The sequence below is a fragment of the Sesamum indicum genome, linkage group LG9 (genome assembly GCF_026168435.1).
Source record: "Sesamum indicum cultivar Baizhima isolate 11 linkage group LG9, ASM2616843v1, whole genome shotgun sequence".
NCBI lineage: Eukaryota > Viridiplantae > Streptophyta > Magnoliopsida > Lamiales > Pedaliaceae > Sesamum > Sesamum indicum.
This window is the reverse complement of record NC_142665.1, coordinates 20,782,665-20,851,399: the sequence shown is the minus strand read 5'-3', so window position 1 is coordinate 20,851,399 and position 68,735 is coordinate 20,782,665. Positions and strand designations below refer to the sequence as shown.

Sequence of the window (68,735 nt, the reverse complement as noted above, 5' to 3'; positions counted from 1 at the left end):
TTTGTAGGGTATTTCTTTTATCGAGTAATGCTTTTATATTTTATGAATGAAGTGTTTCTTTTACTTATTATATGTCTATTTCATTTATATAGAATGGATCAAGCCATTACAAATCTCAATGACAAGGAACATTGTCTTGTTGATAGTGCCACTACGCATACAATTTTGAGAAACAAGAAATTTTTCTCAAGTTTGTTAATGACAAGAACAAATGTGAGTACTATTTCAGGAGTTAGTAATCTTATTGAAGGCTCCGGAAGAGCTACAATCTTGTTACCTGAAGGAACAAGATTACATATCAATGATGCCTTATATTCGAGTAAATCACAAAGGAACTTATTGAGTTTCAAGGATATTCGACAAAATGGTTTTCATATTGAAACCATGAATGAAAATGGTATCGAATATCTGTACCTTACAACATATAAAACTGGCCAGAAGCAAGTTTTAGAAAGAATGAGAACATATAGTTCTGGTTTATATGGCACATTGATAAGCTCCGTTGAAACACATAGTATCACTAACCCGAAGTTAGTTGATCAAAGTATTTTTACTTTGTGGCATGATAGACTTGGCCACCCAGGTAAAACAATGATGTATAGGATCATTGAAAATTCACATGGACACCCACTAAAGGACCTGAAGTTCCTTGTTAAAAGCAATTTCATATGTTCGGCTTGTTCTCTTGGAAAACTAATTACAAAGCCATCTATGACAAAAGTGAATGTAGAATCTCCTATGTTTCTTGAACGAATTCAAGGAGACATATGCGGGCCAATAACACCGTCATGTGGGCCATTTAAATACTTTATGGTGTTGATTGACGCATCAACACGTTGGTCACATATAAGCTTGTTGTCAACACGAAATGTTGCTTTTGCAAGACTGTTAGCCCAAATTATTAAATTGAGGGCTCATTTTCCTGATTATCCTATTAAAAGGATACGGCTAGATAATGCGGGAGAATTTACTTCTAAATCCTTCAATGATTATTGTCAATCAATTGGGATAGTTGTAGAGCATCCAGTTGCTCATGTACATACTCAAAACGGCCTGGCAGAGTCGTTAATTAAGCGGTTACAATTAATAGCTAGACCCTTATTGATGAGGTCAAAATTGCCTTCATCGGCATGGGGGCATGCAATATTGCATGCAGCGGCTCTAATTCGTCTTAGACCTACCGCTTACCATAAATTTTCTCCATTACAATTGATCTCCGGAAAGAGAACCAAATATATCTCATTTAAAGGTGTTTGGTTGTGCGGTGTATGTCCCGATACCCCCTCCTCAACGAACTAAAATGGGGCCACAACGGAGATTGGGAATTTATGTTGGTTTTGAATCTCCCTCAATTATTAAGTACCTTGAACCAATGACCGGTGATCAATTCACTGCTAGGTACTTGGATTGTCAATTTAATGAGACAGTATTCCCGGCATTAGGGGGAGTAGATAAGGAGATTAAAAGGAAAGATATTGCATGGAATGCAACATCTATGTCTTTTATGGATCCACGGACAAATGATAGTGAACTTGAAGTTCAACGGATCATACATTTGCAAAGTGTTGCAAATAGGCTACCAGAAGCATTGATAGATACCAAAAAGGTCACAAAATCATATATTCCGGCTGAAAATGTTCCAGCTCGTTTAGAAGTCCCTGAAGCGATTCTAAATAAATCAAATGCATCTGAGTCACAAATACGCCGGAAGCGTGGTAGACCACTTGGCTCTAAAGATGCAAATCCTCGAAAGAGAAAGGAACATATCGTCTCAATTAATCATGATGCTAATGTGACCACTAGTGTCTCTAAGGATAAAATCCCTGAAGCGGTTTTATCTGATGACTCTAAAAGTAATGAGCAAGATCTCGAGGACAGTTATGAGATGTCTATTAATTATGCTCATAACAGTTTAGGTTGGTATCGAAAAGAAATTGAAATGAATGATATTTTTGCCTATTCTTTAGCCGTCCAAATCATGGATGAAGATGAAAATGATCCTCAAACTATGGAGGAATGTAGACATCGAAATGATTGGAAAAGTTGGAAAAAGGCCATACAAGATGAGCTAGACTCACTAAATAAACGAGAAGTATTTGGACCTATAACTCCAACACCAAAAGGTGTCAAACCTGTTGGCTATAAGTGGGTGTTCATACGCAAGAGAAATGAACGAAATGAAGTTGTAAGGTACAAAGCTAGACTTGTGGCCCAAGGCTTTACTCAAAAGCCCGGAATTGATTTTACTGAAACATATTCACCTGTAGTGGATGCTACCACACTTTGATTTTTAATCAGTTTATCAGTAATTGAACAACTACAAATGCAGCTCATGGATGTGGTAACTGCATATCTGTATGGGTCATTGGATACAGATATCTATATGAGAATCCCTGAAGGATTAAAATTGCATGAAGCATTACAGTCAAAGTCTCGTCATATGTACTCCATCAAATTGAAAAGGTCCTTGTACGGACTTAAACAATCAGGACGTATGTGGTACAATCGTCTTAGTGAGTACTTAATAAAGAAAGGATTTTGCCATAATCAAATAAGTCCATGTTTATTCATAAAGAGGACAGAGTCGGGATTTGTAATCATAGCTGTGTATGTTGATGATTTGAATATTATTGGATCTCCTGAAGAGATTCGACAAGCAGCTAATTACTTAAAAAGTGAGTTTGAGATGAAAGATTTAGGCACTACAAAGTATTGTCTCGGCCTGCAGTTCGAACATACTAAGGGTGGAATTTTCATTCATCAATCGAACTATATAGAAAAAGTCCTTAAGCGTTTTCATATGGACAAAGCTCATCCATTGAGTACACCTATGGTAGTTCGATCGCTTGATGTTAATAAAGATCCGTTTCGTCCTCCAGCACATAATGATGAGATTTTAGGTCCAGAAGTACCATATCTCAGTGCAATTGGTGCATTGATGTATCTTGCTAATAATACCCGACCAGATATAGCATTTTCTGTTAATCTACTAGCAAGATATAGTTCAACACCAACAAAAAGACACTGGAATGGTGTTAAACACGTGCTACGTTATTTACGTGGAACAAGTGACATGGGACTATATTTTGAAAGGCATGATGATGCCAAAACAACCAAATTAGTTGGTTATTCAGATGCGGGGTATTTATCTGATCCACATAAAGCTATATCTCAATCTGGATATGTATTCATGTATGGTGGAACTGCTATTTCATGGCGTTCAACCAAACAGACTTTGGTAGCCACCTCATCAAATCATGCAGAATTAATTGCATTATACGAGGCTGGGCGTGAATGTGTATGGCTTAGATCACTAATACATTATGTGCATGAATCATGTGGACTGCAACCAATCGAGAAAAGTCCCACAGTAATATATGAAGACAATGCAGCATGCATCGCCCAAATCAAGGATGGTTATATTAAAGGCGACAGAACCAAGCACATATTACCAAAATTTTTCTCCACTCACGAGCTTCAAGTGGAAGGCAAAGTTGATATTCAACAAATTTCATCAAGTCAGAACTTAGCAGATTTGTTTACGAAGGCATTACCAAAAAAGGTGTTCAAACAACTCATACGTAATATTGGCATGCGACACCTGAAAGATATCTGCCTCAATTGAGGGGGAGATTATACAACTGTACTCTTTTCCTTAGCCTTGGTTTTTATCCCATTGGGTTTTTCCAGGCAAGGTTTTTAACGAGGCAGGATGTATATGATAAAGAGGTATGCATTCAAGGGGGAGTATTATATATAATATGTATATATGAATGCATACACCTCTTCATATTCTTTTTTAATACCCATTATGTTATACACCCTTTTGTATCCCCCATTATAATTTGTAATTAAAATAGTTATGATGTATTTTGTAACCACAATTTTGGTGGTCTATAAATACCACCATGTATTTCATTTGTAAAGTGATTTTTGGAGTGAACAAATAAAGTTTGTTGGAGAAATACATATATTTTACTTTATATTCTATTAAGAGTGATAGGCTAATAAACTTAGAATTTCTCTAAGTTTATAACATATATGTATTTATATTATACTTTTTTACCAATATAAATAAATTTAATGAATTTAAATTCAATTTTTATTAGACAAAAACAAACTCACACGTGCAAAATAACATCTTCCAAACTATAAAAAAGCACAAACCTACTTCAGACGGTGTAATTGTCTGTAATCTAAATTATTCTCTGCACCATACCTGTTCGACAAAATTTCCCTATAAAAGGAGTGGAAAAAGGAAAGGAACAAAAACACATCCCCATCAATGATTTAATGCGCTTTCTCGGCTTTTCACAACCCACCCGTCTCCAAGTCTCTAGCTCGCTCCGACGCGCACGCTACTTTCTTGAATCTTCTCCCATGGCCCTCGCCCACTGTCCCTTGGCACTTCCGCCGGAAACTACAGAGCCCGTCCTCAGGAGAACTTCCATTCTCACCCGACCTCTTACAGTTCTCTCTTCTCCCATTTCTCGGAAGCTCAGAGCCCGCAATTTCTCCTTTTCTCCCAAACTCTTGAGAACCTCGCTTCAAGGTAATTAACTTTTCGAATTATAGAACTTTTTTGGTAGATGTGTTCTCCAGTTTACTCGTGCATATTGTGAGTTGGCGCCGGTGTGTCATTTTTGAATATGTTGGCTGTGGGTATATTATTGTTTTGCTTAAGCATCTGTTCCTTGTTTGATGTATTGACTCTATAATTTTTGATAAATGTTCTGCTCTCTCACCTCTCAATTCTTTATACGCGCATTTACCAGTTTCTGCTTTGTGCTTCCATTTGGTTCTAGATGGTAATTAAATTCTGAATGCCGCTTTAGTTTGTCTCTTTGGTGCTAGTATCGATTATTGAATGCGGGATTAGTTGGTTGATTCTAGTAGTAGTTATGGATTCCGACACTTCCTTTCCTTTTCTTTTTGTTTTGTGCCAAAGATATTAGTGCAGGACTTTCCTTTGCTTGTTCACATTGTGGGCAGTGGCATAAGATAGTTATCTCAGTGGGTTCAAGAAGTAGTCGTTAATAGTTCTTTGGTATGAGCTGTGATTGATTTGCTTGACCTTTTTTATTTTTTGGTTAAGGACTTCGTTGGCCGAAATGTTGCTATTTCATTATGTCATGTACATTCCAATACGAATTACTTTTTAAATCAGTAACAGTTTACTCAAGATGGCATCAGTGCAATAACACAAGCTTAGGATTAATGTGGAACTTCTAACCAGAAAAGAATTGTATAAACTGTAAAATATGTGTAGTTAGAATTGGAGCCAAAATAAACCACATATTTATGTTGTTTTCCTGAAATTGCATATGATAGTTGTAGAAGTTGATATACTTTTGTTAATGAAACTGATTAATATGTACTTTTATCTTTGTAGTTGTCTTGTGGTGCTCGAAATAGTTAATAAAAATGTTGCCCTGGGTGGGAGCAACTTTTCTCGTGTCAGGGACATATTCAGGGCGTGTGCTTAGATGCTTTTATAGTTTAAAAATTTGTGATGTGACTAGGGCTTGCTACTTTTGTTCAATTTGAATGTATCAGACATTATTCTTTTTGTGGGTTAAAGCTGCCTGTCTTTGGGCAAGGAGTTGGACATGTATCTGGCATTCATATTAGTGTCAGTCATGCAGTTTATACCAATGTGTGTTTCAATCATTTGGTGCTAACTTTGGTTCATTTTCAGTGAAATCCAAGCCAGAGGAATCTGAAGCTAGTCCAGTTGCAGAAACCTTCAACGACTTCAAGCAATTGCTTCTGCCAGTCATAGATCGCACCCCTTATCTTACTGAGGGTACAAAACAGGTATTTCTTCTTTCTTTCTGTTTCATTTGGAGGAATTATTCTTGCATATGGACCGGAATATATGGAAGTGTAGTTTGAATAGAATTTCTTCTGTGTTCTGGTTCAGAGATGTAGAATTTCTTCGTCTTGTTGCAATTAAAATGCCTTCTTGTGTTCATAGAGCAGACTTAGCCCTTTTCCCCTCCAATCATTTCTTTTCGCCATTATTTGTCGTTCTTTCTGATGTTCGCATTATATGTTGACATGCATGTTGCAGAGCTAAGATTGTTGCCATACGCTACTAATCCGTAGTTTTTGACCTTTTTCTTCTGTGGTTGAACTTGTTTATTTAGGCGACAGCAACCACTGCTGCTTTGGCGAAGAAATATGGGGCTGAGATAACAGTTGTAGGTATGACCCATCACACCAACAACTGAGTACTGGTTGGGCTGGGGAGAGGGGGAACTTTCATGTGCTGAGCTTTTAATGGCAGATTCTTGAAATACAGAACTTAACGTCTTTTGCAGTTATAGATGAAAAGGAGAAGGAAACATTGTTGCAGCATGAGACTCAACTAGCTAGTATCCGGTGGCATTTATCAGAAGGTAGGTTTTTGCCTAACTGATACACTTCATTTCACAGAGTTGGTTTTAGTAGGTTCAGCTGGTGAGGTCTCTGTAACATGTTATGCTCTATGAAACTTGCTTTTCCAAAAAGGATCTTTGAAATTCTGAGAGATGAGAATGTTATCTCATTTTTGTGTTTCACTCATTATCTTGCATTGGTTGCATCAAGAAGCATGCTGGACTAATTATGTTCAACGAACTTGCTTCAGTGACAACTACCTTTTGTAAATGATTGCTTAACTTTTTTTTCTTATAGATTAAAAAACTCCACTCTTTATGAGAAGTTTCTTGATTTGTTGTGTGTTGAATGTTTTTCTTTGTGATGGTTGGAGTCTGTTCAAATGTTGCTGCTACAGGTGGGTTCCAAGAATTTAAGCTGTTGGAGCGACTTGGAGAAGGAAACAAGCCAACAGCAATTATTGGAGAGGTTGCCGATGAGATGAATATGGATCTGGTCATTATGAGTATGGAGGCCATCCATTCCAAACATGTCGATGCAAATCTGCTGGCTGAGTTCATTCCATGTCCCGTTTTACTTTTGCCACTGTGACATGGGAAAATGGACACATGAAGCTGATGATATTAGGCTCTTGAATTTACAGATGAAAACAGAGGGGTGTGGAGACTTGTGGAATCCAGAAATGAGAAAGGGTTTTCCATTTCCAACTCGTTAGACTCCAATTTTTGGGATCTTGTATGCAAGTTGGAGTTGAGGATGTATTTATTGGAATAATGGCAATGTTTGTTGATTTTGATCTCCTCTTTACAGTAAAATTGTGAAAACTGTGTTGGGTTCTTCATTCTTTACTCTTTATTACTGTTAATGAAGTACACATATACGCACCTGTCTGTCTGTGTGTGCGTATAGAGAGATGAAGATGAAGAGAGATGGTATTCTCTGAAAATTTTGTTTGGTATCATCTGCCTGAAATATGCATCAAATTCAGGTCAAGAAACTCTAAGACTCCAAGGATCAAATTCAGGTTGGTCTATGCCAACAGGAAATTTGATATGATATTTGACAAATGAATACCTCTCTTCTGCCCAATTTTCAATACTAATTTAATATTTCGTTGATTATTTAATTACATAAACTAGCCAAAATATAAAAATGGATGATTAATTACAAATAAGGACATTTTATCTGATTCATATTTTGTTTATAAATATAATTACTCTAACGTCTTCAATATTAATAAATAGTAAATTATAGCAGGATTAATTCTTTCCACATGCTACAAATTCAAATACTAATTCTAATTCTAATCTCTGTCCTCATCTATTTTGATTAATTACTACTTATTATTATTAAGTAATCATTAGAACATAAAGACTCTTAAAAGAATCAAATAATAATTAAAAAACATAAACAATTAATAGAGATTATTTTCGGACTATATTAACGTTTTTTTTTTCTTTTTAAGCAAAAGAATAAGAGTTAGGGAAGTGCTAATAATTTAAGTTAAAAAAGAATCGTCGTTGCATTACGCTGTCCATGACCGGCCCCCCCGCGCGAACCAATGTCTGCTTCAAAACCACCAAAACCGCTAAATATAACCACCGCCGCCCTCCACCTCGCCGCCCTCTCCTCCCTCTCCCTGCCGCCACAGCCCCAACCCACTTTTCCCCTTGTCCCTCCCCCTGCCTTTATCCCCCACTCGAAACTCATTCCAAAAACCCGCTTCATCGTCGACGGCTTCAAACACGCCGACCCCAATTTCTCCGTCTCTTACTTCCTCTCTCACTTCCACTCCGACCATTACACGGGTCTCTCTCCGCAATGGTCCAACGGCATCATTTATTGCTCTTCCATCACTGCTAATCTCCTCCACCAAATCCTCAAAATTCCTCAACCCTTCATTTTCCCCTTACCTCTCTCCCAACCCGTGATAATTGATGGCGCCGAAGTTTGGCTCGTCGACGCGAATCACTGCCCTGGGGCAGTTCAGTTCTTGTTCAAGGTCCCAGGGAGCTGTGATAGGGGTGCAGGTAGTAGTGGTGTTGTTACATTTGAGAAGTATGTCCATACTGGTGATTTTAGGTATTGTGATGAAATGAAGAACGAGAGTGCAGTTTCTGAGTTTATTGGTGCTGATGCTGTGTTTTTGGATACAACTTATTGTAATCCTAAGTTTGTGTTTCCGAGTCAGGAGGAGTCCATTGATTATATTGTTGGGGTGATTGAGAGGATAGGGGTTGAGAATGAGGGTGTAGTCGCAAAGAATGTTCTGTTTTTGGTGGCTACATATGTCATTGGAAAGGAGCGGATTTTGGTGGAGATATCTCGGCGGTGTAAGAGGAAGATTCATGTGAGTGCCAGGAAGATGGCGGTTCTGAGTGCCTTGGGTTTCGGGGAAAGTGGGGTTTTTACAGAGGATGAGTTGGAGAGTGATGTTCATGTTGTTGGTTGGAATGTGTTGGGCGAGACTTGGCCATACTTTCGGCCTAACTTTGTGAAGATGAAGGAGATTATGAGTGAGAGAGGTTATTCTAAGGTTGTTGGTTTTGTTCCAACTGGCTGGACATATGAAGTCAAGCAGAATAAGTTTTCTGTGAGGAGCAAGGATTCTTTCGAGATTCATCTTGTTCCTTATAGTGAACATTCAAACTACGATGAGCTCAGAGAGTTTGTGAAATTTTTGAAGCCAAAACGTGTTATCCCGACAGTTGGTGCTGACGTAGAGAAAGTTGATAGCAAACAAGCCATTTCAATGAGGAAGCATTTTGCTGGGTTGGTTAATGAAATGGCCATCAAGCAAGAATTCTTGATGGGTTTTCTTCGTGGTGGGAGCGGGCTGGTGGATGTAGAGAAGGATTGTCCTATTGTACTTCACAATATTCCAGATCAAGAGGATGAGGTCATTGCCTCTACTCCAAATTGTTGCAGTGATGTTGAATTGGAGGGTGACATAAAGTCTTCATTTCCTCAACAGGTATCTGCTTCAAGTAATTTAGAAGATATGAAAGATAATGACTTGGAGAAATCTGTAAAGGAACTTCAAGACTGCTTGCCCAGTTGGGTCACGCTATGCCAGATGTTGGATTTACTTGGTGCAGCTGGTGGAAATGTTGTTGAAGCTGTTTCAAATTTTTATGAACATGAAACTGAGTTTCATGAACAGGTTCTCCCCAGTACATCTGCCTCCTTTACTTCCCTGGGAAACTCAGAAAACCAGCCTCCTTTACCTTTTGAATCTCAAAATGTCAAGGGCATAAATCGCTCTGAAGATATCTCTTTCAGCCAAAATTTCAAATTATCTAGTTCTGTGAATATAAAGAAGAGTGGAGTTTCTCCTGGGAAAAGGAAGAGAAACCTTGACAGCAAGACAAAAAAGAGAGCAAGAGCAGATTCAACTGGGAATTCCAGTGATTTGAAGCAATATCGGATAACTAAGTTTTTTAACAAGAAAATGCCTGTTGTCCCTGAAGATAGTAAAGTTGAAGTTGAATCTTGTAACTTTAATGATGGTCAAAGTAGGTTGCCAGTTGATGCCACAAAATTATACAAAGAAGAGGTGAATCAATTTATTCAAATTGTCAGTGGTGGTGAATCATTAAGAAGCTATGCTACCACCATTCTTGAGAAGACCAAAGGAGACATTAATATGGCTCTGGATATATATTATAATGACAATATTGGTACCACCATTGATGTTAATGATAGTAATAGATTGATGGAATCTGAATGTCCCAGCAGAGTCAGCTCTGTGGATGATGACGCTCTAGTATCTGAGAGCAGCAAACTTGAAACCAAGTCTGATATTTTTCCCCCAGCTTTACCAAAGGATAACGTGTCTGTAAATTATATATCGTTGCCTCCTGAAAGATACTCTCCTACAGAGCATGGTTGGTCAACTTAATCTCTCAAGATCTATTATAAAATTTATGTATGTCATGTTGGTATACCATTTCTCAAGGCTGAGAATGCTTTCCAGCTTGCTGGAGGAAAGGACAGCCAGCTCCATACATTCATATAGCACGAACTTTTGATTTAGTGGAAGAAGAAAAGGGCAAGCTAAAAGCTACATCAATGCTATGCAACATGTTTAGGAGGTCTTTTCCCTGTGTATTTGCACTTTATTTAAAGCTGTTATATTTCTTTCCAAGTTACTGGTATAAAGTAAGTGGCATTTTTCTTAGATAAATTATATCCTTTTCATCAAAACCAGTATTCTTCGTTATACAGTTTATTGGTCCTATCACCAGAAGATGTGCTACCCACTGTGTATTTGTGCACAAATAAAATTGCTCCTGAGCATGAAAATTTGGTAATTTTTCTTAACCTTGTTTCTCACGTCATTCTATTAGAATGTTATATGATCCTTGAATGATGCAACAGCTGAACATTACAATATTGTGGAGGGAAAAACCCTCCGAATGCGGTTCTGTTTAATACCTCTTTGCTTGTACATATACAGCTAATTTTCATACTTATCTCATATTAATACTTGAATGGTTTGCTTCATATTCTGTGATGTTGTAGGAACTAAATATTGGTGGTAGCATTGTTGTTGCAGCTCTGGAAGAAGCTTGTGGGACCAGCAGAGCTAAAATAAGCAATCTTTATAATAGCCTTGGTGATCTTGGTATTTCAATATAATCAACTGCATCTTTTGCTCACCTTACAGCATTTCTTTTGTGGCAGTCTAATATTACGTACTGAATCAGGTGATGTTGCTCAGCTTTGCCGCCAAACCCAGACACTGCTTGCTCCTCCATCAGCCCTTACAATTCAAGGAGTGTTTTCTGTTCTCCGCAAGATAAGGTATGTGTTTCCTAGTTATACAGAAAGATGTAATCAAATACTCTTTGTTCATGATCTAGTGTGAGCCGACAATTGCTGTGTAATTAATTTCCTAAAGTCCAAAGTGTCGGTCCAAGAATTTATTTGGAGCATATATGCATAGGTGGAGGATCTGCTAAATACTTTCCAACTAATATGTTACTTTACTTTTTATGATGAAAAATAGCACATCTTATGTTCTTCATTCTGACCAGTGTGTAGTGCCACTTTCTTTCTTCGACTTTTGGTACTCCATTATCTTTAGTAAATATCAATTGTTTTATGCATAGGTCTATTTGCTTATCTGAACACTGTTTCAATTGAATAAGCAATGAGTCAAGAATTCAATGTGTTATATGTCTTCTGAAGTAATTGTAGGTCTTTAAATCAGTCAGTCGTTCCTCATAATGTTATAGTTCCAATTTTGTCCTTGCCTAACTCCCTCTCTCCTGTCATATGGGCAATTTTTTTATTTTATTTTCTAAGACCCTGAGCACTTATATTAGTGAGTACATGCAGGAGCTTGATTCCATTATGATTCATTGGAGAGGTTTTTTACATTTTCAGCACAAAGTCAAAGCAATCGACAAAATGAGAAGTATGAAGTATTTGTTAAGAGGAAGAATAATAACATAGTTAGCATCACAGTTCTTGAAGAAGATAGAAAGAAAAAAGAATATGGCGTCTAACAATAAGTTTTGGCTGGACAGATGACCCTATCTGACTGTTTGTCTGATTTTGATCTAGTGGCAGCTCAAAATTTTCATCAGTATAAGCTATGATAACTCTAAAACTCAAACAAGAAGTGCAGCAGCAGAATTCAGGGTTTTTGTTTCAAGAAATTTAAATTTGTTAATAGAAGTGTTCTTACTTTAACTATGTTGAGATATTAGGTAAACCTAGGATTCAGGTGTTCCTCTACTAGAGGCTAGAACTACAATGGTAAGATTCTAAATGTGATGGCTCAGAAATCTGGATCGGCGTATACTCTGGAGAACCTTGAGTTTTCTATGTTTTTTTGCTCTAAATTAGTTTGAGAAGAGCTCTTTATTATTCTATTGTGATGAATGCATAGTTATTTCACACTGAAGTTTGCTTTTAACACCTTTGTTGGTGATATTTTTAGTTATTGGTGTTTATGTGTATTATTGTGGACATGTGTTCTGTGATTAGAGATGTTCTCCATGGTAATTTGATTTAAAAATCTTCACATCTTATCTTGCCTTCTGTATTCTCTACAAACATGTTCCTCCTTTACATGAAATTCATCAGTGTACAAACAGGTAGTGGCAGTACAACCAGGAAGAAAAGCCTCATTGTGAATCTCATGTGTTCATGTAGAGAGAAGGAGATGAAATTTCTTGTCAGAACTTTGGTATGATAAAAGTTACATTTTGCTTATTTTAACCAAGTTTCCATTCATAAGTAATTTTTTGCATTTACATGTTGAAGATGTATGGAAAAATAATTTAAACCTTAGCTTCATCGTTTCAGATTTTCCTCATTTTGATTTTTTTTTTCTTTATGTTCTAGTTATACTTATCCAGGTAAATTGTATACGGATAGACAAAGATGTTAATCCAGGGTGCTTGAGTTTGACTTTTAGTTGCACTGCGTTCATTCTCTGCACTCTTACTCTTCACGGTACTGGATCAGTTCTTAGAGTTGGTGTTTAATGCTGTGGAACAAGAACAGGAAACTTTTGGAAAAGATTGGAAGGAGGATAGGAATTTTTTGTTCTGTGAGATCTGCAGATGTTAGAGTGGTAAAAAAGATGGGAGACTGGTAAGATTAGCAAACAAGAAAACATGCAGGACATAAGGGGAAATGCGAGGCTACCCTCTATGATCTAGATGCACTTGTATCTTCAAATCCTTGAGGAGTTTGGTGATACATATAGTTAGTAATGTTGTTGGCATCCCTTTAATGACTGTGTATTGTGTATGGCACAGGACTCTTGAGTAGAAGCCATCTCTTCTGTTAGTTTGTTTTACGTTTTTATTTGTTTTTCCCCAGTTAAGTATCCGCCATGCCTGCAAGGAAAAATGACTTTATGTTTTTCTCTTTCATGTAGGTTAGGAACTTAAGGATTGGAGCTATGATGAGAACCATTCTTCCTGCTTTAGCTCAGGCCATTGTGATGAACTCGGCTGATGAAGGAGTAGCTGAAAACTTGAAGGATCATATTCAGGTCTGTTTCGTTTTCTTTTCTCATCTGTTTTTTATTTTGTTGATACCACCTTGTAGATGATAAGGGTAAAATTCATGTTCGTCTCTAACATTTACGCAACTTCAAAATCATCTCTGACAAGTTTTCGGCGTTAACTTATGACAATTTCCCTAAATTACCTTTCTAAAAGTTCTATCTTATGACATAAATCATTTTGGTCTCTCATATTTAATTTTCAATGGCAATTTAGTCCCTTGCACATAAGTTTGCGTGGAAAGAATATAGTATTTTTGCATGGAAAAAGGAGCTAATAGTTTATTCAAAACATATTTAGTTTTTGTAGCATGTGTATTTACGTAATGAGTTGGTCTTATAATGTGTTTATATATTTTCCTGTAACATGTTTCCCAAGACTGACTTTTAACTTAATAAGAATAAAAAAAAGTATTTTTATTTAGTTTTAATCACGGGCTACAAAAAAATTGTTCGTGACATGTTTTTCCTTAGATTAACTTTCAAGAAAATATGTTTCATGCACAAATTACATCTTGTTGAACTTGAGTGCTCCTACAAAATGCTATATAAACATTGATAAAAACTCAAATAATTTATTAACTTAATACTAAATAAATGTATATTTTGTACTGATATTTTTTGTGTATGAGAGTTCTTATGGAATGATATATATACATAATAAATTAAATTATTTATCAACTTAAATTAAATAAACACATACTCTCTACTTAACAAAAAATAACTTTTGTCATGCTCAAAATATGTTTTTTGGACTTGAGAACTCTTGGATAGTGTGATTTAGTGTGATTTAAGCATACCTAATAATTTGAGTAATATTTAGTCTAAATTAGATAAGCATATATATATTTACTAACCTTTAACAAAAATATTAATCTTTTTCCATTCAAATTTATGTGTAAGGGACTCAATTGCACTTGAGTTTAAAATTCCGTTGTCCAAAATGATTTAGAAGGGTAATTTAGGAAATCACATATTTGGTCAGACATTAATGCCAAAAATTCGTTGGAGGAAATAATTTGAAGCTAATTGAAAAGACATGGATGATTTTGGAGTTGGGTTGAAATGTCAGGGATGAAAATGAATTTTAAACCATATGATAATATTTATGATCTCTCTTTTTTTGACTTCTGCTTGTTTTTATTAGTGAACTCCAGTTCACTGGAAGAATGGTGTATTATGTCTACTAAAATTTTCTTTTCTTTCTTTTTGGTAGCATCTTTCAAGTGCAGTAGTTGAATCATATAACATACTTCCAAACTTGGTAAGTTTTGACTTCTCAGTCTTCCCTCTTTTATTGTTGCTTGGTTGTATCATCACAGTACTCTGTTCATAAATGGAATATGTTTAAAAGCCCATACATGAATATACTCTTAAACCGCGCATTTCCAACTTTAAATGGACTTAAGCAAATGGATAAGATGCTTGCATATGGAACTTATGAGAGGCCTTTCAAGTTCATATCTCGGCTATACCACCTTTTTGATTTAAAGGCTGAAAGATTTTAATGGAGAAAGATCACCTGATTCCTTGCCTAATTATTATTTTTCGCATAATTGCATAATTCCTACATATATGACTTCTGTACTTTCTCTATAGCATATTATTGTGACGTCTGCCTTTTTCATTTTTGTGCTTCCAAATGATAAAGGAGCAAAGGAGTTTTGAACATATCGAATCCACTTGGTTTCCTTCTTCATTCTTTCGTTGCAGGATCTGGAGTGTGGGCGTTTTACCAATGTACTCATCTATTTCTAGTCTTATATTATCTGCTCCAGACTTAGCATTTCTCCCCCTTCAATTTCCTGCAGTTAGGAACAAATCATTTAAGGAATAAAGGCATTTACCTTGTCTTTGGTTCTCAATAAAATTAATTGCTTAATTGTACAAGAGTCTAAGCATTGTTAGCTAGTATCATGCAGCTAATTTTTTTCCCCTCTTGATATGGAGTTATAGAGACAGTTGTTTGCTGGTTTGAGATATCCTGAATGTCTTAACTTCTTATGGTCAGGATTTACTTATCCCATCCTTGATGGAGAAAGGGATTGAATTTTCATCATCAACCCTATCAATGGTTCCTGGCATACCAATCAAGCCCATGCTTGCCAAGTATTGTGGCTACCACTTCTGGCTCTATCATAAGAAACGGTTTTTACTAGAGTTCTGTTTCCTTATATTTTTGGTATCTTATTGCAGGATTACTAATGGAGCACCTCAGGTGCTGAAGAATTTCCAATATATGGCGTTTACGTGTGAATTTAAGTAAGTTTTGTTGAACTTACATTATCATCTTTTTCCTTTAGGATGGATCTTCACCATATCTGTTGATGAAAGATATCCTCATGAGAAACTGAACTGACGAATGATAGCCGAACAGTTGTAATAAGGCCTACAGGACAAGATACTCGCCTAAGCTCTAAACCCCCTCCCCGAATAAGAGATGTTCCTTAGTCATTTTAAACCTTTTTGAGAAACATAAAGCTTTCTTGCTTATACCTGATTTTTGTTTGAGTTCAATGGTAAGGAGGTTTGTCTGCCAAGTGTTTAAGAAGTCACTGATTCGGTCCTCTATTTGGGTATTTTGAGAGTTGGCCATTTCTGTCTCTTCCAATTTCAGTTACTTTTAATTCTTACATTATATTGGATCTGAGAAGTCAGAAATTAGTATTTGCACAAGATATTCTCCCACTTATAGTTCTTTGTAGGATGCTATCCGGAGCATAAGCAATTTGGTTAAATTGATATTACCATATATATGAAAAATAATAGAATGGCTGATAATTTTTCTTTAAAATACCATCAGTTCTAATTGCCCTAGTCATGTCTGTCATGCAGTTGACTTCAATATAGCAATGTCTGAACAATATTAAAATTTCATTGTGTCCTCTAGATATGATGGCCAACGTGCTCAAATTCACAGATTAGCAGATGGTTCTGTACGTGTCTTCTCAAGGAATGGTGATGAAACCACATTGAGATTCCCTGATTTAGTTGACATAGTCAAGGATTGTTGTCTTCATGCAACAGATACTTTTATTTTGGACGCAGAGGTGATCCTATCACTCATTCTTCTTTCTTCTTTTTTTTTTGTTTATTTTCTGTATTACGTTATTCAAGACTGTACCTAAATTATCTTGCTATTTGCAATCTGTGGGTGGGTTAATATGTTTATTGCCGAGCTTCATCTATTACAGAATCATGAGTTATGCAGGTACACATAAAAGCACATTCTTTTCATTTCAGGTGGTAGCAATTGATAGGAGGAACAGTAAGCTTATGTCATTTCAAGAGCTTTCTTCCCGGGAGAGAGGGAGTAAGGATTCGCTGATTGCTTTAGACAAAATAAAGGTCATCTAATCTCATCACATGAAAATAGTTTTGACTTAGATCTACTGATATGTCAACTAAACTTCTTTTTATCTTTGTTATATATATGATTTACTAAGATAATAAGATTATGTATTCGTAGCTACCAAGTAGCGCCCATAAATCTGTGAAATTATGGATTGTAGTTCAATTTGCTAGTCTTTAAGTAGTCTTTTTGTTTGCATTGTTGCCTTTTCTATTGATTTACATATAAAACTTATATTAGTTATTAAGCCCAGTTAATGAAAATCCATTATTTTCCTGATCAATAGGAAGGTGCTTAAGTGATCAGTCAGGACCTCGTTTCAATATTGCTTTTTTCAAAATGAATGGTTATATCTGAACTTGGAAACTGTTTTTCTTTGAGTTTTTGGCAGCTTTAATCTGTCAAGAAGCCTTTTAAGGGTCTTATATATTACTCTAGTTCAGAACACATAAGAATGGGTGGAAATGAAATGCTCAGTTACTAGGTAAAATCATTAGTATTATAAGCAACAAATGAATACATGAAGCATCAAGATCTCAAAAATAAAATAGATCACAAGATAAACTGCCAAGAGGGTTTGTTACTGGAAAAATATTTGCTACCTGTTTCAGCACTGTAGATTAAATTCATAATTCCAGATATGAGCTGCTTTTTGATTAAAAATTCTAATCATATTAGTGTAACTGATATCTTCTATTCATGCAGGTTGACATATGCATTTTTGTGTTTGACATCATGTTTGCAAATGGAGAGCAGTAAGTGTTGTCCACAGTTATTGTGAGTATGTGCTGGTTTTCCTACATGAATAGAGATTATACATTTAATGTACAAGTTAAAGAGGTTCACATGATGATCATATTTAGTGGGAAAAGATACCGGAGCCTACCACTTCCATGAATGTGATACGCTTAGTCTAAAAGATCTTTTGATCTCAACCTTTGATTTAGTGTCAGCTTGCTTCTCTTATCGTTTTCGTGTCTTTGAAAATGCATGTTCAAGAACTTCTCAGGCTACTTAAAATTACCTTGCAGGTTCTTGGATCTACCCCTCCGTCAGCGGCGACAATGTACGCACTTCCTTGTGCATTTAGATCATTTTATGACTGGTTATTAGATGACACATATTATACCATATATCAGTTCTAAGTCTGATTATGTATTCTCTGTTGAATCAGATTTGAAGGATTTACTTGGTGAAGAAAAACCGGGTTACTTCGAGTATGCTAGAGAAATGACGGTAAATTCTTAGTGTTTATTGTGAATTATGTCAGTGTATTATTTCTGTCACAATGAAATTACCCAACTCTTCTAGGTGGAATCCGAAGATGCTGATGTAAAAAATGAAGCTACATTGAATAGGATGAACAGTTTTCTTAATGATGCCATTCGTTCCTCATGTGAAGGCATCATGGTTAAATCGCTTGATGTTAATGCTGGATATACTCCATCAAAGCGTTCTGATGCCTGGTTGAAGGTGTTATATTAGGTCCAAGAACATTTTAAAAATAAGAAGTACATGTACTTTATTCCTCGAGCAAATTATCTTTTTCTTTGGCAGGTCAAAAGAGATTATGTTGAAGGACTAAGTGATTCCTTGGACTTGGTTCCAATTGGAGCTTGGCATGGAAATGGAAGAAAAGCAGGATGGTGATACTACTATCCTTAAGTTTTCTCTGCTTTTTTTGAAAACAACTGATAGGAAGTTCAATATTGTATATGTTCCACGCTTTAGTACATGTGTTATGGCTCATGATATGAGGCTAATCATCAATATGGGAATAATTAGTTCTATCATATCACATAAAATGTAAGCAATTAGTTGTCAATGCTAATGGATCGAGCTGAATCCTGTTCTCGAATTAGTATTGCTACTACATATACGTAACCACAAACTAGTATGGAACTTCGAGTACATGATGCTAGTATCTTCTTTTCGTTTCTTATTCAGGTTCTTGACAGATAAGAGAAATCATTTTGCAAGTTTATAAATCTGCGTTTATTGATTTCCAGGTTTAGTCCTTTTCTGATGGCCTGCTACAACCCTGATACTGAAGATTTCCAGAGTGTCTGTCGTGTAATGTCTGGAATTTCAGATGCTTTTTACACAGAGGTACATGGAACCTATTATTTTAGTGGTGCCATTATTGTGTATATGGGATGAGGGAACCGGTGAGATTAAAGATAGCATTCATTATTTTTTAAAACATGATATGCTTTTCATTGTTGGAGGAGTTTGTTGGTGTGTGATTTGGTGCATCTAGTCAAATAAGTATCGGTTTTCCCCTTACTGGGATTAAATTTCCTTTAATCTCATCCAGACTTGTAACTTTGCTCTCAGTTAACCTCTACCAGCTGGAATAAGAGTCCTGCTTAGTCTGTGCTATCAATTAAGTGTCAATGCTATTGCTATTGCTACTAATTGGATGCATCTGAATGATGTTATTGAATTTTTGGTTGAAAAGAGCATGTGATATTTGGTCCACTTGTTTTAGGTAAAGAGAGGCTTCAGACCAAGCATTCTCTAAGAAAGCTTGCACCCAGCACTTGCTTTCATCACATTAATGGTGTGGTCTTTAAAAAAAGAAAAAGGGATTCATTAATCAATTTGAAATTCTATAATAGTCAGTCATCAGTGGAAGTGAGCAACATGGTGATGATTGGTCTAAATCTTCGACTAGAAGCTTATTTTGACCTGCCCAGAAGGCCAATACATATAGGAAGCTGTTAGACTTCTGTCAAACAAAAATAATCGTTCTGCCTGTCACACCTAGTGGCTATGCTCCCGGGATTTGCATGTTTATTCATCCATTTGCTGGTTGTTGCACAACACATTAACTTGTTCTGCTTGCTCTTTGCAGATGAAAGAGTTCTTCTCCGGGGACAGAGTTCTTTCTAAAAGACCACCATACTATAAGACATCCGAGATGCCTGACATGTGGTTTTCTCCAGAGTTTGTCTGGGAGATAAGGGGCGCGGACTTCACAGTATCACCAGTTCATCATGCTGCCATTGGTTTAATCCATCCATCTCGCGGTATTTCAGTTAGATTTCCTAGGTTTATCCGATCTCTATCAGATAGAAAGCCAGAAGAATGTAGCACGGCTGCAGATATAGCCGACATGTTCAGTTTGCAGACAAGAAAAATGGATGTAAACACCAAAAGATGAATACAGATACAGTTTTGTATATGGTGCAGTTTTCTTTGTACAAATCTTTTGCGCAACTTCACTGGACAGTGTCATTTTGCCACTTTATCTTTGTAAAAAGATATTGTACAGTTAAATGGGCAAAGAAATGCAATATTTCATCGTTATGTTTCACATTTTTGTCAAGAATCTAATGCATTAAATGCAACTATACAATAGTAGTATGTTTCTGTTACTCTTTCAGACTAATGCAAAGAAACAGCAGTTCGGGAACTTTACTGTCAAAAACCAGCTCTTATATATTCATGTACATAATCCAGATATATAGTATGCAAGATTCTGTGCTTCTCTAAGATTGCTCATAAGTTGCATGAATTGAACACAGCCCGAACTTGGTGGTGCATGCATCACTTTTCTGTTTCTCGACCTCCATTTAGTGCAACTCCAAATTCATCAAATCACTCCATGACATTCATCACGTTCATTTTGCTCTTGACTTCCATCTTCATGTAGGAATGTCATTAAACTAATTGAGGTAATGCTATTAAACTAATTAATGTAGACTTATTTTGACCAAAAAAATAAATGAGGCACTGTTTCAAAATATTTCAAAACACCACCAAAACTTTCGATTTAATTAGATTTTGTTAAAACATAACAGTTAGGATCATAGAGAGATCTCTTTAAAAGGTAAAGGACTATAATGATATATTTAAGAGATAAAGGACTAAAATGAGAAGAAAACTAAAAATGAAGAACTAATGAAGAGATTCGGCCTTAACAAACTATCTCAATGATATGGTAATTGAACTTATGTTTACTTTTTTATGGGCCATATGATTATGTAGAGGCCCAATTACGTTGTGTCCCAGTCAAATGGGCCGAAGCCCAATCCATTAAGCTAAAAAAAAGCAAGTTAAATATCAAACAAGCCCAGATATTGAAGGAACTCCCGCCAAATTCCAAAACCGGCTACACCCGGTTGCCAAAACAGTAGCCAGTCACCTGTATAAATTCCCCCCAAACTCGTAGACTCAACTTTTGCTTTGGTGTTCTTCGTCTAATTATTAAAAAAAAAAAAAAAGAATTACATCAAATTGTTGCTTCGTTCATCGTTCAAGTAAATTCTTGTCTCTTTTAGGGTGGAATCGTTGCTGGTGTTGTTCCGTTTGATGAAGTTTACTTTGCTTGAGGTTCCATCAGAGGCGTATTTGAGCAACGCGAGCCGTGTGAAGATTGGGACTGCTTCGGTTTTGGTACAATGAGTGCGGTGAACATCACGAACGTGGCGGTGCTGGACAACCCGGCATCGTTTTTGTCCCCTTTTCAGTTCGAAATCTCCTACGAGTGTGTAACTCCTCTAAAAGACGGTAATTGTTTTCGTTTTCTTTTTGGTTTCTTACTTCTCGGCTGTTTGATGTGTGTTTATGCGTAACATTTTAATTTATTGTGTTGAGAAATTTTAGGGTTAGTTGGTTCTTTGATATGTGAAGTAGGGTTTGTGGCAGTGGAATATTTGGTTTTTATTTTTTGTTATTTGATTGACTTTTGTTATTGCCATTGGGGACTTGCTGATTTAGCTGAGAAAGATGATACATTTTGGTAAGGAAAGAATGCCAAGGGCGTGCTAGGGTTTTGTAATGCGCAAGCTTCCAGCAGGAATTTTGGCCAACAATAGTGGTATAAATTCGCTGCACCTGTTAATGGACTTGGTTTCATAAATTGAACAACTGAATAAAGAATAATAAACTGTGGGCTATAGAGGACCTTCTTAGAAAAGAAGATAGATCTAGATCATATTTGTGGACAGACCTTGGAGACAGAGGTAACATTGATTACCACGTGCATGTAGAATATCCGCAGACTTTGTTTTCTACGTGGCACTTGCCATAACTTACAAAATCTCAGGCTAGGATGGTGATGATTCAATGCAACCATTCATCAAACCCTGGTGATTGGGCATCTACTAGTCTTGCTAGACAATTGCTCTTTTGCATTTTTTTAAAAGAGATCAAGGCTTGTTCTACAACTCCCTATCCAAAATGGCTTGCATCCATAACCCATAAGGTTGAAGGGTGCAATGAACAAGCTGGCTCTGAGTTTTGAAGTCGGAACCAGCAGGCAATGGGTCTTTCTAGAGTGGGAGGATCACATCTGCTTTTGCATTGTGCCATACAACCAAGCTGCACAAGCTATATATTAAAAAGGTTGGGGATTGTGAAAAACAGTGCTTCAGCTACGTCGAATATCCATTTCTGTATTATTGGTAGCAAACTGAATCGCATTTTAGGAAAAATTCGACATTTATACACAGAGCTAATCTAAGCTGTGATGATGAGTGCATTTGAAGTTTTCTAGTGTGAGTGGGGGCCACCACTAAATCCGGTATTTATTGCTAGGGTGGAGCCTTTTGCATCCTATGCCTGTCAATTTATTACCTGGTGAATTTGATGCAAGCAGTAATTGCAACATGGCCTTTTGCGGTTTCTTTATCAGACATGAAATGCTGTAGGCAGCCCTGAACCTGTGGTGTTGACAATTTAATCACGAAACCAAATATTCTTATCCAAGGGAACAAGTCCTGGTTTAAGAGAAAATACCTATAGCATGGAACAAATCCCTGGAAGCGTACCAACGTGAAGAATAGTTGTCATCATGTGACTCTATTAAGAAAATTGCAAATGTTATCTTGAATAGAAAAAACTGGGAATTAATGAGGGTTTAAATATTTTATGGCAGAAGATTTCAGCTATTTCATTATCTTTCCGTGATAGTGTGCCAAATCAGTCAAACATGCAGCTGGGTATAAATAACTGAGAAATGGTTTCAAGTTAATAACATTCCACTTTGTGATTCTTCACATCTGTCAAAGAGGGGTTTGGTCGAATTGAAGGTGGTTGCTTTTTCTCTCCGTCCCGTGATGCATGATTGGTGGTGCGGCGACATATTTTGCACATCTGGTTGTTTACTCTATTTATTTTCAGTTACATGAAGGTTCTTTTCACCTCTTGACTTAACATACATGCATGAATTTTCATTTGCTTGGACAAAAGAATACTGTCTTGTATGTCTATTTTATAATCAATGTAGTGCACTGCAGATTTGGAATGGAAACTCATCTATGTTGGATCTGCTGAGGATGAAACATATGACCAACTTTTAGAAAGTGTTCTTGTTGGCCCAGTCAATGTTGGAAATTATCGATTTGTTTTGCAGGTAAATACAGTAAAGATATGTTTGAGGACTTATACTTTGTAATGGGCTACTGCCATGTACACATCATGATCTTACTTTCTTGTGTGAATTGATCTCAGGCAGACCCTCCGGATCCTTCCAAGATTCGTGAGGAAGACATCATAGGTGTGACAGTGCTTTTGTTGACATGCTCTTACATGGGTCAAGAATTTGTTCGCGTGGGCTATTATGTTAATAATGATTATGATGATGAGCAGCTCAGGGAGGAGCCTCCCCAGAAGATCTTGATTGACAGGATTCAAAGAAACATATTATCCGATAAACCAAGAGTAACCAAATTCCCCATTAATTTTCACCCTGAGAACAGTGAGACTGGTGAACAAGCCACTCCACCTGGCCATGCTGGTGAAGCAGATGGATGTGAAGAACAAAGTCAGCCTTCACCCAATCATCTTTCGAATGAAGAGCATAAAACATGATGAGACGAACTTTCTGATCATGTGGCTTTCTTTAGCTCTTCGATGTGCTGATCTGCCTGTAGCTGCAGTTTACTTTGGCAATTTCTTTCAAGTATTGACTGCGTGTCCAGACTGATTTTGAGGTCCTTCCTGTGCTGTTACAACCAGCTTATGCATACTACAGTGCGCTGCTGGTTCATTCCAGCCTCGCTTGCTAAAAGTGCAAAATATTTGGCCCCATTAAACTCTTAAAAACTCTAAGATGCTCAAAGTGATTGGGACTAGGCAAAAGTTTGTTATTGGTTTCACCCAATAGCCTGGAAGCAGTTGTTTGATAGATTTTTCGAGTTGTGATTATAATTTTGTATCTGTTGCTCAACCTACATTCACTGCCAAGGGCTTTTTGTGGATTTTAGTAGACTATGCTAAGAGGATTAAGTTAACACCATTGATGTATGATGCTTGGTTCTACCCTTCCATTTGTGCATACATTACAACTCCAATTAGGTTCTTGGGCATTCATTTGATATTTTTCCACCATTTTTCAGCCTCTGTTTTCTGACATTTGCGTTGTAGCATCTGGAAGCATATTTTCATATTTGTAAAGCTGTTGAAACACCTAGCCATCAGAAGTTATCAAATTAGATTTGAGTGTAGAGTATTGGTGTGCATGCGTAATTAACATTTCCTCTTGCCATTCTATATGGTGCCATTGTACAGCATGCGAACTTTACAAGCTACAGAAGAAAAAGATCACCACAAAAATAAACAAGCAAGTAAAATAACCCACTTTTTTCCTCATTCGACTCATGTAATTTCTGGGAATCCCGAGCATTTAGGTAAAACTGGCAAGATGTCAAAGCAAACAAAACTGAAAGAGTCTATCAACTTGTTTCTAGGATTGTCCTGTAGAACTTTAAACTTCTATGTATTTGGAACTGCATTCAGGTTGTGAGGGCAAAAATTGGAAGTCGTAATCATCTTTTTCAGCTATCATCCTTCCGTCTCTTCCCCTGCTTCTCTGTTGATTGTCTTGCTTTCTCTGGCCTTATTTCCTTTGGAGATTCAGAAAATCAAGTCACAACACCATTAGAGCTAAATGCTATCCATTTGCAAGTAATGGGATGTCCTTTACCTGTCTAGATCTCTTCCTCTGTTTCCATCTCCCTTTGCCCTTTTTCTTTGGTTTATCAGACTTCTGTTGCGTTATTACATTTAAATTAGGAAAAGATTCAGACTATTCACATAAACGAGCAACAATGGTTAAACATTCATCTTAGCTGCCAGTCTTTCAGCTAGCTCAAGTTGAAGGATATCATTTTTACCTGTCCAGACACAGCAGTTGTAGGATGAACCTCAGGAGCCGTCTCACCCTCAATTTGTCCATCATCGTTGAGCATAAGCTTAAGCCTCCCTTCTCTACGTAATTTCTCAGAACGGGCATGTCTCTGTCAAGGAGAGGAAATAAAGTTATCAAACTATTCAAAATTCTGTTACTGCAGTATCCTTTCAGAACAGAAAGAAAGGAAATGTAAGTGGATGACCTGCCGTGGGACAAAAGTAATTTTTTTGAAAGATCACTAACAGTTATTGCACCACTGGACATAATCTCAACATTGAACAACGACTAAGAACACACCAGAATTAGAGAGAGATTTGCTCTGATCTTTGAACCATGAATCAAGCAAGAATGTAGCACGTAGACATATTTGTGCGCTCTTACAAATACAACTCCTGTTAAGGATTTGTTTTAGGGTTGAGCTAATTTTACTGATTTTTTCCTATTATTTGTCAACTGCAGAGCTTCATGAACTTAATATACCACTAAGGGGCCACCACAAGCCGCACAACGAATAGATCATCAATGTGAAAGTCCACCATCAAATGATCTCAACTACCTCAAGGGTATGAAAGTCCAATTCCACAACCTCCATGGCCATTACGTCAATATTCTTTTCACCAACTTATCTTTGTTCATATTAGAAAAATTCAGAAGAGTGCTTCACATATGAATTAAAAAGAAAAGAGAACAGAAACTAGAAATATGTTAAGGATGACAAAAGAATGATTAAACCAGAAAATTTTAGAGCTTAACACATAATACTTTGAATAGGGATGCACAAAATGACATTGTTTGTTTGGGGGAGCGAAAAACCATATTATTATGGAGACTCAAAAGAAAGATTTAACACCAAGCATCTAGAATGTAAGACATAATGCGTATATCCTACTTATTAGAAGTTGTTGACTTTAGCTTTTTCAACAAATTAGACAAAATAAAAAAAGATAACTTTTGTTATTCTGGATATATCCATTCTATTTAACCAGAGTGTTAGCCCTAATGAGAACTCGCCTTACCAGAAACCTGCATTAGCTATCTATTCGGTCTAGCCCCCCCACCCCCTCCAACAAGGAGGTCAATTACTCTCTCCTCGCTCTTTGGTTGGGCGAGGACCCCCCCCCCCCCTCTCTCACCTATGTCAGCTAACCTCCTGCTTTTTTGATCGGGGAGTCGAGAGAGGGGATTCCTCCCTTTGCTTCCTTAGCTTCGGTTTTGTTCCTGCCTGCCAACTAAGCCAGCCAGTCACTAGCTATTGACCACAGAAGCTCGTTAAGCTAGCCCCAATACCCCTACCTAGCAGCCTAGCTCCAACAACAACTTTGCTTATGCTAGCTGTGTAGTTCATCCATGTTTTTTGCAGTTGAAAAATCCTGCTCAGCCGTGATTTATGATCACAAAATGATCTTGAATTAGAAATGAAACTCTTGAGAAATGTTCCTAGCATCTAAAAAATACTTGCCTTGGAGTTCAGATGAGCCTTTAAAGTCTCCTCTGACAAGCAGACAATTCTGGGGCACAGCTTGCACTTGAAGACTGATTTACATTTTAGAACACAATCCATCGCATCAAATTGGACCTCATCCTTTTCAGGAGTAAGCTCTGCCTTGGGAAATACATTGTTGCCTTCAGCACTAGTAAAACTTCCAATAATATCTTGCCCACCAGCTTGAGCTGCCACATCATCGTCGCTCGTAGGCAAACCTGCAAAGATGGAATTCTATGTTTATAGTAAGAATGAAGGTTATTCTAGAAGGTAACCATTTGATTTGAACATTTTCTGTTACATGAAACATTTATGCTGGATTTTTTCTTAGAGAAAAAAGCCTCAAGTTATAGTACACACATATAGTGGTCCCAGGTAAATAAAGAAAAGCGGCGCAATTCGGTCAGAATTTATACTTTAACTGATACTTATCCTCGTGATCTCATCACAAATATTAAGGATGCAGTTATGGTCGGTTCTGCCAATCTACTCGAAAGCCACATCTGGGGGTAAGTGGCAAACTATTAACTGTAACCTTATTTGACTTTCTTATGCCCGTTAAATCTCAGAAATCAACTCAACATTTCTATTGAACATAAAAACATTCACAAGATAAAAGATTTCCTAGCACATGAATTTATGGGCGCAAAAACACAATTTTCAAGAAAAAAAATCAGACTATCCACTTTTTAGGTGATCTTCATCCAAACGCAACTTGACATGCAGCTGTAACAAACCTGAAACACTAATATGTCTGATTAACTTTCGTACTTATCAGAAGCCCAAACACCTTTCAAAGAGGGACATTAAATTTAAAAAGGATATTTGAATATATAACAGCAAGATGCTGCACATCTTGGTGCATAGTGTATCTGAAGAAAGTTGATAACATAGTAAAAAAGAAAAATTATAATATGCCCAAAACAAGGAATATTGATGAGGAGAAACATTCAGATATAACTAAAAAAATGACTGTGAAATAGAAAAAATGAGATCATACAGAAAAACATCAGCTCCAGAGCCATAAAAGGTCTGTCAACTGGGAATAAAACAATTCAAATGATAGAAAATAAAGTTCAGTACCCAAGGATTGGGCATTTTTTAACTGATTTTTGTACAGCAGAATACGTTATAGTTATACCATATCATTCATTAGCATGATGTTTGGCTAAGATCAAACTGCTATAAACCTCTTGAGACAGCTCCACTATTGAAGATTTCACTCTCACTAGCTGTCCAACTTCAACATCTAAGATGGAACATCTTTGTAAAAGGTGTGCTTCGCGGTAACGACAAACATATTAGTCTTGGCCTTAAAGTAAAGATATACATTATTTCTTCTGGTAATACCAGCTGGTTATCAGCAGTTAGCAACAAAGATATGGATGTTTTTTTTCTTGTGATCCCATCATGAAATGCTATTAGGATAAGCAATACATATGAGGAACGAGAAGTAATGATATACACTACAATAGTCACTAGTAGTTTTTACAGTACATAAGACGAGAAAAGAGACCAGAGAATTTCACAGCCAAAAGACTGCACGACACTGCATGCAAAGTTGTAAGAGGTTCCACAAAGCATGTCATGCAGCAAACTATGAAGTAATACCAATGAAGTCACATCAAACAGAATGCATTAATGCACTAATGGAACACTTGAACCTAAATATACTTCATTGGAAATGGAATTAGGTATGAACATTGACACAAAAGGTGTAAGAAGAGAAAGAAACAAGAATAAGTCTAACCTGATGAGTCAAGGTTAACTTCATTTGCTGAACTATCCTCGCTCTCATAACCTGAAAGTGTGAAACAATCAAAAAATAAATTTGACAAGAAACATGGTTTCCAACTTAAATCCTGGATATTACAAACTAAGCTAAGCAAGACAATAATCTAATGATAGCATGATACAGAACAAGCAAGGTCAATATATGTACACGAACAGATTTTCACTACCATATGCTTAATCAGCAAAGATCAAGAAAAAGAAAGCAATCAAAATAGGACACCTAAAGTTACACACACCAGAAGAAGAGGTCGCTTCTCCTTTCTCCCTCACATCTGCAGCAACATTTTCTTCTTCTTCCTCTTCTTCAACTTCTGTTTCATCTGTGGCCTCTGCCTCCACTTCAGAGTCTGAAGAAGATGAGGATTCAGAAGGGTCATCCCTATTACCGTGTTCAAACCTGTAGAATCGCCTTTTTATCATTTTTATCGCCTCTGTTTTCTCAACTGTGAAAATAAAGAAATTAGATAAGCAGTGAATGCTGAAGCTCAATCTACAAACAAACCGAGGAATAACTGAACACGAGACATCTGTATTCTGGGCAGTAAAAGTTCCAACTTCTCCTCAGTCAATAGTATTTTAACCCACAATCATAAAATGACATTTTACATACACTACTTTTTCCACAGTCATAAATTTCTATCTTCTTCCCAGTTATTACAAAACATCAGCGCTTAAATTGAAGTTTAACTTCATATTCTTTATTGTCTTCTTTTAAGGGGGCAATAGTTCACACAAAGCCCAAACGATAAATATTTAAAATCAAATGCAAAAGGGAAAATAATCCAAACTGACTGCTAAAAACTCAAGAGAAAAGAATCTACATATATGAATGTCCCCACGTAAAAATGCATAAAAACTCACTAAATCAATCCAAGAGCCCAAATTTCCCGAAAAATATAAACCTGGACTCCAAGAATATACTGTTTTTCAAATAAACCAGAAAACGCAAGTGAATTCTATGGAGAGAGAGAGAGAGAGAGAGAGAGAGAGAGAGGGGTTACCTTAAAATATGAACGGCTGCTTGTGCTGTCGCAATACGAGGAGGAAAGGGAAGAGGGTTTTGGTTCAAAAGCGATGGGAGTAGCTGTGCCTGCATAAACTTGAATCGCCACGTGGAAGTTTCTCATAGGTCTTAGTCGGTCCTTGCCAGGCTAAGCGAAATAGTACCGGATAAATTGCATAAAAGTCCACCGCTCAGTTTGATTTCATTTTTAATTTATTTTTGTGCGTTTTATAGACATAAAAAGAAAAAATTAAAAATAAATAAATATATATTACAGATAGGGTGTATATTTGAATTTATTAATAATATAAAATAAGTATGATATATTTGATATTAGTTAGTAAGAGATAAAAAAACTATTCATTGTCAAATTATTATTTTTTTATATATATTGATATACATGTATGAATATGTATATAATTTATTTAGTTATGTATAGATTAAAATAAATAGTAAATTTGAATAATAATATTGTTCCGAAACACTCAAAACTAGTCAAAAATGGGCGAAATAATTCAAACTAAACATGAAAATATTTTAGGACATCTCACTTTGCACGTGTTTTCAAAATTTAAATAGACAAAAAATTTGTGTATTTTCTTAAATATTGCACACTTTCTCATTTTGTTAGTTATGTTTAACAGTGTTAAATTTTTTATTAAATTGTCCTTATACAATATATATTGAGCAAACTCGTGGCGAACCAAGAAATCAGCTTCCAACCCGATTAAAGTGGGTCATCCACATCAAACCAGTGAATCCCGCAGAACGTAATTTCTTTTCCTCTAACCCAAAAAGTTCGGAACGGCAACAGAGATTCTTTGATGGTACGTTGGTCTTAACAACAACAGATATTCTTTGTCCACCATTTTCAATGTCATCGTTGACGTTGTTTGATGAGAAGCCTGTACAAACGACGGAAGTGGGAGCCCGCATCTTGAAGCATTGATCCAGGAAGAAAATCGTCGTGGAAAATCAATTCTTGCAATCACGTACGTCAAGATTCTGTCTTTCTGAGTTCCTCCAAGAATGGAGGTGGAAGCGCTGGTGAAAAAGGAAAATCCCGGTAGCAAAAGCGGGTTTACGAGATGGGACGCATTTGCCCTGGAGCTGAGCCGTGTGAATTGGATTGCTTTGCCGATGATAGTGGCAACGGTGTCCCAGTACCTGCTGCGGGTTTCGCCCATGTTTATGTTGGGCCATTTGAATGAACTCTCTTTGTCAAGTGCCTCCATCGCCACCTCTCTTTGCAATGTTACGGGATTCAGTGTACTGGTAAGGTCGCTTTGATTCCTTATAGTGTTCTTTTATTTTTTTTAATTATTATTGTTGAAGGGATTATGGGATTTAATGCTATTATTCTGTTCATGAAGCGTTATTGCATTGCAAATGTATTTCTTGCGAAGCCCACTGGATATTTGTAATCCCTTTTTTCATGTATTCATCTAATTTTCTCGCATTTGCACGTAAATGGTGCAAGAATAGAGATGTAAGCCACTTCAGTTATCATTTTTCGGTATACGTCCTAGTATTTTAACCTCGGCATTTCAGTTATTATATTGCTTCCTTCTGCTGCTAGATGTGCCTGTTATTGATATGGAGGGTTTGCAGTTTATTTACATTTGATCAATAATTAAAGCGTTTGTGTAATACTTGTGTGTATATGTGCTTTTGACTTGAGCTCTGCAATGTTTTGGTCATCTTAGTTAATTTGGATACTTCGTGAGGTTAACTTCCATGAATATTCTTTCAGCTAATAATTAAGAAATGACTTTAATCTTTGCAGTTTGGAATGGCTAGTGCTTTGGAAACGCTATGCGGGCAGGCATATGGAGCAGAGCAATACAAAAAAGTCGGAACTTACAGTATTGGGGCCATTTTTTGTCTCTTCGTGGTATGCATACCGTTGTCTCTTCTGTTTATGTTGACAGAGAAGCTGTTAGTATTAATGGGCCAAGATCCTTTAATAGCAGCTGAAGCAGGGAAATTTGCGATTCTGCTCATCCCCACGCTGTTCCCCTACGCCATTCTCCAGTGTCTTGTTCGTTATTTGCAGTGTCAGAGTTTGATCCTTCCCATGGTTTGGAGTTCATTGGTGTCTCTGGGCTTCCAGTTATTCCTCTGTTGGGCTTTCATATTCAAGTTTGAACTTGGAAATGCTGGAGCAGCACTCTCCATAGGAGTAGCGTATTGGTTTAACGTCATTTTGCTTCTGCTCTATGTTAAGTATTCTCCTGCCTGTGACAGAACCCATGCTTCATTTTCAATGGAGACTCTGAGGGAGTTCTTTCAGCTTGCTATACCGTCTTCTGCAATGGTCTGGTAAATTAACTTTGATCTGCTGAATTTGGATTAGTGGACCAAGAAATTCTGTTTTCTATTAGCCTGGCAGTACTTAAGCATTACTCTGCTGCCAATGTCTACAGTCTGGAGTGGTGGTCGTTCGAGCTGATACTATTGCTGTCTGGAGTGTTGCCAAATCCACAATTAGAGACATCGGTTTTCTCTATATGGTGTCCCGATTTGCCTTGCTGCTATTTGATGATTTCAAGATTTCAGATTACACCACTCTAACTATATACTTTCCTTTGCATGCAGCTTTACGATTTCTTATTTGCATGGTCTGATACCGTATTCTTTTGGTGCTGCTGCAAGGTTTCTTCTTGATCCATACGAAACATATATCCAGAACAAATAAATCAAATGTTGAACTTTAAGACAGGTTCGATGCTATCACGTTCATGTACACTAAAACAGACACTTTGTCTTTTCCAGCACTCTGATCTCCAACGAGCTGGGAGCAGGGAAACCAGAAGCAGCCCAGGTTACTCTCTACACTGTTCTCGCTCTGTCAATTGCAGAGTTCCTGGTAGCCAGCTTTGGTCTCGTTATTTGCAGTCCTATATTGGGATATGCATTTAGCGAGGAAAAAGAAGTTGTCGATTATGTCAAGAAAATGGCTCCTTTCCTCAGTGTCTTGCTTACCATGGATGGCTTACAGGAAGTATTTTCAGGTCAGCATCCTGTTCAATATTGACGTTGTCGATGCAATGCCTTAACACACACACACCCTTTTCCTTATTTCCTCTGAAGTCATTCTTTTCTTCAGGGGTAGCCAGAGGTAGTGGGTGGCAGTATATAGGAGCTTACGTGAATCTTGGAGCATATTATCTGGTGGGAGTGCCGGTGGCCTTATTGATGGCGTTTGTTGCAGACCTGAAAGGAGCAGGCCTTTGGTGTGGACTTATAGTGGGAGCAACAGTACAATCTATCGCGCTTTCATTCATAACAGGTTTCACAAACTGGGAAAAACAGGTGAAGGCACAAACTTTTCTTGAAATTCACAGGCGCTGTTATTTAAAAAAGGGTCATTGTATCTTGGCAGACAATTATCGTAGATTCACATCAGCAAAAAGAGTCTAAGTCTTGCCTCGCTCCGTCTGAATTACACCTATTTTATTCAAACACTGACACGTCGATTATGCTCTCTGGATACAGGCAATGGTGGCACGACAGAGGATCTATTCTGGGCAAATTCCCAACTAAAACGAGTCCATTGGGTAGCCTGTGAATTGGTAGAGACGTGTGAATAGACATGGTGCAAGAAAGGACTGTGCCTTCAATGGGAATGAGACGTTTGCAGTACATAGGCACTGAAACCGGCCAGTGGGGGGTGGGTGCCGGTGGTAGTGGCGGGGGCCGCGGCAGGGAAAGTTATGAAAGTAAACTTGTTTTGTTGATTGTATCATGGAGTTGAGCTTGTACAGCGCGGGGGGAACTGTTACGTATACAGAAGAAAGCTTGTAAATCGTGGATAATATTGTTTTTCGATCATATTGAGGATTATCCAAAAAGAAAATGAATTCATTTATATTACACCACGTGCATAATTTAAAAATAGGATTTAATGTAATTTACGCCTTGTGATATTACAAATGGACAGATTACTTCCTATGATTAAAAAAAATAGCAATTTATCACTTATACTTATTAAAACAAAGCAATTTACTTTTCTATCTAAAAAGGTAAATTGGTACATTTTAAAAAAACAGGGGGATAAATTGTTGTATCTTAAAAAATACAGAAAGGTAAATAGTTATTTTTTTTATAGATGAATAATTCACTCATTTGCAATATCACAGGAGGTTGCTTGCATTTTTCCTTTTAAATATAGTATGTGTGATACATTTTATGTATAACATAATTTTGAAAAACTTAAAATAAAATATTATTGTAAATTATATATTTATTTTTTTGTAGAGTTAAAAATTACGTTAAATATATATAAGATAACATAAGATATATATATATATATATATGAGATAAAAATGCATGGGACAAAAAATCTACTAAAAGGTAGTTAAGAAAGATTATGATGAGTGGGCAAGTTATAAATAAATAATTAATTAATTTAAAAAATGAAGACCAAAATTATATTAAGCACCAAAAAGGTCCTCTACAATAATATAATATAGATTTTTATTATATTTTTAAATTAAATAAATTAAAAAATGGATAACTGGTCAAATTTTATAAAATAAATTATTTTTAACGTACATGAATAAAAATTTATTGATTTAATTAATTAATATAAGAGATAATTATTGGAAAAAAGTATAATTAAGGGTATATTAGTCAATCTATATATTATCTACCAAAAAAAAAAGAAAACATTTTAACCCGCAATATAGTATTCCTTATTTATACTTTTGTTGGTGATTATTATAAAGGACAATACTCTTTATTTATGTTTTGCAACTATTGTAAAGGAGTAGTACTCTTTTTTATATTTTTGTAGGTGATATTACGGAGGCAGCACTCCCTGTACGTTTGACCCTTACTTTATTTTAATGTAGAAGGGATGGACCGCAAAAAGTTCCCCCAGATTCTTTTCGACTTATAATTCAGGATAACATACACGCTCGTTGTTTGAAAAATTACTAATATCCCTCTTATTTTAACAATGAACAATTAACCCAATTCAATAGTCCCCGTTAGATTTTTATTTAATTTTACAATGAATCGGTCAAAATGCCTTTTGTGGATTGTGAATTATAATTTTTCTTATTTTTTAAAATTTTTTGAAACTTTTTCTAATGGACTATGTGGATAATTTTTTTAAAAAAAATTTCTATCCACCTTGAACATCTTTTTTATATATTTTTTTATTGCGCGAAGTTGACAATTTCCAACTTTTATCTAATGATTACATAATTTTATCAAATATTAGGAGATATTTGTAAATTTTCAAATAACGAAAAAGTGATGTAATTAATTCTCCCAAACCTCAAAAGAGTTCATTGTAATTTACCTTATGATTTATTAAGCAAATTGTTTCATTATATATTACCTACCTAGACCGATAATATAATTCAAAGGCTCAGGCTCAGACCCATTGAATATTTTTGGACCCATGCCCAAACTTGGACCCAAACCCAGACCCATAAAAAAATATAAATTGGGTTTGAATAGGGTCTCTACCCATCAATACCCATGGATCTATGTATCTAATTTGAAGAAAAAAACATCTATTTTTTTCAATTTAATTGATTATTATTTATCAATCGATCTACTGGAGGTGTGCAACTTTCGGTTAATCAAACAAAAACCGACTAGATCAATTTATAATGATAAAATTACCCTTTTAATCTAATTTAATTTTTATATATATTTATTTATTTATAGCACAATATAGTCCTATGATTAAATAAATTATACTATTATAATTAACAATTTTCAGTGATAACAATAAATAATGTAAATTAGTTTAGTATATATTTAATAATTAAAATTAAAATTTAATAGATTGGGTAGGAATTGATGGTTTCGAAATAAAAGTTAAAGACATTCTGACTTAAAAGTAATTTTATGGATTTAATTTTTAAAATATCATAATTTAAGGAAAAAAAATATAGTAAGACAAACAAAAAATAATTTCACCAATCTTTTCCTTAAGTTCTAATTTTTAAAAATTAAAATATAAAATTTCATCTCCTATAACTATTCTTTTAATTTTTTTTTTTAGTAACTATCTACTTTATCAAGATGACTTTATTTTTATTTAATTAAAATTGTGAACTTTAATTACACTTCTCAGTCTAATTATTTATTATCGTTTAATTATTCATATTATTTTTAAATAATAATTATATAACTATTTTTCTTAAATACTGTAACTTTAAGGTAATTAAAATTAAATTTTATTTTATACTTTTTTTAGTTTTAAAATCCCGTAACCTTTTATTTATAAAATTAGTGGCTCTCATTGAGTGTGCTTTTTATTTTATATTACTATTTACTATTTTTTTTTGTTATAATTAAATTGTGTTATTTATTTTATCATAGAATGTATAGTGATAAATAAATACTTAGGACTAAGTTCGATTCAAATGGGAAAAAAGAGAAACTAATATTAGATTAAAGGATATTTTTGTCTTTACAAAATATTTTAGGATAGATATAGGTATCTATTCGACAATTATAGAGAAAATCAAGTATCAATTCCACGTATTTGCAAAAACTCGTGTATAAATTTGATATTTATAAAGAAACTCAGGTATCAATTCGATCATTTGCAAAAATTCATGTATTAATTTGATAATAATGCTAAAAACTCAGGTATCAAAATAATTTTTATTCGTCTGGATAATCCTAAATTTAAAAGATTTCAAATCCTTCCATTCTAATTTTGAAATATTCTTTTATAAATATGAATGGATTTCAAATTCTTTTTAAATGGAGTCATTTGAAATTCTGTTTCCATATCTTTCCTTTAAATTCAAATTCATTAATCCAAATACACCCTTAGGTACGACTCTGGGTAATAATTATCATAATGGTTCTGGGTCTAAGTATTGCTCACCCATTGACAAGCCTAACATGTTGTGCTTAGGATTAAGTTAAGAGATGAAATAAAGTTATTACTGAAAAAAAAAAAAAAAGAATTTATCCTTAAATAACCTCACTTGATATTTGAACATCAAAACAACTTGCTCGACGGTCACTTGCAATATTTTTTTTTTTCACTTAGATTACATCCAATGAATAAAATTTGAAATCAAAATGATCAATATAAATTAAGTTTGATTAGCCTTTTGGTTCTATCTAACCCTAAGTAGATAAAAACAAATTAAGTTTAAGTTTTATTGTCAGTTTAATGATTCAAGCTTAAATGAACTTCTATTAATTAATTTCAAATCGAATATCAAGTAATTTGATTAGCCTTTCGGCTCTACATAACCCTAAGTAGATTACAATTGAAATCCAAAATCAAATCGAATCTAAAAAGAAAAAATAATTTATATCGAGCTCTTATGAGGTCTCATATGTTAATTATAAATAGCGATAGTTACACATCTCTTTTTTAAGGTTTGTTGTAATTACATATAGACTCTCCATGATTTGACAAATTACATCTAGTATTCTCAATGTCTTATGTCTAATAAATAAGTTCTTCTATTAATTAATATTCATCGAGTTAGTTAATATTAACAAAAAAAAATCAGATAAAAATTCATATTTATCCCAATTGCTTTATTACTGATTTACTGCAAGTCAAATAAATCTTTTTTATGATCAAATAACCATATTTTCACCATTATAAGAGGAGTTTAGTCAGAAAAAATTTGTTTGACTTGCAATAAGTAAATCGATGGTAAATATCGATTTTTATTCCATTTTTTTTATTAATATCAATAAATTCACTGAATTTCACTAACAATGAGACCTTTCTATTAAACGGGAGCAAATCTTAAAAATACTATATTAGTTTTTCAAACAATAGAGGGTCTACCTGTAATTACACCAAGCATTAGGGAAAAAAGTGTAATTATCCTTTATAAATATATAAAAAATTACTAACACCCTTCTAATTTTAATGGTTATTAAACAATTAGCCCAATCTCTTAGTCTCTATTATGTTATGATCCACCTTTTATGGTGAATTAACCAAAATGCCATTATAAACTATAAATTATTAATTTATTTTTTTTAAAAAAGAAAATTTGAAATTATTTTATAGAGTAAGTGGACAATTTTTTTACGAATTTTCTCATTTTTTCATCAAACTCATTTGATTTATTTTTTTTTATAATTTTTTAATTTTTTAAGAAAAAAAAAGTACAATAAAAATAAAGTTGACAATTCTAAACCTTTATCCCAAAATTATATAATTTCATCAAATATTATAGCTGAGGTCTTTGAGTCTAGCTTACATATTATTAACGGGGTTTTTTTTTTTTTTATTACAAATCATATTACATTTGACACGAAAATATTTTTTTTGGACATATAGATAATATAGTTTCATATCTAATAAAAATATATTAAGATTTATGAAAGAAAATCCAATCCGACAATTTAATTTCATGATTTGTTAAATAGGGACAAATAGGGTTTTTGCAATTTAATACCATTTGTTATGATATTTTTATATTGTATCTCATAAATTGATTTTTTTTTTAATTTTTAGTTTTCACCTGTATTTTCATCCAATAATTTATGGAAAGCATATGGAATTGTATGTGAGATTGCTAACAACTTTGTTAATTGTTTGACCATAAATGCACTTGATGATTAATATTAATTTTTTTTTTAAAAAAAATTCAACTTATGGAATGCAATATGAGAAAATCGTAAAAAAATAAGATTGGTTAAATTGAAAAAGACCCTAATATATGGAGTAAAAAATGCAAATTTCCCGGTAAGAGCATTAAAAACGAATTTTTTTTTATCTAAATTAGGTTTGGCCAAATCAAATCAATTGTTGAGCAAGTTTAACACTTGTTATATGAGTGATCACTTTTCTTGAATTGTAACAATCATACTACAAGTGTATTGTATATGCTATATAATTGGTTCAGCCTCAAATTCGACTAAATCTGATTTGAGTTAGAATTTACTGTTAAACAGAAGGGTAAATTATAACCACCTTATCAAAGCTTGACATAATTATAAATACCTCTTTTTTGTTTGAAAAATTATAGATTTTAACGTCTATCTAATAATGAATCCATTTCGTTAGCTTTCATTAGATTTCCGTCCAATTTATAAACTAACTAAAATGCTCTTTTAGATTATAAATTAAAATTTTAAATTTTTTAAAAATATTTTTATGGATTAATATTTTCTATTAATTGTTTATTTTACTCACTCTATTTTTTTATATTTTTTCAAATATTTTATTTTATTTTTTAAAAGAATTAACAGAAGTAAAATAATAATATCTAATTTACCGCCTAAAAAATTTTAGAATTATTTTTATTTGAATAAAGCGTTAAAAAACTTTCATAAAATGAAAAAATATTTGTATTTACGTTAAATTCTAAACAGTGAACTATATTTACCAAAAAAAAACAGTTATCACCGATTATTCGGACATGCATGCACCGGTACAGACTCAACACCTGTCCGACTCCATTATGCTCCTCGTAGCTGGTCTCTGGGAAATTCTAGTTCAGATCATAGATCGATCCAACTTGAATTACAATGTATTTTTGTTGTGCATGCATATACTCATTCTCTAATTATTTTGCTTCCGCAAAAGTTGATCGGGTAAGAATTTTCCGTGAGGATTTACCTTGATCTCCACTGTTCTCTTCTCAGTTCTCCGCTTGCTTTACTTTTCGCTCGGAAATGCGTATACGTAAATCTGTCTATCGTCTATTCAAGGAAAGATCCAACCCCGTTAAAAAATTAACCTCTCGGGACCATGCATATAACGTAGGTAATGATCTGCTGATAGGCAGTCCAGATTTTTTCGTATATTTAGTCGTTAGACGCGGCAGTCAGCTCTAGTGCCTTCGTGTTTTGATCCTGGAAAAAAAAATCCAAGAAAATATAGTTGTAGTTTTTGGGCCCCGAAAATGGAGGCGGAAGTGCCTTTACTTACGGGGTCGAACAGGGAGAGCGAATCCGGGTTTAGGAGATGGGGCACGACTTCGAGGGAGTTGAATCGGGTCAATTACATCGCGTTGCCGATGATAGTGGTGACGATATCGCAGTACCTTTTGCGGACTTCGCCCATCTTTATGGTGGGGCATTTGGATGAACTCTCTCTGTCAAGTGCTTCTATCGCCACCTCTTTTTGCAATGTGACGGGATTCAGCGTGCTGGTAATCTTTTCTTTCTTTTATTCCAAATCCCTATTAAGGGGTCGGGTTGGGATTAATTTGTTTTGCTCTGTTTCTTCATCATAGGGAGTTTATTTGCCTTTTCCCGTGTTTGTGTACTAATTCTGAGATATCATGACTAGTTGCCATCAAGAATAACACTGTGCCTTGTTAATTTCTAATCACCAAAATTTGAGTCTTGCTTCAGATGTGTGTTTGTATCATCGAAATAAAGAGTTTGGTCGAGTAGCTGTTCATATAGATTAACTGTATTATGATGTAAAGCGAATCATGCTTTCAACACTCATGGTAATAAAGTTCTACTTAGCTAATGAAGTGATAATTCCGTGGAGCAGTTTGGGATGGCTAGTGCTTTGGAAACTCTGTGCGGACAGGCATATGGAGCTGGGCAGTATCCCAGAGTTGGAACTTTTACTTATGGGGCTATTTTATGTCTGTTTCTGGTGTGCATACCAGTTTCTCTTCTGTGGATCTACACAGAGAAGTTGCTAATATTCGTTGGCCAAGATCCTTTAATCTCGGCTGAAGCGGGAAGGTTTGCGATTTGGCTCATTCCCACATTGTTTCCTTACGCTATTCTTCAGTCTCTGGTCCGGTACTTGCAGACTCAGAGTGCGATCATTCCAATGCTTTGGAGCTCATTAGTGTCTCTGTGCTTCCAGTTAGCTCTCTGTTGGGCTTTTATATTTAAGTTGAATCTTGGAAATGCTGGAGCAGCTCTGTCCATAGGGATATCGTATTGGGTTAATGTCATTTTGCTCGTGCTTTATGTGAAATACTCAACAAACTGTAAGAAAACCCGTTCGTTATTCTCGAAAGATGTTTTTGTGACTATGAGGGAGTTTTTTCAATTCGCTATCCCCTCAGCTGTGATGGTCTGGTAATTTTTACTTTTCCCTTTGAACTTGCGATTAGAAGAAAACTTCCATTTCAGCTTTCAGTATGATTTATGTGTTACATTACCCTTCATGTATGACATTCTCCCATCGCTTATTGATTACAGTCTGGAGTGGTGGTCGTTCCAGCTAGTGATATTGCTTTCAGGAGTGTTGCCAAATCCACAATTAGAGACATCCGTTCTTTCTATATGGTATCTTACTTTTGGTGCTTCTATTTAATTAACTATATACCATTTCATAGTATGTTCATTCATAAACATCTACTTTTTCCTTGTGTGCAGCTTCACGATCACTTCATTGCACTATCACATACCTTATTCTTTTGGTGCCGCTGCAAGGTCTGTTCTTGATCATCTCTGATGACATTCTACCTACCAACATCTATACCTTAGGATCACATATTATTATCATAATCACAATATATACTATAAATTAACCATAACTCGTAATTGCCTTTCTAGCACTCTGGTCTCAAATGAACTAGGAGCAGGGAAACCCCAAGCCGCTAGACTTGCTCTCCGCGCAGTTCTGGTGCTGTCAGTTGCCGAGTTCCTGATAACCAGCATCACTATTTTCATTTGCGGTGGTATAATGGGATATGCATTTAGTGACGAGAAGGAAGTAGTCAATCATGTGCAAGAAATGGTTCCTTTTCTTTGCGTCTCCATCATCATGGATAGCTTACAAGCTGTCCTATCAGGTGATCAATCTACATGATTTGAGGTTGACTTGGAATTAGCATAACCGAAGTTGTCGATGCAATGAGTAAATTTATATCCTTGCTTCTTTAATCATTCAATCTTTTTTATCTCAGGGGTAGCTAGAGGTAGCGGATGGCAGCACATAGGGGCTTATGTGAATCTCGGGGCTTATTATCTGGTGGGTATACCAGTCGCCTTGCTACTGGGATTTGTTCTTCACCTAAAAGGAGAGGGCCTTTGGAGTGGATTAGTAGCAGGAGCGACAGTGCAATCTCTCTCACTTTCTCTCTTAACAGGTCTCACAAACTGGGAGAAACAGGTAAATGCTTCCTCAATTTCTGCCCAAAATACGATTTCGAGTTAAAAAATGATTCATATGAAAGTTGCAAAGTTATACTGAATCGCCATTGAGAATTTCTCTTTACGTTACTTTCGAATTCATGAATTTGAATTTGCGTTTGCGTTTGAGGGAAGAATTTTGTATTTGCATTCTACAGGCAAGGGAAGCAAGGGAAAGAATTTTTGCAGAAAATCAGGACATTCGATAGAATGTCGGAACTCCAAGACACAAATTTAAATGTTTTTCTTTTTTGTACTTTAGATACAATTCTTACTTTATTTTAATGTAAAGGATGAGGATTGCGGAAACCTCCCACCTTCTTTCTTACTTATAATCTAAGGTAAATTGCTATTAGTTTTCTTCATATTTATCATAATAATAAATATAGAATCGTTTTTTAAAAATTATTAATACCCTTTTGATTTTAACGATCGTCTTAATTAACTTAATTTGTTAGTTTTTCGTCTATTTTTTATGATAAATTGACCAAAATGTTCTAGTGGATTATAAATTATAATTTCACTTATTTTTAAAATTTTCTTGAAACTTTATGGTATGCGGATAAACTTTTTTACAAATTCTCAAAAAAATTTCATCTATGTTGTATGATTTTTATATAAATTTTTATTTTTTTAAAAAAAATACAATAAGAACAAAGTCAATAAATTTTTTATTTCTATTCAATGATTACATAATTTTATCAAGCATTAGAGGATATTTATAATTTTTCAAATAATGTAACTATGCCAAATCTTAGAAGAAGTCGTTGTAATTTTTTGTACAATCTATTAAGCAAATTGTTTCATTATATATTACCTACTTAATTACTTGTAGATTATATCAAAATTAACCTTTTGCATAGGTTATGAACAAAATAAATATTTCAAGAACTATACCTATGTTTCCAAAATTTCTTATGATCAATTTATACGGAAAGCTTATGTTTTTAATATAAAGTACTTATAGTTTAAAAAAAATAAGATTGATAATATTATTTCTACCATTTATGATATTTGCCAATGGCCGGCAAGCTTTATTGGCCTCACACACACACACACACACACGTGTATATATATATATATATATATATATATTCCTATATATTTAAACTTTCACTTCAAATATGGTAAAAACAAGAGTTCACATTGAAAACGAAAAATGAAAATATATAAACAAACAGGCAGTTTGGTTTACTTGTTTGTCAAAAATCTGAACACTATTTAATATATAGAGCTCGTCACTTTATATGAATATATCAAAGGTTGACCATTATCAACCCGTAATGCTTGGTCTTATAAAAAGAAAACTTCATATATTTGATGATTAATAATAAATTGAATAATCTTATAATAAATTTTGGCGGAAAAAGTATTTTATATTAATTAAATTTCTTGAAAAAATAGTCGTAACGAATTTAATTTGAGCTAATATTTAATTCATTTTAAAAAAGATTAAATATATTTTATACCTTCAAGTTATGACACCTCAGTAATTACCCCTTAAATTAAAAAACAAAATCTTCACTTACTCCATATTTTTGAGTTTGAGATAATCCTTTAAATTAAATATAAATAGACAAAAATACTCTTAACTATTAATAATATATTCACTTTAATGCCTCTATAGTAAAATATATCAATCAATTTGACTTTAAATTTTATTCACCTATGTTGTTAATAAACTAATACTGAATTAGTATGCATTGATTAAGTACAAAATAATTATTTTAAATTTAAATGTATTAAATAGTCGTATTGATTTAGTAAAATTATACAAATTTAATAATTTTAAATTAATGAATAAAAATATATTTTAGTGTATTAAAATTTTACACGTATCGATATCCATACCCACGAATATTTGAGGTATGGGCTCTACCTATACCTAAAAAAAGTATTTCAATTTTCAATAGGTGAGGGTCTGAGTATGGGTTTAATGTAAAAATATTAGGTACGTGTCTAGGTAAAAACTATCATAATAGTCCTAGTTCTAAGTATTGCTCACTCATTGACAGGTCTAACATGTCGGGCCTAAGATTAACTTAAGAGATGATATAAAGTTACGACTGAAAAACAAATTACTAACATTGATCTTATCAATACGAGTCGAGAATTTAAATGAAAATATTTGTACTTCAAACATCAAAGAATCATTTTGTACTTAATTAATTTTATACTAATTCGATATTGATTTATTAATAGTGTAAGCAAAAAAAAATTGAAATCAAATTCATTGATATAAATCATAGATGGGATTAAAATAAATATATGATATTATTAATAGTCAATGGTATTTTTCTTCATTTATATTTAATTTGAAAAATTATCTCAAACTCAAAAAAGGGGATATATAAGTGAAGATTTTTTTAATTTAGGGGAATAATTAATGAAGCAGTAATTATATATTATATTAATATTTTAATAAATTAAATCATATGTTGATTTAATTATAAATCAATACAAGTAATTATAATAAAACAAATTGCAATTTCAATTTCCATAATTTCTTTTTAATGGCAAATTATTATTATATCAAGGGCCCAAATTCACAGAACTCACACAAAGTCAAAGTCTCCACCTTCCCGTACTGTTCAGACTGAGGAAGGATCAGCGGTTATTAATGTCAAAGATATGAACCTATTTTATGTTTTAGGTAATAATACGAAATTGTTTATATTATACTTTTCGTATATATTCATATTATTTTAATTCATTAAAGTATATATACAATGACTGTACCATTATTTAATCTTTGATCCATTCTTGTTGCTTTAATTTCCACCCAATAGTAAGTCTAAAGTTCTGCTATTGTAATTTAATCAAAACGTGTCCAATATATTATTGTTCAAATCTAAAAGAATTCAAATATATTCAATAATTTTATTGGAAATTACATTTAATACTCCCGATATTTGATTCTTTCTAACAAATAAGTGCCGCAATTAGTCAAATTCAATAAGTTTATTGATATTAATAAAAAAAATGGGATAGAAATTTATATTTACCCCTAATTGACTTATTACAGATCTATTGCAGGTCAAATTATGATCAAATTACCCTTATTCATCTTCACATGTTAATGCATGTGATGAGGTATATATCTTCACCGGGGTAGTGCAGTAATAAGTTAATCGAAAGTAAATATCAATTTTCATTCAACTTTTTTGTTAACATTAACAAATTCAATAAATTTTTATTAATAGAGAGACCTATCTATTAGGCGTAAGTAAACCCTAAGGGTATTAGATGTAATTTTTCAAGCTATAGGGGGCTTCGTGAAATTGCACCAAACCTCAGGGAAGGGGAGTGTAATTATCCTTCATAAATACCGGTTCATTGTTTTGAAAATTAGCAATACCCTTCTGATTTTAATGGTTGTTCAAACAATTAGCCCAATTTGTTAGTCTCCATTATGTTTCAATCCAACTTCTATGGTGAATTAACCTAAATGCACTTATAAACTATAAATTATTAATTTACTTAATTTAAAAAAATAAAAAAAATTATGGACTAAGTGGATAAATTTTTTTTTATTTTTTTGTCCATATCATCCCACTTATTTATTTTAATATAATTTCTTTATTTTTTTTAAGAAAGAAAAAAATAATGAAAGAGTAAAGTTGACAATTCTAGACCTCTATCTAAAGATTATATAGTTTCATCAAATACAAAAAGAATATTGATAATTTTTTAAATAATAAGAGGTTATTCATAGTTATGTGATTGACCACTTTTCCTAAACTGTACCACTTATACTATAACTATTATACTTGCTATATAATTGGTTCAACTTCAAGTTCAACTAAACCGAGTTAAAATTTTCTATAAAAAAGAAAGGTAAATTACAATCATCTCCTCGTGAGGTTGTCATAATTACAAATACTTTTTTGTTGTTTGAGAAATTATAAATATTCCCTAATTTTAACGTTCATCCAACAATGAACCCATTCCATTAACTTTCTTTCAGTTTGCATCCAATTTTATGTTAAAATTGTTCAAAATATTATTTTAGATTAATAAATTAACTTTTATAATTTTTATAAATTTTTAAAAATATTTTATGGATTAATATTCTATTAATTATTTATTTTACACATTCTTAATTTTTTTATTTTCTAAAATATTTTATTCTATTTTTAAAATAATATAGCAAGAATAAAATAATAACACCAGTTACTGTTCAAGGACTATACAATTATTTTTATTTAATAAAAATGTTTATAAATTTTTAAATAATAAAAAAATATTCATAATTTACCCCCAAAAAAAAAAAAGAAAACCCTTATTACCGGCATGCACGCACCGGTACAGACTCGACACCTGGTCGACTCCGTGATCTTCCTCATAGCTGGTCTGCTCTGTCCTCTTCGCCGCTCCGCTCCTTTTCTTTTCGCTCGAAAATGCGTGCACGTCAATCTATCTTCGTCTATTCAAGGACAAATCCAATGCCATTAAAAAATTCACCATCAGGACCATGCATATATCATAGATAATGATCAACTGATGGGCAGTCCAGATTCTTTCGTACGTTTAGCCGCCAGACGCGGCAGTCAGCCCTCGTGCCTTCATGTTTTGATCCTGTAAAAAGAAATCCAAGAAATTCAGTCGTAGTTTTTCCTGGTTTTGGGCCCGGGAAATGGAGGCGGAAGTGCCTTTACTTACGGGGTCGAACAGGGACAGCGAATCCGGGTTTAGGAGATGGGGCACGATTTCAAGGGAGTTGAATCGGGTCAATTTCATCGCGTTGCCGATGATAGTGGTGACGATATCGCAGTACCTTTTGCGGACTTCGCCCATCTTTATGTTGGGGCATTTGGATGAACTCTCTCTGTCAAGTGCTTCTATCGCCACCTCTCTTTGCAATGTGACGGGATTCAGCGTGCTGGTAATCTTTTCTCTCTTTTATTCCAAATCCCTATTAAGGGGTCGGGTTGGGACTACTTTGTTTTGCTCTATTTCTTCATCTTAGGGAGTTTATTTGCCTTTTCCCATGTTTGTGTACTACTTCTGAGATATCATGAGTAGTTGCCATCAAGAATGGCACTGTGCCTTGTTAATTTCTAATCACCAAAATCTGAGTCTTGCTTCAGATGTGTGTTTGTATCATTGAAAATAAAGAGTTTGATCGAGTAGCTGTTCTTATAGAGTAACTGTATTATGATGCAAAGCGAATCATGCTTTCAACACTCATGGTAATAAAGTTCTTCTTAGCTAATGAAGTGTTAATTCCATGGAGCAGTTTGGGATGGCTAGTGCTTTGGAAACTCTGTGCGGACAGGCATATGGAGCTGGGCAGTATCTGAGAGTTGGAACTTTCACTTATGGGGCTATTTTATGTCTGTTTCTGGTGTGCATACCAGTTTCTCTTCTGTGGATCTACACAGAGAAGTTGCTAATATTCTTTGGCCAAGATCCTTTAATCTCGGCTGAAGCGGGGAAGTTTGCGATTTGGCTCATTCCCACATTGTTTCCTTACGCTATTCTTCAGTCTCTGGTTCGGTACTTGCAGACTCAGAGTGTGATCATTCCAATGCTTTGGAGCTCATTAGTGTCTCTGTGCTTCCAGTTAGCTCTCTGTTGGGCTTTTATATTTAAGTTGAATCTTGGAAATGCTGGAGCAGCTCTGTCCATAGGGATATCTTATTGGGTTAATGTCATTTTGCTCGTGCTTTATGTGAGGTACTCAACAAACTGTAAGAAAACCCGTTCGTCATTCTCGAAAGATGTTTTTGTGATTATGAGGGAGTTCTTTCAATTCGCTATCCCCTCAGCTGTCATGGTCTGGTAGTTTTTACTCTTCCTTTTGAACTTTTCTGATTAGAAGAAAACTCCTATTTCAGCTTTTCAGTATAATTTATGTCCTTTATGTCTGACATTCTCCCATCGCTATTGATCACAGTCTGGAGTGGTGGTCGTTTGAGCTTGTGATATTGCTTTCAGGAGTGTTGCCAAATCCACAATTAGAGACATCCGTTCTTTCTATATGGTATCTTATTTTTGGTGCTTCTATTTAGCTATATACCATTTCATAGTATGTTTGTTCATAAGCGTCTACTTTTTCCGTGTGTGCAGCTTAACAATCACTTCATTGCACTATCACATACCTTATTCTTTTGGTGCCGCTGCAAGGTCTGTTCTTGATCATCTCTGATGACATTCTTCCTACCAACTTTTGTACCTTAGGATCACATATTATTATCATAATCGTAATATATACTATAAATTAACGGTAACTTGTAATTGCCTTTCTAGCACCCTGGTCTCAAATGAACTAGGAGCAGGGAAACCCCAAGCCGCTAGACTTGCTCTCTGCTCAGTTCTGGTTCTGTCAGTTGCCGAATTTCTGATTGCCAGCATCACTATTTATATTTGCCGTAGTATAATGGGATATGCATTCAGTGACGAGAAGGAAGTAGTCAATCATGTGCAAGAAATGGTTCCTTTTCTTTGCATCTCCATCATCATGGATAGCTTACAAGCTGTCCTATCAGGTGATCAATCTACATGATTTGAGGTTGACTTGGAATTAGCATAACCGAAGTTGTCGATGCAATGAGTAAATTTATATCCTTGCTTCTTCAATCATTCAATCTTTTTTATCTCAGGGGTAGCTAGAGGTAGCGGATGGCAGCACATAGGGGCTTATGTGAATCTCGGGGCTTATTATCTGGTGGGTATACCAGTCGCCTTGCTACTGGGATTTGTTCTTCACCTAAAAGGAGAGGGCCTTTGGAGTGGACTAGTGGCAGGAGCAACAGTGCAATCTCTCTCACTCTCTCTCATAACAGGTCTCACAAACTGGGAGAAACAGGTAAAATGCTTTGATTCTTGGGAAAATTTTCTCCTGGAAGGAATGAGGAGTCGTTTTCAAGTTTAAAAATGTTTCGTATGAAGTTGTTGCAAAGTTGTACTCAGTCACATTGAGAATTTCTCCTTAGGTTACTTTCGAATGAATGAATCTGAATTTGCATTTGAGGGAAGTATACACAAACTCTACATCGGAAAACCATAAAATCCATTAATACTCTGCACAACATATCTCAAATTTAGATTCGAATGATTTGAAATCCATATTTATCAATCCAAATGCAACTTTTAAGCCTAATGATGTCTCGCTTTCACTGTTTGTGTTCTACAGGCAAGGGAGGCAAGGGAAAGAATTTTTGCAGAGAAATCTCCAGCTGAAAATCAAGCTAATTGATAGAATTCAGGACCCGAAAACCCCGATTTAAATGTTCTTTTTTTTTTTGTTTTGGTACTTTAGTTACAATTCTTGTCACTAGTAACGAGCAAGTGACAATTATTGTCTTGTTTTTTCCTTTAGGTTAAATTATTTACAACATATTTAAATGTTTAAAGCAATTAATGTAAGGAACAAGTGAATATTCCAATCTTGTGAATTAAATTTTGTTGCATGTCATTGTCTCCGAATCATTCATGAAAATTGACAAAAAATGGTTTAGTTGACGCATCTGCTTCATATTTGTAGTGATGGTAAGACAATCTATGCATCTTACTGCAATTTGTACTAAAGAATTCCTCCATCTTATATAAACTGAACTCATCTTCTGTTCTTTTATGCAACGATCTGGATCAAATCGTGTCAGTTTAATAAAATATTTTAGCCATGTGGTTCACCTACTCCCGCTAAATTGTTGGATGTGTTTGTTTAAATAAATAAATAAATAAATTACAGATATATGATATAATTATGATATTATCTTATTATTTGAAAAATTATAAATATCCGTTATTAAAAAATAATTATGCAGCTCTTAGATAGTGAGGTGAATATTACTACTTTAAGCTGATTTTTAGAATAAGACATTTGGAAAATGTAAAAATATTCAATGGTAGGCGAAATAAATAAATCATAGGACATATTAATCCACATAAATATTTTAGAAAATTAAAAAAATATGTGAAATTTTAATTCACATTAAAAAAATATTTCGATCCGTTCATCACAAAAAATGGATAGAAACTTAATGGAGGCTAATGTGATGAGTTTGTTGTCAAACAAACATTAAAACTAGGAAGGTATTTATAATTATGTAAAATCTCATAAAAAGTGGCTATAATTTACTCTTAAAAAATTTAAAAAAAAAGGAGAGAAATTTTAGAACTGAGCGTTTTGTGCTTAGATTATAGGCATTAATCCCCTGATTCTGCTTTCAGTCATATCAGAACTTTTAGAAAATTAAAAAGAGTAGGGTATTCTAAAATAAGTTTAATATAATTAAGAATAAATTACAATGAGCTCTTTTAAATATTTTATATAATTATAAATATCCGTCTATTGTTTGAAAAATTATTAATACTTGCTAATATTTGATGAAATTATATAATTATTGAATGTAGGTTTGGAATTGTCAATTTTGCCCTTATTGTAAATTTTCTTTTAAAAAAATTAAAGTAATATAGAAAAATCGGACAAGAATGATGAAAAAATTCAAAAATTATACAAAACCTTTCACAATTTTTTTTAAGAATAAATAAAATTATAATTTGTACTTTAGAAGGATATTTTGGTCAGTGTGTCAAAAAATAGATGAAAACCTAATGGAAACTATTTACTGGACAACTATTAAAATTAGGACGGAATACTAATAATTTTTTAAATAATAAAAAGATATTTATAATTTTATTAAATTTTAAGAAAGTTTATTGTGATTTACCTATAAATAAATAAAAATATGGAAGGTCCTAAATGCAATCCAAGATGTGCTTTCCTGTTTTGGGAAACCATATTGTTATTTTGGTGATTAATAAAAGAAGAGTGATGAAAGAACATATCTGGTTGAATAATGACAATTAGAAAAGGAAAGAATTGACGAGGAGCCACTCAGCATCAGCTCTGCCAACAGAATGTGCTGCTCTTGTAATAATGACAAACATCTTCCAATCACAAAATATTCAAATTCCCTTCAGTTTCAGTCACCAAACTACATTTCTAGCTGTAGTGGAGTAGGGACAATAATTATTGGCTCGATTGGTAAATACGAATTCTTTTAATTAGATAATTGTGAGTTTGAGGCTACGAAGGTCGATAAATTTATAAATATTTTAAGTAGTTTAAAGTTCCTGATTAGGCCCGTGGTTATAAGATTGCGTTAGTGTGTAATGTGCAAGTAGTAAGAAGTTTACGGTTCCGAAAGCACGTCTTGGCATGTGGTAATAAGGACATATTGGTATATAATATATAAGTACTCCTATAAATAGTTTATGGCCTCATAAGCATATTTTTTGTCATTGAAGAGATGAAGAAGTTGAGTGGAGATGAGAACGAGTTTGGGTTAGATATGAATTTTAACACATCCCCATCAGGGGGCTTTTGAAGTCTTAATTGAATTTCGGGGTTGGTCTTGAGTTTTAGTGGTTTAGACACGAATCCACTCCAAATCTGGCTCTTTTAATTTTTTAAATATTTTTTTGTATATTATATATATATTTATATAAAATAATATTTAACACATGTATAAAAAATATGTATTTTTTTATTTATCTAAACTAATATAAAAAAAAAGACCATTTACATTTACAAACGGCGGTTAGTGATACAACCGCATCAATTTTTAAATTTATATATATATATAACCCTTTCTCAATTACAAACAGCAGTTTATGCGACATTAATAGTTTGTGACACAACCACGTTAAATTTTAAGATACCAATTGTACATACCTTTCAATATTTTGTACCACTATAATGAGTTATATATTTTGTAAAACCAACGAAGAAATACTAGTATTTTAATTTTCTTTACTATTGAAATTTTTTTAAATGAATTACTTTACTTGGCCCGAATTAATTGTTTCTTTTCTAGACAAGTCTTAAGATAAGACTATATTTATTAAAATGAAACTAATTTTTCTTAACATCAGATCAACTACACTAATAATACATATTTTCTATTGATTCTCAATTACTATTATTAATTGTAATTAGGCTAATAATACAAAAATACACTAAAATTTTATATTTTTCCAACTTTTATTTAAAATTATTCAAATCGGATCCGAAGTTTTGAATAATTCAATCATACAGTTTGACATTTTTTCCTTTTATAATATTTTTTTATTTTATTTAATATATATACTCGTTGCATGTAAAATAATCTTTAAAATATATAATATTATTAATTTTTATATATAATGAAATAAAATATAAAATAAAAAATACATTCTGGATATATATTAACACAGCTACGAACATTAATGTGTCTGTCCTCCTCATCCCATCATCATTCGCCCATACAAATTAAATTTTTCATTCTATTTCAGGAAGGAGTAATTATATACAATTGTCAAAACTGCAATATACTAAACTATAGTCTATATATACCAAATTCCTGTCGGTCCTTTCTATACCACCGTCGTTCATCAGCAAGAGTCGAAGGATGGAGGAGGCGCTGCTGCACGGCCGCGAGAAGATTTCGGTGTCGACATGGGAGGTGTTTGTGGAAGAGCTGAAGAATGTGAGTTACATAGCGGCGCCGATGGTGGTGGTCACCGTATCGCAGATCCTTTCGCGGGTAGTGTCGATGATGATGGTGGGGCACCTCGGTGAACTAGCACTCTCCGGCGCCGCCGTCGCCACCTCTCTTGCCAACGTAACTGGTCTCAGTATTCTTGTAATGCTCGGTCTCTTTCTTGTTCCTTTTGAGTTTTAAGAAATAAAATCGAGATATCACACAGCTATTTATCTATGAATGAAGAGTTTGAGATTTCAAGTTCCTTGTAATCTATGCTAAATTTTCAAACAGTTTGGGATGGCCGGTGCACTGGAAACCTTATGCGGGCAAGCGTTCGGAGCAAAGCAATATCAAAAGCTAGGAGTCTACTCCTACGCGTCGATCATATGTCTTCTTCTGGTCTGTCTGCCGATATCTCTGCTGTGGATGTTCATGGACAAACTGCTGATATTTATGGGCCAAGATCCTTCGATTTCTGTTGAAGCTGGCAGATACGCAGTTTGGCTGATCCCTGCATTGTTTCCTTATGCTATTCTTCAGTCCCTGGTTCGGTACTTGCAGACTCAGAGTTTGATCCTTCCGATGCTTTGGAGCTCAGTGGCAGCTCTGCTTTTCCATGTACCTGTTTGCTGGGCTTTAGTGTTCAAGCTGGAACTAGGAACTGCTGGAGCAGCGTTTACTATTGGTTTGTCTTATTGGTTCAATGTGTTGTTGATTCTTGCATATGTGAAATACTCTTCAACCTGCAAGAAGACTGATACTCCATCCTCTAAAGACATTTTATCTGGCATGAGGGAGTTTTCTCGCTTAGCTATCCCTTCAGCTGTCATGGTTTGGTAATTTCATTCGTCTTCTTCTAATTTTCAGAAAGTTGATAGGTGCCTTACTTGTAGTTTCTAATATCTTTGAACGGTGGCAATTGATTACGACAGTCTTGAATGGTGGTCGTGTGAAATAGTAGTACTCCTATCTGGGCTTCTGCCCAATCCCCAGCTCGAGACCTCCGTGCTTTCAGTGTGGTACGTTTACCTTAACGTATATTTTTGAGTTAATGAATAGTGATTGAAGAATAGATTGCAATGATTTCATGTGTAATCTTTCGATGCAGCCTCTTGGTTGCTGCATTGCACTACTTCATACCGTATTCCATTGGTGCTGCTGCAAGGTCAGCTTGGGAACTTTACATTAGAGATATTAGATATCTTTTTCTACATAAATTAAACTTTTAAAAAAATAGTCATTCAACATTTGATTGTTCTAAAAGTAACATGCCGACCATTTGCAGCACTAGAGTTTCGAATGAACTTGGGGCAGGCCGCTCTGTCAGAGCTCGAGCATCGGTATGGGCGGCAAATGTTCTTTCAGTTGCTGAGGCGATTGTCGCTTGCACGATTCTCCTTCGCTGCCGTAACTTGCTGGGATATGCGTTCAGCAATGAGAAAGAAGTTGCGGATCACCTTGGGGAAATGACTCCATTTGTTTGTCTCTTGCTCACAATGGACTGCATCCAAGCCGTGCTTTCAGGTTTGGTCCTGTAACCCCCTCGTCTATTCTACTCATTTCCTTGCTGTTTTTCCCTTCACTATAGTATCAAGTGTTGGAGATTGATTCGTATTCCAATCCGAACGTACGCAACCCGAATTCAGTACTTCTAGTATTTATACATATACGTATACATTACTTTGTACTTAGGCATAAAAGTAATACCTTTACAAGTCAATTGTATATAATTGTAGCATATATTTCGAGAGTTTTAATTTTTTTTAAAGTCTAGGATTTTAAAGGCTAAAATATGAGCGTAGAAATTTTGAGAGATTAATTTAGTCTTTTAATTATATAACTTTCAAATTTAAAGTTACGATGGCATCATCTCTATTTTTAAAATTTAAGCAAGATCTTTTTAAAGTTATGATTGTATCATTTTTATTTTTTAAATTTTAAACAAGATTTAGTAGGTCCAACTTGGTATGCTCTGATTTGGTAGGACGAATGTGGGTCCATGAAATTCTTCCCTTGGCATCTCTAACCAAGATAATAATGTTCTAACACTCAAGCTAGTATGAAAGATTTGTATAGGAGATATAAAATAAGAGATGTCTCCTACTAGCTTGGTAGATGGGGTACTAGGATATTAATATTAACATCCCATTTAAATCATTCACATTAATAATATTGACGTACATTCACTTATTAGTATCATACTGCTTAGACCAAGTATAACGTCATTTTGAACAATGATCACGCCTAAATAAACACGTAAAAGTTCTTACAATATTACATAATTTTCTCGATGTCCGAAGAGTTTCTAGTCTTTTCCTTTTATCATTTTACTCAAACCCATCTTAGAAAATTAAATGTCAACCGAGCTCTCCAGAACTTACAGTAGTTTCTGTTTGGGCTCAGGAGTGGCTAGAGGGAGCGGATGGCAGCACCTCGGGGCGTACGTGAACTTAGGAGCTTTTTACCTTGTTGGGCTTCCGACAGCAGTTGTTCTAGGCTTCGTTCTTCGTCTACGAGGAAAAGGTCTTTGGTTTGGACTAAACATGGGATCTATTGCTCAATCTGCATTGTTATCGTTCGTGACATGTTCCATGAATTGGAAAAAACAGGTCGCCATCTGCATTCCCTTCTACTTGTAAAACTTTGTCCACATTTCCAGGGTTTTGCTGACACTGACATACACTTGGTGAACAATTACAGGCAGCAATGGCCCGACAGAGAATTTTTGAGGAGGAAATAACTCCTGACGATGGAAAAAGTTGACAATGTCAACATTTTGCATGTAAAGCATTTCTCTCTAATTTGTACCTCCAATTTAGGAGGAGATTAAGAGCGCGAGGGGATCTGAATTCTGGCATCAATTCAATGAATTTAGGATTTCACATAATTATTTTCTTCAATTTTAAGACAAGAATCTAATGGGAATTTCACCACTGCTGTTTGAATTTAGTGAATAGACATCTTCGGAAACAACTTAAATATATATGATTTTTTCCAGACGGACGGACATATATCTTTGGGAGGAAATTAAATGTAATTTAATTAAATTTTAGAGAGTGAAATGAAATTATTACTATTTTAAAAGAAATCTAAAGATTATTAATCTTAAAACTGAAATTTAGTAATAAATAATCAAATTACGCAAAAAGAATTAATAAGTCAAGTAATTAAAACCAAACTCCAGAACCAACAAGGGGTACACAATAATCGCATACAACCAACAAAAATTTTAGGGATAATTTTACACCCCTTCATCTATTGTCTTTTCATGTAAGCCACCCTTAACAGCATTTAAAATCCAAAAATACGCTTATTGACTAAATCAATCTTTAAAATAATTTTTTCAAGAAGAGAAAATCCCTTAAGGGTGTCTCTGTAATTATCAAAAAAGTAGTCTTAAGTGTCTCTGTAATTATAAAAAAAGTAGAAAGATGTCAAAGTAATATTTATAAAGATAAATAATATGATCCTATATATTTTTTATTATATATATCAATCTTTAATATTTTATTAATTTTTTTTTATTAAATTTCTATATAACATTGGACCTTTTAATAATTAAAATATTAAATTATTCAATTGACATATAAATAAGATGAGTTAGTAGATTATAAGTTTAAATTAAAAAGCTATTACACTTATACAAATTATTTGAAATTATTGAAATTAAAAAATTAATTATTCTCTATTTTTTATTTATAACAAAGTTTTACTAATATAAAAATTAAAAATAAGTTATATAATATATATAAATCTAACTAAAATTAATAAAATAAAGTAATTAATTATTAAAAAAATATTTTAAATTATTAAATTATTTCTTTTAAGAAAAATACCTCTTCTTCCCCAAGCACACCACCATGCTCGCCCTAACCCCTATTTTATTAAATTTTTTTTAATAAATAACATATTTATTCTATTAATTCTAATACAAGTTATATAAAATACATAAATTATTTTTAATTTTAATAATTTTACTGAACAATAATTTATATATTAATTAAATAATTAAATATTTTAATTATTAAAAATACAAAAAATAATATAATTACATATAAATTAAAAATTAGGATAAATAATAATAAAAATTATATTACTTATTTTCATAAATATATTTAAATCCCTTTTATCTTTTGATAATTACACAAACACTCCTAAAAGTATTTTTATCCTTAAAAATTAACTTAATCGGTATGGACATTTTAGATTTTAAATCAAGGGTTATTTTTATAATTTTTTAAAAAGTAGAAATAACTTGTATAAAAAGGCAATAGCTGAGGAGACGTAAATGTGATGATCGCAAATTTTTATTATTTAAATCAAATTTAATTTATTTAAATTAATTGAACTAATTAACATAAGGAGTATAATTATTTTCGTAATTATATACATCATAACTGCCTCAAATTCGACGAAATCTAATTTCAAGTGAAATTTTCTAACATAAGCCAAGGTTTCTCAAAAACGAAAAATATGGCAGGCACAAGAAAGTTCTAATTATTCTATTCTGAACTGACTGATCATTGACTAATTAAAGTGGAGACAAACCAGCATCAAGTATGCGAGCCACTACTGAGGCGGTGATGGATCATAGTAGGGTGGTCGTGGCGGTGGTGGACCGTAGTAGGGTGGCGGCGGCGGTGGTGGTCCAGGAAGATTTGTATACACTAGTGGTGGAGGGCCTGGAAGTCCAGGAAGTACGGTGTATGGCGGCGGCCCAGGTGGTAAGATGACAGGAGTTGGAGGAGGAGGTGGTGGCGGAGAGGCGTAATAGTTAGGTGGCGGAGGTGTAGGTGGAGGTGGTGGTTCGGGAGTGAACATGGGTGGGGTTAGTGGTGGTGGCGCGAGTGGCGCAAAAGGATCCGACGGCGGAGGAGGTGGAGGTGGTGGTGAGGGTGTATCTCTCATGAATGCCATATTTCTTGAGGGATTAATTCGGTGTGGATGAGAAAAGGGATTTACATTTTGAGATTACGGACAGAAGGGATATTTCTAGAGGCAGGACATACATACATGTCGTGGATTAGTTGTTTGGATGAAACGTGTTCGTCTTTGAAGGTGATAGCATGTAAAAGTTCCACGTTGGGAAAATCAAAAAAGAAAAAGGTGTGCTGGAGAATTGGATAACAAGAATAAATACCTTTTGAAAAATAAGTTGATATGTTAGGCAACGAGCTAGCGAAATTGAGGTCTCATAATTTTAAAGGTTTATGCATAAAAATATGATTATTGTAATAATTTTTATTAGATATCGATATTCGATTGAAATAATTATAATCAGTATACTTTTTTTAAGAAAAAGAAAAAAATCCAGTAAACAAAAAGTTAATTAGGATTATTTTGCTACTCTAACAAAACAAAACTAGGGTTGTCTTAGTTTAAAAATATAAAAGTTGGGTTCATTTGAAAGTAATAATTATAACTTAAAAAAATGTTATAGGAAAGTATTTAGTGTATAAACACGTTCGTGTGTTAGCAGCTTATTTATAAATTATCTAACCATCGTAATGAATATGTACATTTTAGTCATTATTGAAGTGAAATATTACATAAAATATAGTTAATTTTAAAAAGCCAAAAAAAAAAAAAAAAACTCATTAAGCTGCAATAAATACTTTCTCGTCAATTTACAATATATAGTTTATTTTAAAATAATTTAAGAGAAATAGGCAAATTGTATTTTAAAAAAAAAAACATTTATTTAACTTTGATGTAGCCAAATATTTTATATTGGTTTGTAGACAAAGACCTTGAGTAATTTATAAGATCTTTGACTCCCCAACGAGGCGTCTTTTTAGAATAAAACCGTAGGGCTCATATAAAATCAGAGGAAACAATAACTTGTGTAAAAAACTATCGATCGAGTCACAAGCCATATCAAACTTAAATTTAAAATTAAGTGTCATTAGATGTTTGATCGCAGCGTAATGTTTTGTTTGTGAGTTGAAGTCACAGTTCTTGATACGAGCACAACATGTAAAATGTTAAGATCAGCCTTAAGATCCAAGAGGTGGAATTGTCTATATAGTAGTATGTTGTCCATACGATATATATAGTCAAGTTAATTAATGCTCACATATTTATATTATGAGATATATCTAATATGTAAAATTTAACTATAAAATGGGATATATATATATATATATATATTAGCATATTCACTTTTATTAATATTAGTAATTTTCATTCAAAAACGACAAAGGCATTATTGTGAACATAGAATTTATGAAAAAAAATACAATATTTTAGTCGTGTACATTAAGGGTCGATATTTTTGATCCTGTATAAATTAATTTATAAAATTAAAATTATAATTTAAATTAGATTGTAAGTAAGTTATACAATCAAATTAATTAAAAAATGACCAAAATTGAATTTTCTTTCTAGTATCTAAATTCTTCCAACATTCCTGGATTTATATAAGGCAAAAAAGCGACGGTAGATTTAGGGTTCAGTCTCTTTCATTCATATCATTGCAGAAAAAAAATTCTTAACATTAGAAAATCATAAATATTTGATGTGCATAAGAATAAAGTCAAATTTGCATTGATAAATTTAAAATTTAAAATGATTAGTCTGTGTTACCAAAATTTGAAATTCATAACAATTTAACAAAATATAATTCAAATTTAAAATTGATCCAAGATAAACTAATTTGTACTAAAAATTTGAAATTGATGAATCCAAATGTAGCTTAAATTAATTAATACGGTGCAAGATTAGGATCTTATAAAATAATTGGACCAGGGTACTGTCTCGCTAGATACATAAAATGAAATTTCATTGTCATGCAAAGATCGATACACCTAGTTAAAGTCGTTGGTGCTCATCGAAAACCCTTCAATATTAAAATTTAGACAAATAATTTGATAGAAATATTGCAAAATAATGGGAATTAAATCATGTCATATATATACATCATCGATCACAGATACTATAATATATAAATATATATGAAGTATTTATATTAGTTTTTGAAGAGGATATTATATATAGTGATGAGGCAGATGAGAGAAATTAAAACAAGTGTTATAGTATTCTGATTTACTGCTGCTGAAATTACAAATAACAAAAATGATTCCCCAAATTAAAAGAAAAATACTCCATCCACTCTCAAGATACTACTTTTCCTGATGTTCGCAAATATACTGTCAGAAAAAACAAAAATTCCACCTTTCATTATATATAGGAATTAATCCTTCAACCTTAATTCTAGTTTATCTATATCCAAATTCTCTGCCAATAAAGATTTACGAGATGCTGGGTTGAATAGCGCAGAACCATGATTTGAATTCACAGAATAATTATAATTTAACAGAATAATTTCACTGTAATAAAATATAATTAATTAGTAACAATTTTAAAATTGGGATAAATTGCAATAGCAATCTTGTAAACCTATTCGTGTAGGATTAGTAATGTCAATTTTCTAAATTATAGAGCCAAAAGTGCAATTTAATTGGGTCATGTGCATGCTACATGTCAAATTGGACAGAAATTGACTAGAACTGTAGAAATTTTTTAAGTAACCGGACGAAAAATATCAATTCATGTAAGACAAAATTGCCACCCCCTAAGTTACATGTTTAAGATTGCATTTTTCACTAAAAATTGTCACTAAAAATATGGCTTAAGTATATTTATGATAATGTGATTTTGACGCTTTGATATTTTATCTTTTATCTTTCTGGAATTGCAAAAGAGTCCTGTAACCTTTTTTATATTTCTTAATTTTGGTCCTTCAATTGCCGGATTTTACCAAAGTTAAAATTTTCTTTGTCCATGTTGGCAAAAGTGAACCAATCGAAAAAAAAGTCACAATTTAAATGAATTACGTGTGACACACATGATTTATTTTAACAACTTTTGCAAAATTTAATATAGGAAAGACAAAAGTTCTGATCTCGCTTGCTAATACACTTTAAAAGTACGTATTCACCCATAATGTATTTCTTGAGCAATGAAAGCAAGATACTTTTTTGGCGGGGATATTGGGAAATGTCAAAAAGTTACAAGACTCTTTTACAACAGTTAGAAAGATAAAGGATAAAACTATCAAAATTGCAAAAGACACATTAATTATTCCGACAATTTTTGCAAAATTCAACATCGAAAATACCAAATTCACGAAATTAAAGAGTTACAGGACTATTTTGTAACCCTAAAAAGATAAAAGATAAAGATGCCAAAGTACCAAAATTACAGGTTCAAAAATATATTTAAGTCCTAAAGATATATATTAAGTGACAAAAATTTATATTTTAATGTCACTGTATAAGTATTAGTGATAAAAATTATGAATATATATAATATCTTCATTAAGAAATTAATGACATATCTATAATCACTAGAAAACATAATGACCGTCGACATTGTATATGTGTAATTAATTATCTTTAATAATTATTTTATACATAATTATTTATCATTAAATCTTTGCTAATAACAACTCTTACAAAATAATAATCACAATTAAAACCATGTACTTCATTATTGTGACCACACAATAAAAATTCTTGTTTCTAATATATATAAAACTAAAATTATCACTTAATATTTTTTTATCGCTAATCTTCTCTTTTCTTCTTTAATGGTATTTCTACATACATATATAGTACATCTAGTGCAATCCCATATGATAAATTTAAATAAGTCAAATTCTGAACAGCAAATATATTATAGCTCCCATATATATATATGTATAGTTCAAATTAAACTTTGTTAATTGTTTTCATATATGCAAGGGAAATTGTTCCACTAATTAATATATATATCATGTATTTAAAAAATATTTTCTTATATATAAATAACATAAATTTTATACATTCATAAGTACCATGTGTGTGTATATATATATTTAATAAAATAGAAGATGCAATTTATATTTTGCAGTAGAAAGATCGAAGTAATCGAGAAAAGGAGATAATAATAAACTTGAAAATTTTACCTTTTTAGTAGGTGAATCCAATAGGAACCCAGAGCCCTAATTGCTTAGGGCAAATCCCAGTTGCCATGCCCACAGTGTACTTACCATTTAATTTCCAGGACCTGATCCGTCAAAGCTATAACCTGATACATCTCACCATTTCTTGAACTGATCACCATTCAGCCCAGGGGATTAAGAAGCTCAACACAATGGTAGAAAATCATGAGATATATATAGATTAAAGTTTAAAACAACCTGGATTAACACCGGATCTAGACATCCTGGAAACAACATACCTCGGACTAGATCAATCCGGAATGCCTTTCTCATGCCTATACATCGATGTAAGAAAACATAAGTAGTTGGGAATATGAAGATGTAGTTAGTCTGAAATGATATATATGTACAACAACAAAGTAAGCATTATAAAATGTTGGAAGAGGGGTTTTGAAGGTGATGACAGAAGAATAGAGAGCACAAAGGAGTGAGATGCTAATGAGTTTGATGCACTTCATCATCTGTGCTCTCTATCTTCTGTCAACAACACTCCCCCAACTCCAACCCACAACACACACACACACACACACACAATATTAACTAACAAAATACTTCTCTTTCCACCAAATCGCAAGCCCCAACAGAATGAGGCCGGCCAGCCGGCGGGTGGGAGGCTGTAAGAGAATGTGATTTGGATACTGAAATGAGAATTCGAAGGGAAGTGAGTGAGTGAATGAGAATAGGGTGAAGGGCAAGAAGGTGATGACAGAAGAATAGAGAGCACAAAGATTGAGATACAGTAGTAATAGTCCATGTTTCTGTATTCTCATCATCTCAGTGCTCTCTATCTTCTGTCAACTCATCACCAACACCACCCCACCCCACCCTAACATCAACTGCACAAAACTATCGAAGAGGAGATTTGAGGTTGCTGTTGTTGTACAATTTGAGGTTGTTGTTGTACAATTTGAGGTCTCCTCCAATACCCCTCTATTTATAGACCACAAAACTATATACTGCGCTTGCTGCAGCTGCTGTTTCTTTAATTAATTTGTTCGCATCATCCCCCGCCCACAATTCTTTGCTCCAATCATCTCCAGATTAAAATTAAGCTGCATTTGGCTTTTATTAGCCTTAGAAAATTCACTAAACATGATTTACCTACTAATTATGTGAGGGACAGAATTTGGTGATCGATTAAAGGGAGAGAGCAAAAAGGGATAAGAATTCCAGCTTTAAGAGACTTAGATTTGTGGGCGCACGCGACAAATATTATTATAATATTTATGAATCTGCAAATGCAAATGCAAATGCAAGAGAAAAAGTTTAAAATTCGCAGCAGCAGAATAAGATCCTTACAAGTATTTTGGTGCAGGCAAGAATCGATTTCTTTGTGCAGCTGGAAGCTTGTAATTCACCACAACTCACCTCTATATGCCTAACACCAAATATTCCACCAGTTCAATTATTAAGTTTTATAATCTTCTCTCTTTTTGGGGGGGATAATTATTTTTCCTGATTATTGGTTGCATATGATCCGTGAAAAACATCGAGATATTGTTCATTAGTAAAAAAATATTAAATGGATAATGCATGTCACTGGTGATATATGTTTAGTGACGGATATTATTTTTCTGGTCATAATTAATACATAATTTCAATGATTTAATCTATAGTAACACGTTGTGTTCAAGTTATTACTGTTGATAATTAATGGGATTAAATATAGTTTTTCGCCTTTATAACTTCATTTGATATTTTCGTCCTTTAACTACTTTTTTTTTTATATTTAAGATATGGTCTTTAACTACTTTACAGGGTAGTATTTTGGTCCTACATCTTTTTATTTTTCATGATTTTAATCCGTTTATTCTTTGAAGTTCACCTCCGCCAATGAGAAGGATGAATAAAAATTAAAAGATATAGGACCAAAATGCTATTGTAGAATGTTAAAGGACAAACTATAGTAGAAACGGACTGATATGGACAAATTAAAAGCCCCAAATTGTTAAAATATTATGTGAGAGGCACATGCATTTTTCCGAAGAGAATAGTAAACTCCGGTGAAAAAAGGACTAAAATAACTAAAATTAAAAAGATATAAGACCAAAATACTATAGTAGAAATATTAAAAATGCATTTAAGCTTAATTAGTGACATAAAAATGGCATTAGAAGAAATATAATATTTAACCATAGCTAATTATTATTGTTAAAATATAAATAGCCGTAGTAAATCATTATTGATCACTACTAAGCAACAGTTATTAACCATAATTTCTGCGAGTATGAACATTTGTCATGACTTAAAATCACAGTTATTTACCATGAGTTTTAGTTCATAGCCATTAACAATGTAGGTAATAATAATTTTAGTGCATAGTCATTAACAAGTTAGTGACGGTATATATGCTTATATTCACACATAAGTTAAATTGTCCTTATGCGTATATCACTAATTACCTACAATAACAACTTTATTTACAATTCTTTTGTTCCTAATAAAATAATTATGCACAGAACTAAACTCTTGTCACTATATAGTCAATGACAACTTTTCTTGTCACTTGAGTTTAATTAATTTTCTCAATAATATTATTATTTTTCTTATATATATTGTAATGTCCTATGATATATATGATTAAATATTATAATCATATTTATACACATTCTTATGTATCTTATACGTACTGATGATATTAACTCAAACAATAAGATAACTTTTCATCCCATCACAAATTAATTCATATATAAGTCAGGCATGGGGCAATCTTAATTTGTCGAACAAAATACGTCCTTGCTACTTTGTTTCACGCGTTGGCTAAAACCTGATTACAATGTAGTGCTAAACTTGTTATAAATCAATAAAATTATGCATTTATAATTGAAACCCCAGCTGCCAATAGATTATTTGTAGTCATTTTCCGAAAATATGTTGGAAAATTGCTATTTTTGGCTATATATCTTTGATGGAAACAAAACTCGGGGCTGGCGGGTAATGGGATCCACAAGGCTTAAATACTGAACAACTACAGGTAGAATTAATGCCTTAGCCAGCAATGCAATTCCATGTTACCTGTGCCTACGGCAGACCTAATTTGTCCAAATCCCTAACAACCCTTCACGTTTTGAACCAACACCAGGACCAGGCCTCTTTGTCCGTGCGTGCTGTATTTTAGGTTATCATTACAAGAATTCAATCAAATACTTACAAGGAATGGGACCATCTTACAGATATAGATCTTTTTCAAGAATTTGCTTTGTAGAAAAATATATATGACATTTTCTTGGGCAATTTATAGAAGACAAGTCCTGTGATTATAGTTTGGATTCTTGGAAGTCTACAGGATTTGGAACTCATTGTAACGACTACAAAGAATGCACTTTTGCAACGTAATTTATAACACAATTTCCTTAGCATTAATCCTCTCATGGGTTGCTATTGCAATGTTTGAGGTAAATTTTGCAAGGACAAAAGTTAAGTTGTAGAAAAGTTTGAAATTCTACAACCATCTTTGATAAAAAAATTTATTGTGAATTTTGCAACAATTTTGCTATATATATATATGTTTTTCATTATAAGAAAACAGGGTATCAGAAATGAATTTTTCCATCTCCGAAACCTACAATATCATCTCTATTTTTGTAATTTTAAGATGGAATTGTTTTCCATCTTTTAATCCATCTTTGAAATGTTCATAACTCATCAGTGTGCAACGGAGTATTTAAAACTTTTGACCTCCCATATCCATCACATATCGTGAGATATCATATATTTACATTAGTATTAATATTTTTGCGATGGATGTTAAAGGAGTGCGATCTTCGCAGCAGTACGTTACAGCTGTCAAGCAATACGAAAATCGAGAATCAAAATAAGATCCTATTATTATAGTAATACTAAAAAATCGTTATTTTCATGAAAAATTGTGCACAAAAAGGGAACTAACAACAACAAAGAAAAGATAGAAATGAATTTGTAGGCAAGCAGGTGGTAGGATGAGAAGAAGTTGTGCGGGTGGATATTTTAGAGCAGGATGATTGTGACTAATGAAATGGTGGGAACAACTTTAGTATTGGGCAGGACAATGACTTAACATTGGTTGGTTCAATTTCCAGGTTGAAAGGAAACGAAGACAAATGAGGAAAGAGGGATTGATGATGAGGGGCATAAATTGCAAGTGGCCCTGGAAGCATGGAGAAGAGAATCATCCCCCATCACATATGCCTTATCTTCTGTCTAATAATTATAATATCAATGTATATTATTGTATGGTTGTCAATTCCAGTCCTGTTGCTTTATCTCCAAACACATCACTCATCACTCAATGGGGCGGTGCATGGCCTCTCATCCTCCACCTGTCTTCTCCCCATAGCTTCACATTTATTCCACTTGTCCCCTTCACACTTCATCCCTAATCATCATGCATATATATGGAATCTGTATGAATTGGAACATGTCCAAATTGGGCAACACCACTTCATCTTTGTTGTTGATTTGTGGTACGTAGATTGCTAGCTTGTTGCAGGTTTTGGTACTTGCCAGCATGCCTGGCTGTATACAGACTTCAACGCTTTGTTTGGGTTGTTTTTGAGTGAGTTCTTGGTTGATCACGCGACGTGGATATGAAGTTGGAAGGTTTAATTCACTGAAAATATGATGTATATTTGGCATTGTTGTTTAAGAATGCAAAAATTACTGTAAATATCAAATCGTATTTTTTATAATAGATATGTTAGACCGTAAAATAAGTTTCTTCAAATTATTCTGAATTCTATATAGGAGCTTTGCTATGTCGTGAGGTTTTCAGTCAAACTTAAGATCACATCATATAGCGAAGGAGCAGAACTCATGATAATGCCATGGGCAAGAGGGAATCTTTCAAAGATATCATCATATTGTAAAGTAGTGGAACTCATGATAATGCAATGAGCATCAAAGATTTGTTGTTCGAATGCGGAGTCTGATTTAATGGGCTAATATAGCACTTTTTATATAATGGTCCTATAAATTATAAAAAATTTTCGTATTTAGTTATTTCATGTGCTAAGTACATGATCATTATTCAGGAAGGCTGAATATGAGATTTATATTAATGAGAATCCCATAAATAATTAAATAAAAAGTATACTAACTCTAAAATAGAAGATAAAAATGCAAATTCCCGATTTAATGTTACACTTTGATCTATTTATGATATGCATTAGAAAATTATTTTTAGCATATATACATAAACATGGTTAGAATGGGCACATACATGAAATTCTTAGTAAAGAAAGTTGAATGGCCATAAATTGACGTTCGGAATGTGTCTTGCAAATTATCTAACATCTGCACATTAGTTGTGATAGAATGAATGATGGGTGGAATGATTAATGAACAAGTTTGAGAGTCAAAGGTGGGAGGTGGGGGTGGGGAAGGGGCGTAGATAGTAAAATAGGTTATCCATAATGGGAAGCCGAGCAAGTTGCCATAAAAGGATAAGGCGGGGAGGGGGGTGGAGGTGCCTTGTCTGGGAAGTGGACAGTGGCAAAATTCTTGGACATGACCCTTTTAGGAAAGCCACAATTCCTAGTGGTCTCCCTTGTCAGATTTCTCCTCCATCTTTTTCAACTCAGACTATTCCTATTTCTCTCTCTCATCTTTCTTTTATTTTATTTTCTTTTTCACTTCCCAAGAAAGATCTGAATCACAAAAGATGGGAGCCTCATTATTTTCATCCACGTGCCCCAACTTTCAAGTTATTGCATTTTAAGGATAAAATTAATGATGAACATTTATGACAATCCCCACTGAAATTTGATTTCATTATATTTGAGTTTATTAGACTTAAGAAAATTAATTCAACTGAACAGATACTACTGGATATTTAGAAAATATCTCTATTGAGTTTGCACGAGTTATAAGATCTTTTTTTAAAAAATTAATGTCTGTGATCCAATTATTATTAGATTTTGAAAAAATAACAATTTTATTCTGTAACTTTAGTGTTTATACATTTTTTGTCATATTATTGTAGAATTTTACTTTTCATCTCATAAGTTTGAACACGTAGTCTTTCTATCGCGTGTTAAATAACGTCCATATATTTTTCCGCCAAACAACTATCGGAAGATTGTAAGAGGACCACAAGTGAGACTCTTTTAAATTTATGGGATAAAAAATTAAGAATTACATAATATATCGGACCAAAATTTACAACTAATTAAGTTACGGGATTAAAATTACAATTTTTCCTTAGAATTTTAATTTTTTTGTAATTGACGCTTGGACCCCTATGATCTATTTATTTCATAATAAAATGCCCTACACATTTTAATTATTTATTGATGCTTGTGCGGAATGAAAATGTGCTTGAATTGCATGTCCCTAACCTTTGTTATTATAGGTGCGAGGAACGAGAATATATTTGAAATTGATTACTGAAATCATAAACTTAAGGTATGCGTGGGTATGAATTTGAATTTTATAATGTAAAATCACAAAATTACAAAAAAGCATGAGAAGACATATTATCTTGTCATGTATCTTTTTCTTATTCTTCAAAAATTACAAAAAAATCAACATAACAAGACAACTTTTGGCCATCTAAAATTTGCAAGGCTATAGTGTAGGAGAAGAAAAAAAAATTATAAGACAGTACAGTGTATAGAAGAAGACATCTTCAGTGAATGTATACTGTAATATTCCAACATGATTGGGCTATTTCAATATAATGGGTCAAACAGACACAATTTCAAAATTCCAAATAACATATATTTAAAACATAATATCAAACGGCCCATTACTTGTCAGTATCACATTAGTTGTTAATGTAAGAAAATGGATTAAATGCATTTACCCTATGTGAAAGTCATAATCATAGTCACATTTAGTTTTCGTGAATCATCTCCATGTATACTTATATCTATTGGAAAATTGGCTAAGAAATTTCAATAATTAAGTGGATTCTAATTAGAATTTGGAATAATTTTGGGTTAAATGTAATTTGCATAACGAGTAGATAATTTTGGTATGTTCATATTTCCTAAATTAAATTTTGGGTGTGTGGGAAATTAATACCCCATTATTTCCACTTAATTTTGATTTTGTTAAGTTAATGAAAAGGTGAATGATTACTTTCCCACATCGAAAATTAAAGAAATGTGTATGTTAAAGGGGTGGTATGAATATACCATCCTATATTACAATTATCGGAACATACATGCCAATATCTTATTATTAGCTCGGGGCATGTTTTTATGTCTCTTTGAGCCATCAATCCAACTAGTATGAGTTAACAGTACTAAATGGATGCCTAAGCCCCTTGGCTGCACCCCTAGGGTTTCCATAAATAAGTCCCCCTAGTTTGTAACTTCTCAATCATCAAAATCCAATTCAAACATTGGTAGCAATAGCAAAGCATAATTCTAGTGTTTGTTCTTTTGAAAGAGTTCAAAGTATCATTTGATTCGTTAGTGCTATTATTTTAAAAATATAAAATTATCATATTTTGAGAGACCAAATGTCATTACTATTAACAACAATACGTGTCAATATTTTTTTAAAGATAAAGAGTGCAATTTTTATATGGACTCACCTAATACACAAGTACCGTATATTTTTTATTTTTTTGCAACAATCTCTTATTATGTCCCTATTATCGTATATTTCTATGTGGTGGAACAATAATTACTTTGGAAATATATATATATATATACATATATACATGGCAAATTATATTGATATCCCTGAAATTAGATTAAAATATACAAATGCTTTCTATTTTTAGCAATATTGAAGCTACACCTCCTTATGTTTATAGTTGTAATAACAACTACATTCTCTATTCAAATACAAAACTTACACCAAACACTCTCTGAAAAATATTATACTAACATTCCTCAATGGGTGTAGCTGTAATTTTATGAAATACAAAGAGTGTTTGTCTAATTTAATTTAATTTCAAGATATATCAATATAATTTACCCTCGTATATATATATTCATCGATATAGGGAAGAAGCATGTCATGTCTTGAGTGGATAAAGCTACTTTTTGACTTGATTTTGGAGTGGTAGGGAAAATGTGGAAATGGCATCAAGAAAAT

At 33.6% G+C, this 68,735-nt stretch overlaps 8 protein-coding genes and 2 long non-coding RNA genes across 21 annotated transcripts; 7 read left to right on the top strand and 3 right to left on the bottom strand.

Moving 5' to 3' along the window:
- Nucleotides 1–4,174: 4,174 nt before the first annotated feature.
- Nucleotides 4,175–7,222, top strand: LOC105177909 (cell wall integrity/stress response component). The gene is made up of 5 exons (XM_011101201.3): nt 4,175–4,552; nt 5,699–5,817; nt 6,150–6,207; nt 6,324–6,401; nt 6,779–7,222. The coding sequence occupies exons 1-5, from the start codon at nt 4,294–4,296 to the stop codon at nt 6,970–6,972; spliced, it is 708 nt and encodes a 235-aa protein (XP_011099503.1). The 5' UTR covers nt 4,175–4,293; the 3' UTR covers nt 6,973–7,222.
- A 654-nt stretch (nt 7,223–7,876) lies between these two features.
- LIG6 (DNA LIGASE 6) lies at nt 7,877–20,079 on the top strand. 8 transcript variants are annotated; one of them, XM_011101202.3, is made up of 19 exons: nt 7,880–10,268; nt 10,358–10,475; nt 10,609–10,690; nt 10,906–11,008; nt 11,091–11,187; nt 12,478–12,580; nt 13,280–13,396; nt 14,625–14,672; nt 15,420–15,517; nt 15,605–15,670; nt 16,299–16,458; nt 16,652–16,756; nt 17,466–17,515; nt 17,792–17,826; nt 17,935–17,996; nt 18,072–18,233; nt 18,318–18,406; nt 18,770–18,869; nt 19,618–20,079. In XM_011101202.3, the coding sequence occupies exons 1-19, from the start codon at nt 7,943–7,945 to the stop codon at nt 19,924–19,926; spliced, it is 4,230 nt and encodes a 1,409-aa protein (XP_011099504.1). In that variant the 5' UTR covers nt 7,880–7,942; the 3' UTR covers nt 19,927–20,079. The 8 variants fall into 8 exon arrangements, 3 of the variants coding, with proteins under 3 accessions (XP_088740882.1, XP_011099506.1, XP_011099504.1); XM_011101204.3 differs by lacking the exon at nt 18,072–18,233 and having other exon boundaries at nt 7,879–10,268; XR_849078.3 differs by lacking the exons at nt 18,318–18,406; nt 18,770–18,869; nt 19,618–20,079 and having other exon boundaries at nt 7,877–10,268; nt 17,466–17,537; nt 18,072–18,115.
- An 861-nt stretch (nt 20,080–20,940) lies between these two features.
- SGA2 (ASF1 like histone chaperone) lies at nt 20,941–24,014 on the top strand. The gene is made up of 3 exons (XM_011101207.3): nt 20,941–21,275; nt 23,006–23,121; nt 23,220–24,014. The coding sequence occupies exons 1-3, from the start codon at nt 21,167–21,169 to the stop codon at nt 23,577–23,579; spliced, it is 585 nt and encodes a 194-aa protein (XP_011099509.1). The 5' UTR covers nt 20,941–21,166; the 3' UTR covers nt 23,580–24,014.
- Nucleotides 24,015–24,335: 321 nt separating this feature from the next.
- LOC105177912 (stress response protein) lies at nt 24,336–29,333 on the bottom strand. Of its 2 annotated transcripts, none has more exons than XM_011101208.3 (7): nt 29,179–29,333; nt 28,414–28,620; nt 28,134–28,184; nt 26,360–26,601; nt 24,884–25,006; nt 24,694–24,756; nt 24,336–24,613 (listed from the first exon to the last, which is right to left on the bottom strand). In XM_011101208.3, exons 2-7 carry the CDS (start codon nt 28,595–28,597, stop codon nt 24,545–24,547), a joined length of 732 nt encoding a protein of 243 aa, XP_011099510.1. In that variant the 5' UTR covers nt 28,598–28,620; nt 29,179–29,333; the 3' UTR covers nt 24,336–24,544. The 2 variants fall into 2 exon arrangements, with proteins under 2 accessions (XP_011099510.1, XP_020554895.1); XM_020699236.2 differs by lacking the exon at nt 29,179–29,333 and adding an exon at nt 29,039–29,152.
- A 518-nt stretch (nt 29,334–29,851) lies between these two features.
- Nucleotides 29,852–33,058, top strand: LOC105177913 (protein DETOXIFICATION 14). The gene is made up of 7 exons (XM_011101209.3): nt 29,852–30,455; nt 30,967–31,502; nt 31,607–31,693; nt 31,779–31,835; nt 31,956–32,194; nt 32,290–32,495; nt 32,679–33,058. The coding sequence occupies exons 1-7, from the start codon at nt 30,210–30,212 to the stop codon at nt 32,724–32,726; spliced, it is 1,419 nt and encodes a 472-aa protein (XP_011099511.1). The 5' UTR covers nt 29,852–30,209; the 3' UTR covers nt 32,727–33,058.
- A 5,633-nt stretch (nt 33,059–38,691) lies between these two features.
- LOC105177914 (protein DETOXIFICATION 14-like) lies at nt 38,692–41,551 on the top strand. The gene is made up of 7 exons (XM_011101210.3): nt 38,692–39,292; nt 39,646–40,190; nt 40,314–40,400; nt 40,491–40,547; nt 40,671–40,909; nt 41,024–41,229; nt 41,408–41,551. Exons 1-7 carry the CDS (start codon nt 39,044–39,046, stop codon nt 41,456–41,458), a joined length of 1,434 nt encoding a protein of 477 aa, XP_011099512.1. The 5' UTR covers nt 38,692–39,043; the 3' UTR covers nt 41,459–41,551.
- Nucleotides 41,552–45,598: 4,047 nt separating this feature from the next.
- LOC105177915 (protein DETOXIFICATION 14) lies at nt 45,599–48,664 on the top strand. 2 transcript variants are annotated; one of them, XM_011101213.3, is made up of 7 exons: nt 45,599–46,134; nt 46,489–46,928; nt 47,149–47,235; nt 47,322–47,378; nt 47,502–47,740; nt 47,855–48,060; nt 48,388–48,664. In XM_011101213.3, exons 1-7 carry the CDS (start codon nt 45,886–45,888, stop codon nt 48,448–48,450), a joined length of 1,341 nt encoding a protein of 446 aa, XP_011099515.1. In that variant the 5' UTR covers nt 45,599–45,885; the 3' UTR covers nt 48,451–48,664. The 2 variants fall into 2 exon arrangements, with proteins under 2 accessions (XP_011099515.1, XP_011099514.1); XM_011101212.3 differs by having other exon boundaries at nt 46,489–47,033.
- Nucleotides 48,665–51,513: 2,849 nt separating this feature from the next.
- On the top strand, nt 51,514–54,705 carry LOC105177916 (protein DETOXIFICATION 3). Its single transcript, XM_088885357.1, has 6 exons — nt 51,514–51,883; nt 52,016–52,560; nt 52,657–52,743; nt 52,833–52,889; nt 53,010–53,248; nt 54,128–54,705. Exons 1-6 carry the CDS (start codon nt 51,650–51,652, stop codon nt 54,361–54,363), a joined length of 1,398 nt encoding a protein of 465 aa, XP_088741483.1. The 5' UTR covers nt 51,514–51,649; the 3' UTR covers nt 54,364–54,705.
- Nucleotides 53,856–56,961, bottom strand: LOC148786998 (uncharacterized). The gene is made up of 2 exons (XR_016067478.1): nt 56,273–56,961; nt 53,856–54,467 (listed from the first exon to the last, which is right to left on the bottom strand). It is a non-coding gene; the product is annotated as an uncharacterized LOC148786998 (long non-coding RNA).
- A 1,780-nt stretch (nt 56,962–58,741) lies between these two features.
- LOC148786997 (uncharacterized) lies at nt 58,742–62,174 on the bottom strand. 3 transcript variants are annotated; one of them, XR_016067243.1, is made up of 2 exons: nt 62,007–62,174; nt 58,742–60,982 (listed from the first exon to the last, which is right to left on the bottom strand). It is a non-coding gene; the product is annotated as an uncharacterized LOC148786997 (long non-coding RNA). The 3 variants fall into 3 exon arrangements; XR_016067244.1 differs by lacking the exon at nt 62,007–62,174 and adding an exon at nt 61,253–61,752; XR_016067245.1 differs by lacking the exon at nt 62,007–62,174 and adding an exon at nt 61,260–61,752.
- Nucleotides 62,175–68,735: the final 6,561 nt, after the last annotated feature.

What these genes read in the sequence shown, in the direction of transcription:
- LOC105177914 (XM_011101210.3), top strand. Translation starts at nt 39,044, where the DNA reads ATGGAGGCGGAAGTGCCTTTACTTACGGGGTCGAACAGGGAGAGCGAA. An exon ending in CCCTCAGCTGTGATGGTCTG is followed by an intron (nt 40,191 to 40,313) that starts GTAATTTTTACT and finishes TATTGATTACAG; the next exon opens with TCTGGAGTGGTGGTCGTTCC. An exon ending in TCTTTTGGTGCCGCTGCAAG is followed by an intron (nt 40,548 to 40,670) that starts GTCTGTTCTTGA and finishes TTGCCTTTCTAG; the next exon opens with CACTCTGGTCTCAAATGAAC.
- LIG6 (XM_011101202.3), top strand. Translation starts at nt 7,943, where the DNA reads ATGTCTGCTTCAAAACCACCAAAACCGCTAAATATAACCACCGCCGCC. An exon ending in ATACTCTCCTACAGAGCATG is followed by an intron (nt 10,269 to 10,357) that starts GTTGGTCAACTT and finishes AATGCTTTCCAG; the next exon opens with CTTGCTGGAGGAAAGGACAG. An exon ending in AATTTCTTGTCAGAACTTTG is followed by an intron (nt 12,581 to 13,279) that starts GTATGATAAAAG and finishes TCTTTCATGTAG; the next exon opens with GTTAGGAACTTAAGGATTGG.
- LOC105177912 (XM_011101208.3), bottom strand. Translation starts at nt 28,597, where the DNA reads ATGATAAAAAGGCGATTCTACAGGTTTGAACACGGTAATAGGGATGAC. An exon ending in AGGCTCATCTGAACTCCAAG is followed by an intron (nt 25,007 to 26,359) that starts GCAAGTATTTTT and finishes TCTCCTTGACAG; the next exon opens with AGACATGCCCGTTCTGAGAA. An exon ending in CAACTGCTGTGTCTGGACAG is followed by an intron (nt 24,757 to 24,883) that starts GTAAAAATGATA and finishes ATAACGCAACAG; the next exon opens with AAGTCTGATAAACCAAAGAA.
- SGA2 (XM_011101207.3), top strand. Translation starts at nt 21,167, where the DNA reads ATGAGTGCGGTGAACATCACGAACGTGGCGGTGCTGGACAACCCGGCA. An exon ending in TGTAACTCCTCTAAAAGACG is followed by an intron (nt 21,276 to 23,005) that starts GTAATTGTTTTC and finishes AGTGCACTGCAG; the next exon opens with ATTTGGAATGGAAACTCATC. An exon ending in ATTATCGATTTGTTTTGCAG is followed by an intron (nt 23,122 to 23,219) that starts GTAAATACAGTA and finishes AATTGATCTCAG; the next exon opens with GCAGACCCTCCGGATCCTTC.
- LOC105177915 (XM_011101212.3), top strand. Translation starts at nt 45,886, where the DNA reads ATGGAGGCGGAAGTGCCTTTACTTACGGGGTCGAACAGGGACAGCGAA. An exon ending in TGACGGGATTCAGCGTGCTG is followed by an intron (nt 46,135 to 46,488) that starts GTAATCTTTTCT and finishes TCCATGGAGCAG; the next exon opens with TTTGGGATGGCTAGTGCTTT. An exon ending in TCTTTTGGTGCCGCTGCAAG is followed by an intron (nt 47,379 to 47,501) that starts GTCTGTTCTTGA and finishes TTGCCTTTCTAG; the next exon opens with CACCCTGGTCTCAAATGAAC.
- LOC105177916 (XM_088885357.1), top strand. Translation starts at nt 51,650, where the DNA reads ATGGAGGAGGCGCTGCTGCACGGCCGCGAGAAGATTTCGGTGTCGACA. An exon ending in ACCTCCGTGCTTTCAGTGTG is followed by an intron (nt 52,744 to 52,832) that starts GTACGTTTACCT and finishes CTTTCGATGCAG; the next exon opens with CCTCTTGGTTGCTGCATTGC. An exon ending in CATCCAAGCCGTGCTTTCAG is followed by an intron (nt 53,249 to 54,127) that starts GTTTGGTCCTGT and finishes GTTTGGGCTCAG; the next exon opens with GAGTGGCTAGAGGGAGCGGA.
- LOC105177909 (XM_011101201.3), top strand. Translation starts at nt 4,294, where the DNA reads ATGCGCTTTCTCGGCTTTTCACAACCCACCCGTCTCCAAGTCTCTAGC. An exon ending in CTTGAGAACCTCGCTTCAAG is followed by an intron (nt 4,553 to 5,698) that starts GTAATTAACTTT and finishes GTTCATTTTCAG; the next exon opens with TGAAATCCAAGCCAGAGGAA. An exon ending in TTACTGAGGGTACAAAACAG is followed by an intron (nt 5,818 to 6,149) that starts GTATTTCTTCTT and finishes TTGTTTATTTAG; the next exon opens with GCGACAGCAACCACTGCTGC.
- LOC105177913 (XM_011101209.3), top strand. Translation starts at nt 30,210, where the DNA reads ATGGAGGTGGAAGCGCTGGTGAAAAAGGAAAATCCCGGTAGCAAAAGC. An exon ending in CCGTCTTCTGCAATGGTCTG is followed by an intron (nt 31,503 to 31,606) that starts GTAAATTAACTT and finishes CAATGTCTACAG; the next exon opens with TCTGGAGTGGTGGTCGTTCG. An exon ending in ACATCGGTTTTCTCTATATG is followed by an intron (nt 31,694 to 31,778) that starts GTGTCCCGATTT and finishes CTTTGCATGCAG; the next exon opens with CTTTACGATTTCTTATTTGC.